At 46.4% G+C, this 69,597-nt stretch overlaps 7 protein-coding genes across 7 annotated transcripts; 5 read left to right on the top strand and 2 right to left on the bottom strand.

The window, feature by feature from the left end:
• The first annotated feature begins 21,306 nt into the window (after positions 1-21,306).
• Positions 21,307-22,869, top strand: TMDD1 (transmembrane and death domain 1). The gene has a single exon (XM_035103277.2). It carries the CDS (start codon positions 21,883-21,885, stop codon positions 22,801-22,803), a length of 921 nt encoding a protein of 306 aa, XP_034959168.1. The 5' UTR covers positions 21,307-21,882; the 3' UTR covers positions 22,804-22,869.
• Positions 22,870-24,914: 2,045 nt separating this feature from the next.
• On the top strand, positions 24,915-25,331 carry LOC118079275 (histone H4). The gene has a single exon (XM_035103306.2). The coding sequence runs from the start codon at positions 24,966-24,968 to the stop codon at positions 25,275-25,277; it is 312 nt and encodes a 103-aa protein (XP_034959197.1). The 5' UTR covers positions 24,915-24,965; the 3' UTR covers positions 25,278-25,331.
• Positions 25,332-26,838: 1,507 nt separating this feature from the next.
• LOC118079255 (histone H2A type 2-C) lies at positions 26,839-27,480 on the top strand. The gene has a single exon (XM_035103287.2). The coding sequence runs from the start codon at positions 26,929-26,931 to the stop codon at positions 27,316-27,318; it is 390 nt and encodes a 129-aa protein (XP_034959178.1). The 5' UTR covers positions 26,839-26,928; the 3' UTR covers positions 27,319-27,480.
• Positions 27,481-28,629: 1,149 nt separating this feature from the next.
• Positions 28,630-29,284, top strand: LOC118079283 (histone H3). Its single transcript, XM_035103318.2, has one exon. It carries the CDS (start codon positions 28,668-28,670, stop codon positions 29,076-29,078), a length of 411 nt encoding a protein of 136 aa, XP_034959209.1. The 5' UTR covers positions 28,630-28,667; the 3' UTR covers positions 29,079-29,284.
• A 462-nt stretch (positions 29,285-29,746) lies between these two features.
• Positions 29,747-30,149, bottom strand: LOC118079263 (histone H4). The gene has a single exon (XM_035103296.2). It carries the CDS (start codon positions 30,103-30,105, stop codon positions 29,794-29,796), a length of 312 nt encoding a protein of 103 aa, XP_034959187.1. The 5' UTR covers positions 30,106-30,149; the 3' UTR covers positions 29,747-29,793.
• Positions 30,150-44,639: 14,490 nt separating this feature from the next.
• Positions 44,640-51,982, top strand: LOC118081453 (aquaporin-6-like). The gene is made up of 4 exons (XM_060272027.1): positions 44,640-45,323; positions 48,195-48,353; positions 50,749-50,829; positions 51,369-51,982. The coding sequence occupies exons 1-4, from the start codon at positions 44,964-44,966 to the stop codon at positions 51,573-51,575; spliced, it is 807 nt and encodes a 268-aa protein (XP_060128010.1). The 5' UTR covers positions 44,640-44,963; the 3' UTR covers positions 51,576-51,982.
• Positions 51,983-60,883: 8,901 nt separating this feature from the next.
• On the bottom strand, positions 60,884-67,827 carry LOC118081590 (aquaporin-5-like). The gene is made up of 4 exons (XM_060272199.1): positions 67,465-67,827; positions 65,220-65,384; positions 63,229-63,309; positions 60,884-61,084 (listed from the first exon to the last, which is right to left on the bottom strand). Exons 1-4 carry the CDS (start codon positions 67,825-67,827, stop codon positions 60,884-60,886), a joined length of 810 nt encoding a protein of 269 aa, XP_060128182.1.
• Positions 67,828-69,597: the final 1,770 nt, after the last annotated feature.

The following is a 69,597-nucleotide window of genomic DNA, read 5'->3' as shown; positions in this document are numbered from 1 at the left end:
GGGCTTTAGGCACAACCTAGCACCCCAAGCTCAGTACTAACCAATGTTTTAACTAACGTCCCATTTGCTTTCTGAAAACATGTCTTTATTGAGTCACTCTTGGTCTTCTGTAGTCCTACATTCTTCTGTTCTCCAGCCTTTCTCCTCCCTCCTATTTACCTGCTTCCCTTAGAAACCAACTGTTGACCCCATTTTAAGTGTCCATAGTTCGCAGGTTTAGGCTTTGACGCCTAAAGATACAGTCCTATGCATGGTTTGGATTTATTTCAGAGTCCAAAAACTTTCTAGGAATCCAGAGTATACTCACTTCCTTTTAAAGGCCAAAGATTGAACTGGCAAGACTTTTCAAGCACTGAAAAACAAAAACAATAACAATTGTATGTGTTTTCCCTTTTTAAGAATTTCTCACTTGAATATATTACAAGTGCATAAGGAAACTTTGCAAGCAGTTTTCGGGATAAGCTGGTGAAAGATTAAGTTGAATGGTATGTCCATAATTTTTGCAGAGTAAGCTTGAGGGAGGGAAGAAAGAAAGAAAGAAAGAAAGAAAGAAAGAAAGAAAGAAAGAAAGAGGGGAGATGTCCCTTTTTCTGCAGACTGGGATTAGTTAATACATTTATTTGGCATATTTGCAACTCTGAACAATTTTAGACTTCCCAGTGGCGCTTTTTCAGAATCCTAAAAGACCTATCTCTGAACTCCCCTACTGAGCAAAACCAGCAGTGCAAAATTGACCCAGACATAACAGGGAGGCTGCCTACACACACATTTTGAAGGCGCGGGTTGATACCCTATTCAACTGAGGCTAGTATTAACACTTAAATCGTTCCTCTCCTCCTGATATTCTGGAAGGCTTTGCAGATCATCTTGGAAGAACCATGCACTTTGGTGAGATGGACCTGGTCAAATTTCTCATCCAAACCCAAAGATTGACTCCCCAGAATTAGTTTGCAAGGATATTTTGCTTCCTAATAGTTGTTCACTGACACTTTGTAACAGGGGTTATCCATAAACGCAGAAGATAACAAAGCTCAGCTAGCCTAAATACAGGGGGAAATATCTCAGTGCTGTTGACTTGAGAACCTGTATGTCTTGTTCTAGATTCTGCTAAGCAGGCCTTTCTTCATTGCGTCTTCCAGGCCAGTTGTCTCTCTTTCTTTCCTGGATTCTGTAAGCTGATTTACATTATATTACTACATAGTGGTAAATGGTTTCCTGAAAATCTTCAAAAACAAAACAAAATGTGCAGGGCTTTTTTTTTTCAGCCAGAGCTCAGGTGGATGCCATTGCCATTCTAAGAGAACAAGGGAGAAGTTCATGGTGAGCTCTGGCACCTCTTTTTCTAGAAAAATAGCACTGGCAATGTGACTGTGGTCAGTGAGAGCATCTGTGATATTTAATAATTATGGGATGAAGCTGCAGAATGGAGTGGCAGTTTTATCTGAAAAGTTGTAAATGGACAACTGCTTCTGATTTGAGGGTGAAGAGCTCTCATTTAAGTCTCAGATAAGCCAAAGCACTTAACACCATAAAGAGAGGATGGAACCAGGAGACTTGGGTTCAACACCAAGCTTAGCCATGAATATCATGGGTGGCCTACTCTACTTACTTACCTGTTTCATATGTAATAAAATAAAATAAAATGCTTTGTGAGGATCGAGCATTGTAAGGCACTTTGCACATTAAAAGTGCTATATGTTTGTTAATGTAAAAGATACCAGCCAATTCTCCTCTTCACACATTTTTCACTAAACAACCAATTCAGTAAGAGAACTTTATAAGTTCATTTCAAGAGCTGTTTCCATACCCTCCAATATGTTCCCAATGAAAATAGGGACACCCTATTCCATGATAGTGATTGATTAATAATAATAATAATAATAATAATAATAATAATAATAATAATAATATCCCGCCCATCTGACTGGGTTACCCCAGCCACTCTGGGCAGCTTCCAACATAATAAACCATTAAACATTAACAAAACTTCCCTATACAGGACTGCCTTCAGATGTCTTCTAAAGATTGCCTAATTACTTATCCCCTTGGCTTGCATAACTCCATACCCTCCAAAATGTTCCCGATGAAAATAGGGATGCCCTACCATACCCTCCAACATTTCTCCGATGGAAATAGCGAATGTCCTAAGGGAAAGTGGGACCTTACGGGGTCAAGTCTGAACCTGGGACGGCTTCTGTAAATCCAGGACTGTCCCTGGAAAATATGGAGGGTCCCTTGTGCATTATCTCACTAATAACCCACAACTGAGCTACCTGCCTTTGAAAAGTATTTGAGGGAACTGAACACAAAAGCACATGGCCAGTGCTTCATGGATACAAATTGTTTGGCATTACAGGGCATTTCACACATAAAAAGAGCCTACTGGATCAGGCCAAAGGCCCATCTAGTGCAGCATCCTGTTCTCCCAGTAGTCCATCCAGATGCCTATTGGAAGACCGTAAGCAGGATCTGAGCACAGAAGTTCTCTCCTCACCCGTAATTCCTAGCAACTAATATTCAGAGGCCTCTGACGGTGGAGGAGGTAGAACTTAGCCATTGATCGATCCATGCATTTTTCTAATCTTTAAAAGCCATCCAAGTTAGTGATAATGTAGTACTTCTTTTTCTCTATCCTGAATCTCCTAACAATCAGTTTCTTTAGATGGCCTCTGGTTCTAGAATCATGAGAGGAGAGCAACTTCCTATCCACTTTCCCCATACCTTGGCTATATATCTGCTTTTTCTTGCTTTTTCTTAAAACTACCTCTCCCCCCCCCCCCGAAGGGTTGTAACCTTCCCTTGAGGGGGAGCTGCTGCAGCCCCGTGATGATTTTGGTTGCCCTCTTCCAAAACTTTTATCGGCTCTACATTTCCCCCCTTTTAAGGCATCATGAGCAGAATTATTCCAGGTTTGGCTTCATAGATTTGTAGAATGGTGTTACGATATTGGCAGTTTTAATTTCAATCCCTTTCCTAATACAGTGGTACCTCTACTTACGAATGTTTCTACTTACGAATGGAGCTCCGTCCGCCATCTTGGATGCGGTTTAGATAGGATTTTTTCTACTTACGATTTTTTAGATAGGGTTGCTTCTACTTACGAATTTTTTCTCCCAATGCATTCCTATGGGATTCGACTTACAAATTTTTTCGACTTACAAATGTGCATTCAGAACGCATTAAATTTGTAAGTAGAGGTACCACTGTAAAAGGTGCCCTAGATCAATGTTTCCCAACCTTGGGTCTCCAGCTGTTTTTGGACTACAATTCCCATCATCCCTGACCACTGGTCTTGCTAACTAGGGATGATGGGAGTTGTAGTCCAAAAACAGTTGGCGACCCAAGGTTGGGAAACACTGCCCTAGATCATTGATGAACACATTTAAAAGCACAGTCCCAATCCTTGGGAAACTCCACTTTCCACCTTCCTCCATCTGAAGAACTCTTCATTTATTCCTGATCTCTGCTTTCTGGACCTTAACCAATTCCTTCTCTTATTCCATGACTGCTAAGCTTTCTCAGAAGTCTTTGGTGTGGGTACCTTTATAAAGATTTTTGAAAGTCCAAGTACGCAGTGTCAACTTCTTGGCACTCTCAACTCTGATTGGTGAGACAGGAATTATCATGCGCAGCAATGCTCATTCTGTTTCAGCAAGACTTGTTCTTCCATATGTTTGGTAATTCTATCCTTGACAATCCTTTGCACCAGTTTTCCTGGAGCAGACATTAAACTAACCAACCTGTAATTTCCCAAATCCCCTCTGGATCCCTTTTAAAAATTGGCGTTACCGTACATGGGCCAATTTCCAGTCCTCAAGTACGGTGGCTGATCTTAGGGACAAGTGACTTTTGTTTTTAGAAGTTCAGCAATTCCACATTTGAGTTCTTTAAGAACTCTTGGGTGGGTGCTATCCAGACAACGCAATTTATCATCTGTTAGGGCTAGAACCATAGCTTGTCACCACCATTTGCCTAAGTAATAATACTATTTTTTTTCAAGCTCTCTACTTGAGAAACCTCAGGCACAGGGGTCTATCTACCTGATATCTTCTGCTGTAAAGGCAGGTGCAAATAATTATTTCAGCTTCTCTGCCATTTCCTTTTCCTCCTTTATCACACCTTTGATTCCCTTGTCATCCAAAGATGGTCTCCTGCCTCTAATGTATTTGAATAATTTGTTGGTCTTTAAGTAATGTGCTTCACGGAATACTTCTTTTTGCATTCCTCGTTGCCTTCCTGCATTTATTTTGTCCGGGGAGTAGACAGTTAAGCAGGGAGTAGACAGAGGGTAGCAATGAACTCCCTGTCGAAGTTTTCATTTAAAACTGAAACTAGCTTTTATCTGGTTTTATACTGAGCTTGAAAGCTGAAATGTGGACTTGGACTGAGGCCTACTGTTTGGCTTCAGCTTATGTTGTTGTTTTTGTTTAGTCATTTAGTCGTGTCCGACTATTCGTGACCCCATGGACCATAGCACGCCAGGCACTCCTGTCTTCCACTGCCTCCCGCAGTTTGGTCAAACTCATGTTTGTAGCTTCAGCTTATATATGGCACTTAACCTAAACCAGGACTGCTCATACTGAGAAGGGTTGCCATATTTGAAGAAGTGAAAATCCGGACAAATTGATGCTTTTCAGGACCCCCCCCCCCGATATCGCTTCTGCTGTTGAAATCCCGGCAATACTGTTATTGGGAAAATCCAGGCGTATGGCAACCCTAATAATGAGGCTTTTAAAAGCGAAACTCACTCTGTATTTTTAAGTAGTCTACTCTATTTTTTTTAAAAAATGAACTAGTTTTGAACAGGTTTTAAACTGAACTGAAGGCTGGAACTCACAGCTGTGTCCTTCCCTTGCTCTTTAGCATGTATGCTATTCTTTTTTTTTATTCAAAAGCCCCCAACCCCCTTTTTAACCTATAAAACAGAACTTGACGTAAAAGCTGAGTCTACCTTTTGGATTCTCGCTAACTAGATCTGTATTACGTGGAACTACGTATTTGCAGTTTTCTTTCTGCGTCTTTCTCTCTTTTTTCACCCCCACATCCAAAATTGTGATTTAATCTAGCTTTCTGGTTTAGTGTGGCCCCCTCAAGATTTTCCCGCTAAGGTAGAGGTAGCTCCCATGCTTGCATAGAGTTGAAAACTAGGTTTCTGTGCTCTTGGAGTTAACACCTCTTACATTTTTGCAGGATTCAGCTCCTAGCACACAGTGCCCCCTTTTCCAGTTTAAGCTTTATTAAATAGGGTGGTACTTAGCTTTCTAGTCACCCAGCTGTTTAACTCTCTTGTTACCTCGATGCTTTGTCACCGAGGCGGAGATGCTTCATCAGCTGGGCATCCTCTCTTGCTTGTGGACCGGTAAGAACACCCAGTTTGCTAACCTTTATCCCCCCCCCCAATTAGCATAGCTGCCAAGTTATCCCTTTTTTAAGGGAAATTCCCTTATGCTGAATAGGCTTCCTCGTGAGAAAAGGGAAAACTTGGCAGCTATGCCAATTAGTGGTAAAGCAGCCCAGGGTGCGGGGTTTGATTTCTGAGCAAACAGCAAGAAGAGAAAGGGTGAAGTACCCTGTCCTCTCCTCTGTCGTCTTCTGCTCCTTGTTTCAGCCTCCTCACAGCTGCTTTCCATGAAAACACTGAACTGCCCATCACCTGCAAATGTGTGTAGCCGCTCACCAATACCGAACCAACATTAACATGCCAGCTGATCTCTCACTCCCTTAGAAGTCACTGGAGAGAACATGTGGTGTGACAGTCCAGACCACAGCATCCTCTCTGCCCAGATTTTATATTGGCAGTGGGGTTTGACCGGTTTTGATGCAACGATGGGAAGCTTTTGGTCCCCCTACACTCTCTCAGCAAGGCAATTGCATCTGATAGCACTTGGTTTCGGATTTATGACTGTTACCCTTCCGGTGACACAGTTACGGGTGCTGTGGTAGTGGTGGTTTTCCTGCTTGCATATACACAGTGGTACCTTGGTTCCCGAACGGCTTAGTTGTCAAACAAATCGGCTCCCGAACGCTGCAAACCTGGATGTACGTGTTCTGGTTTGCGAATGTTTTTTCCGGAAGCTGAATGTCCGACGCGGCTTCCCCTTGAGTGCAAGGAAGCTCCTGCAGCCAATCGGAAGCCACACCTTGGTTTTCAAACGGTTTTGGGAGTCGGAACAGACTCCTGGAACGGATTAAGTTCGAGAACCAAGGTACCACTGTATCCATTCTCGCCACTGTTATTTCCATGGGGAGTGATGATCCCTGTTATATAAGGGCTCATATTTCCTTTCCTTTCCATTTCTTTCAACCCTTTGATGGACACCTCCCGAGGGTAGCAAGGTTTGGCGTTTACCAGGGCCCCAAGACCAGCAGAGTGCCCACTGCTCTAACCATGCTACCATTTCCACTTGGAATTGTAGAATCGTAGAGTTGGAGGGGGACCCCAAGGCCCATCTAGTCCAACCTCCTGCAATGCAGGAATCTCAGCTAAAGCATCCATGACAGATGGCCATCCAACCTCTGCTTAAAAACCTCCACTGTCAAGCAGCTCTTAACTGTCAAAAAGTTTTTCCAAATGTTTAGTTGGAATCACCTTTCTTGTAACTTGAAGCCGTTGGTTCGAGTTCTGCCCTCCAGAGCAGGAGACAAGTAGCTTATTTGCTCATCCATGAGACAGCCCTTAAGATATTTGAAGATGGCTATCATATCTCCTCTCAGTCTCCTCTTTTCCAGGCTAAACATACCCAGCTCCTTCAAGCTCTCCTTGTAAGGCTTGGTTTCCAGACCCTTGATCATCTTGGTTGCCTTCCTCTGCGCACATGCTCCAGCTTCTCAACATCTTTCTTAAATCGTGGTGCCCAGAATTGGACGCAGTACTCCCGGTGTGGCCTTGCCTCCTCCGAGCTGCTATTTGCCCCATAGGGCAAAACCTAAAGGCACACAAGCAAATCTCTCTTCCCCCCTCCCTTTTCCTCTTAGCCATAATGGCAATAAACAGTAGTATTCTGGAGACAGAAATTAAACTAGCACTTTTCTGAGGCTTGATTGGAAGCTGAACAAAGCGGTGTGCACCCTGCTGTCAGCCTTTTCCATTGACTTGTAAGCTTTAAAGGTAATGTGTGAGTTCAGAACAAGAGTGAACACATGCAGGTCAGGAGATGGAAAGAATTGCAGTGTCACTGTGGAGCGTGGTGTCAGTATATTGCACTTCAATTGTGTTCTGGAAGAAACAACACAGCTTCCATGTCATGCTAAGAAATTCAGTTGTTGTTGTTGTTGTTGTTTAGTTGTTTAGTCGTGTCCGACTCTTCGTGACCCCATGGACCATAGCACGCCAGGCACTCCTGTCTTGCACTGCCTCCCGCAGTTTGGTCAAACTCATGTTCGTAGCTTCGAGAACACTGTCCAACCATCTTGTCCTCTGTCGTCCCCTTCTCCTAGTGCCCTCAATCTTTCCCAACATCAGGGTCTTTTCCAAGGATTCTTCTCTTCTCATGAGGTGGCCAAAGTATTGGAGCCTCAGCTTCACGATCTGTCCTTCCAGTGAACACTCAGGGCTGATTTCCTTCAGAATGGATAGGTTTGATCTTCTTGCAGTCCATAGGACTCTCAAGAGTCTCCTCCAGCACCATAATTCAAAAGCATCAATTCTTCGGCGATCAGCCTTCTTTATGGTCCAGCTCTCACTTCCATACAGAAATTCAGTAGTTTCCATCAATTGGCTGGATGTACCCAATGCCGTTCACCCTCTCTGTTTTCTAATACCAAGCGTGGATCTACACATGGGGGGGGACCACTATAAATAAGTCAGAAATTAAATTGTTATAACAAAAGAAAAAACCGCTATGTAAAAATGACATAGATTTCTTTTTGCTGTTTGGCGCCATCTGGTGTTGCATGTTTATAACACATTCAAAGCATCGTCTTTTTTTTTTTTTTACTAATGTAGCTGAGTCCCAAATGTAATTTATGGCACAGATTCCTGAAAATAGTAACTCCTATGAGAACCAAATTTCTGTTCCTCGTGGTTGTAGCCAAGCAAATCTTCAGAAAACATTGGCGACTGCTTGGAACTTAGCAAAACCGCTTCTGGCTGATTAAAATAACTCAAAAACTGTCAGAAGGGAGGGAGGGAAGCATATTCTTCTTCTTCTTCTTCAAAAAAAAAACCACACCCAAAAAACGATAATGCATATACTTTAACTTTTTGGTAAAATAAGCAAATGTTCGTGTTCGTTTTGAGCACTGAATTTGACATTCCTTTGCACAGAGCATAGTTTGTATACGTAGCGCTTGGAGGAGAACTCCCCTGAACTTCTCTAGAGGCAATTGTGGTAGCATTAGGTGAAAATGGACTGAGTGAAAGACAAGTGTATCTAGCCTGGCTGGAGGACTGCCTCTCAGAACCAAAGATTTATGTATGCTGGGCTGTGGTTTTCATTCTCGGGACTTCTCTTTATAAGACATGCCCAGGATGGCACATTGTAAGGTGAAGAAGATGCAGCTTTGTTTGTAATGAACATGGCACATCACACCAACTTAAGGGCACTGCCGTTTTTTAAATTGCCCGTGAGATAGTTCTGGGGTATGTAGGTGGGCAAATGGAGTTCACGGGGTTGTTGGGTTTTTTTTTTACCCCTTGCCTGTCCCTATAGGTGAGATGCAAGTGTTCACGAAGGTGAGTTTGGCTTATCCACACTGATGGGCGGATAGATGCCAATTGGCCATCTGGCCCCTTTAAAAAAATCAAATTATATCTCTTTTGTTCTTCTGCTGCTTTAAGGTGGAGGTGAGAAGGAACCCAGAGTGAATGCAGGATTCCCCATAGGGGAAATGGGGCTGTTCTATACAGCCTCACTGACATAATAATAATAATAATAATAATAATAATAATAATAATAATAATATATTTCTACTCCACCCATCTGGCTGAGTTTTCCCAGCCACTCTAGGAGGCTTCCAACCAAAGATTAAAAATACATTAAAAGTGAGTGAGGAAAACAGGATTATTAGTTTAGGGCAGCCTTTCTCAACCTTGGGTCTCCAGATATTATTGGACTACAACTCCCATCATCCCTGACTGCTGGCCTTTCTACAAATGATGAGAGTTGTAGTCCGTCAACATCTGGTGACCCACAGTTGAGAAAATCTGGTTTGGGGGGGGGGACAAGAGGAAACAATTTTGGGAGAATGGAGTTTTGGAAAGAAAAAGTTAATTTGGAAATGAATTTGGGGGTATCTGATTCAAGAGGAAATCATTACAGGGGCCCATACCTCAACTTGTGCTTGGGTTTCCGTTCTTGTCTGTCAATCTCACTGGTTTACTTCTGCAGAACTGATGTGCTGCTACAGCAGCAGTGTGAGATTTGTTGTTTGGGACTCAAATTCTTCCTATTTCTGCTTCCAACAGCCGTGATCTAGATGCCTTTCAGGAGGCTTACAAACAATCAGGGAATGAAAGCAACAGGCATCCCTGATTGTTTGTGCCCAGAATACTGGTATACTGTCTCCGAGCATGGAAGCTCGTATTTTTCTGTTGCAATCAATAGGAGGACTTTCCCATCCACAGGTAGGGCTGGAGCAGGTAGGAGGAGTGTCGAATAGATGGAGCAGAGAGTCTGTGGCTTAGCAGAGCAAGGGGACTTGTCATTACTACCGGTAGTAGCATATTGGAATCACCAGGATGTGTGAGAGGGGAAAGGTTAAGCTATTTACACCAGTGTTTCTCAACCAGTGTGCCTCCAGATGTTTTGGGACTACAACTCCCATCATTCCTGACCACTGGCCTTGCTAGCTAGGGATGATGGGAGTTGTAGTCCCAAAACATCTGGAGGCACACTGGTTGAGAAACACTGATTTACACTATATCTGTGCTTGTTGTGGAATTGTAGACATTTGCGTAAGTTACAACAATCACTAATAACTTCAGCAAATTCTGGTTGTCCAAATTCTGGTCCAACTTTATGCCATCGCTATATGTTGGAGCACAGCCACGCGGCCGCCAAAAGCAAGTCTTTTTGCTCATTGCATCTAAATGCTTTTGACCGCTTTGCTATATGGTGTGTGTGTGTGTGTGTGTTTAGGCAGTTTCTCGAGAGTTCTAAAATGAAGTCTCTTTGAAAAGCTGTGGAAGGGAACAAAGTGTGTCTTGACTCTGAGCATCATTTTTGTGCTTCCCGACAAATGTTTAAGTGTGCCTCACACTCATTTTTGGCATGCAATTTGCTGTTACACATGTGAAAGCAAGTTAGCTTTTGAAAACAAGAGTTTCAATGCCTGCTATTCTCCCTCCCTCCCTCCTCTCTCTCTCTCTCCCTCTCTCTCCCCCCTCTCTCTCATATACCAAAGCCTATAGCTGTTCCTTACCTACATGTCATGCACTGAAAATTCACACACTACCGAAAATAAGCTGTGAGGCTGTTGCTCAGTGATGTGCTTTAAGCATGTTGCCAGAAATAGCCCCTTCAAATGTGTGTGGTGGAGAGCACAACCCACCCAAAACACACAGACTCGCAGCGTGATAATGCGATGAGTGAAGCCAAATTTCGCGATCTCATAGACCCACTATAATAAAGTTACCAGATTTTTTTTTTCAATGAATCCGGGGACACGCTTTAACTTCAATGGATTTTGTATGGGGTCTGATTTGTAAATCCGGGGACTGTCCCCGGGAAACGGGGACACCTGGTAACCTTACACTATAACCTCTGCATTTTAGGACCACTTTTCTCTCTCCCTGCCAAGTAGCAGTTTCCCAAATGGTTCAAATAAAGTCTGAGGCTCCTTATGAGCAGTGCTATTTTTTTTCCTAGAAAAAGAGGTGCAGGAGCTCGCCACGAACTTCTCCCTTGATCTCTTAGAATGGCAGTGGTGCCAACTTGAGAGGCGTTGGAGCTTAGCTGGAAGAGAAAAAAAAAAAAGCCCTGCTTATATTTGATTAAGATTAGCAATGCAGACAAACTTCCCAGAAAGAAAGCTCTCATGCCACCACTACCAATCTTTCTGAGCGATGTACAACTAGTTGCAGGAGAGTCTTGCTTGTGTCCTAGATTTCCCTCTCCATTCATGCCGGGCAGTGATGGGGCCCAATAGTTCTGGACGGAACTCTGGGACAATGGATTTTGCATTCTAGAATGCCCCCCACCCCCGCAGAACCCTTCTAAGATGCATAAGAGTTCTTCAGCAAGCACATCAGTGGGGAAAGGAATCTAAAAAGCGCCACTGATTGTTTGTAAATCACAGCTTTTTTTTCATTGCGACCACCCGGACATCTCACTCCAATAGCGGACAATCCATCATCATGGTAAAGTCCTATGATGCTGGTAAAAATTTAGACGGTTGTTGGTTTTCCAAAGGGAGCTTTCCTTTGGAAAGAGGGCACATCTCTTAATATCATTTGGGCGCCTTCGAATGTATCTTACAGGTATTGCAGCTCTATACCTCAGGAAGATAGCCTCTTTTTGTTTTATTCTGTTCTGCTCCTCCAAAAAGTGGTACTGGAATTTTGAAGACTTTTTTTTTGTTAATCGTTTTTGACTTTGTACATCCTTTGTAACCATTTCTACCTCATTTTGCAACATATTGTACATGAAAGTATTTAATTCATGTCTTATTAATGTCTGAAAAAAATGCGTTTGAACTGTAATGGTCTACCTCAGAAAATACTGTATTTTAAAAAGAAAAGTATTTCGCAGTATTAAAGAGATTACATGGAATGGAATCGTGTTGCGTGGTTTTTGTTTTTTTAAAAAACTTGGCTTATCAGTCCTCCTTGGGTTTTTCCTTATTTCAGTAATGGTGCTGAGAAACATCTTCGGGGAATGTTGCGCTCTGTTACATGAATAAATGCACACTGAAAACATCTTCGGGAAGCAGTTTGATAGAGTAGCAGCAATAGGAAAAAGAGGAGTTTTGCACGTGTGATACGGAGTTTAGGGTTTTCTTCAACGTACTCTGCCAGTTGTTGCAGTTACACTTCTAAAAAACAAGCTTAGAGATAACGATGTACTCTTGTGTCCTGCGATTCTTATAGAAGCAAAATAAACACAAATATTCAGGAGATCTCAAATGTTGATGAAGCAGTACCAGCGGGTGATGGACTCATTGCATAGAAGTCCAAAGGTCTGACTTAAAAGCAGAGCATCACAGGGGCATTGAAAAGAAGGTTGATTATAGCCATGTACAGGATAACCCTTGGCGTATTTATTAAAAAATGAGATCTTCTGAATTCAGTGGGAATTCAGTGTGTTTAGTTCTGCACTTACAAAAAAGACACAAGTGCAGTTGGCTTACCTTCCAAGTTCTGGACTGCAGAATCCGGGACTGGCAGCCATTTGACACCGGAAGTTGCATCAATGTAACTTCCGGTGTCGCTTTGCCCTTCTATGGGCACCCAAAATGGCCGCCGCCGGCTTCGAAAGTCGCTTGTACGCATGTCAGGAAGTCCGCCGACGCAACTTCCGGTGTCACTCCGCCCATCTATGGGCACCCAAAATGGCCGCCGCCAACCCCGGAAGTCACGTCTATGCACTTCCGGACATGCGTAGATGCGGCTTTTGAAGCTGGCGGCGGCCAGTTTTGGTGCCCATAGAAGGGCAAATCGGAAAGAAAAAAAATGGCCGCCGGCAGGAGAAAATGACGGAGAAAAACGGGAGACGAAGTAATATGGGGGACCCCCGGGAAAAGGTAAGTAAAAAAGGGGTTTTCCCGGGGAAAACGGGAGACTTAGCAGCTATGGCAGTTGGATCATACGCAGTGAAATTCACCCCAGTTATCTGTCATTCACATCTAATTTTCTGTATTTACAATGGCTCTTTCTCAAGCTTAATAATAATAATAATAATAATAATAATAATAATAATAATGCTTTTGCGAGAGGAGCGGACCTAATTTACACAACCGGTTGTGGAAGTTAACACCGGTGTAGGACACCAAATGGGTCACCAACACATTTCCCTCTCCAGAGCAGTTTTGCATTTAAAGACAAGCAAACGAGCAAGTGATGAACATTTTAAATAAATGAAGAGGTCTTTTTTTAAAAAAATATTATAAAGCGATGTCTGCCTGAAGCAGGAGGAGGAGCAAATGCTTGATCTGCTGGTATGTACGTCCCTCATGAGGGACGCGGGTGGCACTGTGGTCTAAACCACTGAGCCTCTTGGGCTTGCCAATCAGAAGGTCTTCCAACCAGCAGTTCGAAAACACGCCAGTGCAAGTAGATAAATAGGTACCGCTGTGGCGTTTCCGTGCGCTGCTCTGGTTTCTGTCACGATGTCCTGTTGTGCCAGAAGCGGTTTAGTCATGCTGGCCACATGACCCAGAAAAGCTGTCTGTGGACAAATGCCGGCTCCCTTGGCCTGAAAGCGACATGAGCGCCGCAACCCCATAGTCGTCTTTAACTAATTTAATTGTCTAGGGCAGGCATCCCCAAACTGCGGCCCTCCAGATGTTTTGACCTACAACTCCCATGATCCCTACCTAAGAGGACCAGTGGTCAGGGATGATGGGAATTGTAGTCCAAAACATCTGGAGGGCCAAAGTTTGGGAATGCCTGGTCTAGGGGGTCCTTTACATCCCTCATATACAGTGCCAGATTTACGTACTGTATAAGCTAAACAAGCTATAGCTTTGGGCCACACTCCCCCCCCCCCGTTTCACTATTAATATACTACTTCTTAATTGTATTTCAGTTCAACAATTACTTTGATAAAATACATATTTTGTTATGTGCAAATGGCTTTAGATACCTATTAGGTCCATAAATTACCATATAGCATATATTCAACACAAAAACCAGTGACACTTTGTTGTTGACAAAGGACAGCTGGACAATATAAAGGGCCCCATTACCTTCAGTAGCTTAGGGCCTCATCAAACCTAAATCTGGTGGGTTCATAGGGGCTGAAGAAATCAGCATGAATTATTTCTTTATCATAAGCTCATCACCACCCTGGCTTGTGGGAAGTACAAGTATTATTCATTTCATTTCTGAACCGCTTCCTAGCAAAATCCCCAAAGCGATTTGACAACATAAACATCCAGCTACCAAAAGGTATATACAATGACTTTCAAACAACAAGCGTTACATACTTTTGTCTTACCTCTTTGAACATCCCTCCCCACATATAAAATAAGGTGGTTGTGTGAATTAAAACCAAACAAGTAAGCCAAGCTTTGTTAAGAAAGGGATATACAGTCTTACCTCGGTTTAAGTACGCTTCGGTTTAAAGGTAAAGGGACCCCTGACCATTAGGTCCAGTTGTGAACGACTCTGGGGTTGCGCGCTCATCTCGCATTATTGGCCAAGGGAGCCGGCGTACAGCTTCCGGGTCATGTGGCCAGCATGACAAAGCTGCTTCTGGCAAACCAGAGCAGCACATGATAACACCGTTTACCTTCCTGCTGTAGCGGTTCCTATTTATCTACTTGCATTTTGACGTGCTTTCAAACTGCTAGGTTGGCAGGAGCTGGGACCCAGCAACGGGAGCTCACCCCGTCACAGGGATTAGAACCGCCGACCTTCTGATCAACAAGCCCTAGGCTCAGTGGTTTAACCCACAGCGCCACCTGGGTCCCTCACGCTTCAGTTTGAGTACTGTCAATTCAAGTACTCCGCAGACCCGTGTGGAAAGGATTTCCATTACTTTCAATAGGAAAGTTCACTTCAGGTTAAGTACGCTTCAGGTTAAGTACAGACTTCCGGAACCAATTGTGTACTTAAAACGAGGTACCACTGTACAAAATCTGGATTGGGAGCCTGGGAGGTTTCATGTGCAGCCGATGATCTGCAGTTGGGTCTCTTGGCTTGCAAATGGGGGCAGGGATGGGTGGGTGGGAGGATCCCGGAATCCATATGGTGGGATGCTGCTGCCCCCTGGCGGCACAACTACCAATCAAAATGATAAAGGTATTTGCATATACCAACCTCTGTAGTTCCTAGACAGGAAAGTATGCGAAAACAGGCCTCTCAAAACCCGTCACCTTGTTGATGAGCACTGAAATTTGGAGGAAGAGAACACAATTTCACCCAGCATCCAACAGTTGTAGTTTGTCTTGAGGTTTGTCTTGGGTCCAGTCTTATTCAACATCTTTATCAATGACTTGGATGATGGGCTTGAGGGCATCCTGAGCAAGTTTGCAGACGACACCAAATTGGGAGCGGTGGCCAATACCCCAGAGGACAGGATCACACTTCAAAATGACCTTAACAGATTAGACAACTGGGCCAAAGCAAACAAGATGAATTTTAACAAGGAGAAATGTAAGGTACTACACTTGGGCAGAAAAAATGAAAGGCACAAATACAGGATGGGTGACACCTGGCTTGAGAGCAGTACATGTGAAAAGGATCTAGGAGTCTTGGTAGACCACAAACTTGACATGAGTCAGCAGTGTGATGCAGCAGCTAAAAAAGCCAATGCAATTCTGGACTGCATCAATAGGAGTATAGCATCTAGATCTAGGGAAGTAATAGTACCACTGTATTCTGCTCTGGTCAGACCTCACCTGGAGTACTGTGTCCAGTTCTGGGCACCACAGTTCAAGAAGGATACTGACAAACTGGAACGTGTCCAGAGGAGGGCAACCAAAATGGTCAAAGGCCTGGAAACGATGCCTTATGAGGAACGGCTTAGGGAGCTGGGTATGTTTAGCCTGGAGAAGAGAAGGTTAAGGGGTGATATGATAGCCATGTTCAAATATATGAAAGGATGTCATATGGAGGAGGGAGAAAGATTGTTTTCTGCTGCTCCAGAGAAGCGGACACGGAGCAATGGATTCAAGCTACAAGAAAGAAGATTCCACCTAAACATTAGGAAGAACTTCCTGACAGTAAGAGCTGTTCGGCAGTGGAATTTGCTACCAAGGAGTGTGGTGGAGTCTCCTTCTTTGGAGGTCTTTAAGCAGAGGCTTGACAGCCATATGTCAAGAATGCTTTGATGGTGTTTCCTGCTTGGCAGGGGGTTGGACTGGATGGCCCTTGTGGTCTCTTCCAACTCTATGATTCTATGAAAAAGGTGTGGCTCCCAGTGGAAATAGGCCCAGTTTCTCTATCTAGTCCCTACTAAGGAGTTTTGGTTTTGCTGCTGCTGCAAATGTTGTCAGCATTGTCAACTGATTGCATCCTCTGAATAAAGCCTCAGACCTAATACCATGCAGTGCCAGATTTTACGTATAAACTAAACAAGCTATTGCTTAGGGCCCCGCTCTCTTGGGAGCCCCCCAAAAATTTAAAGGGGGGGAAACACCTGGATGTACATTTCCAAAATATAAAATAAAAACAAATAAAACAAAACCTACATACAGCAACAGTGTTTTGTGTTGTGTAGGCTCCTGTGATGTAGGTAATGGGCCCCGTCTGCTAGCCTGCTCCCTAAAATATCACTTGTTTGCTCATCTGAGAACACACTGATTCCCAGACCATCCGCAGGCCGGATTTAGAAGGTGATTGGGCGGGATCCGGCCCCCGGGCCTTAGTTTACCTACCCATGGTCTAAGGCAGGGGTTGGCAAGGTTTACCCACCTTGGGCCGGATCGCTCCCACAGAGATCGTCCGTGGCTGAGTGGGGCTCCAAACACTAGTACAGCACTCTAACCATTACATCACAGTTTATGTGGAAGAACACTCAAAAATGGCACCCCACTTGTTGTCCGGAGAGGTAAAGTCCACCACTCTGCCGCCTTATTCATTTTAAGGCAGTGAACAGCTCTTCTGTGTCCTTGCTGTCATTTCCCAATACCTTTTCCCTTTGCTGGGTTGGTTAGAGTATAATGCTGATATACGCCTCAAGGTTGCAGGTTCAATCCCCGTATGGGGCAGCTGCCTATTCCTGCTTTGCAGAGGGTTGGACTAGATGATCACCAGGGTCCCTTCCAACTCCACAATTCTGTGATTCTAGTGCCATCCAGATCGAGGGAATGTGAATCGAGGGAACCAGGAGAATGGACCGGTTGTGAGCTTTCGATAATTAAAAAACCTTTTGCTAGCTTGGGGGGGGGGGGAGATCTGTTTATGGCCCCTGATGCAACGGCCAATGAATGCCAGATGTGCAAAGGCCACAATCTTGCCTCAACAGAGGCCTCTTGTCTCCTCGCCGCACCATCCAAGCTACAAACTCGCTGGCAGAAGAATGTGCGATCGAACCCCCTGCAATGTCCGAAATTCTGGGCCGCGGTATTTCATCTGCAAGTATCGCATCCAGTGAACTATTTCTCCCGAGGAAAAGGAAGGCCCAGAGGGATCGCCTTAATTGCAACTCAATTAAACAGCGTTTTTCGAACTTCAGCCCAGCTTGAAGAGAGAAGTGTTTCAAAAGCGCTTCTCTGCCCTTTGGAATCTATGAATGAAATTCAAGTAGCGAACAGGACCCTTCGTGGGCCTCTTTGCACAGTCACAAACCCTGGATTATTTGTTTTCATTCCACAGCAAGGCAGTAACTTTCTTTTTTTTTAAGTGTGTGGGGGGGCAGATTCCTTGCAGGGAACAATGAAACCACTGTGCTTTTCTAAGTGGCGCTCTGGAAGATTTACAGGAAAGCGCTTTCCTACAGCTAGTAGAAGTTCTCCATATATCAGACACACACTTATCCAAGGGTGCAACTAGAAAGATGCGAGAAACATGAACTTCTTAAAAGATCACAACAGCGAAATAGTGGCTGAAAGTGGTCCTAGGAGAATACTGTGCCTGCCCGTGCAGAAATACAAGAATTTGGGAGGCCAAATACTACACCTTCCCTTGCTTACAGGAGCCCCTTCCATTTTCAACACTTGAATTTGGATTCTCTTCTCCCTTCGTGCTGAGACCCTCCAAGTGTCCCCGTTTTCCAGTGACAGCCCCTGATTTACAGAGGCCGTCCCGGGTTCTGATTTGACCCCAAAATGTCCCGCTTTTCTTAGGACGTCCCTCTTTTCATCGGAAAAATGTTGGCGGGTGTGTGACTCCCAAGCCAAGGAGATAAGGAACTGTACAACCTCAAGAAGACGCCTTGAGGCAGTCCTGCATAGGGACGTTTTTACTAAAATGTTTTATTATGTTTTTATATATGTTGGGAGCTGCCCAGAGTGGCTGAGGCATACCCAGTCAGATGGGTGGGATATTAATTAATTAATTAATGATACAGTAGAACCTCTACTTACCACCGCCTCTACTCCAAGGTGCGACCGTGGCAAACCCGGAAGTAAATACCAGGTTTGCCGCGATTCTTGCGCATGCAGAAGCGGCTTCTGCCGTTTGCACATGCACAGAAGTGCGCTGCCGCCAAATGCACCTGCGCACAACGACCCGGATCGACTTATGGACAGACCTCTGGAACTGATTATGTCCATAAGTAGAGGTTCTACTGTAATGTAAAAATAAAAATGGAATAGGACGTCCCTATTTTCATCAGAGAAATGTTGGAGGGTATGTGATTCTGCCCCTGGTATGGTGATCAGGTCTGTACACAGTATTTTACCTCCGGCTGCACCTCGATGGGCGGTGTATAAAAAATACATTTATTATTGTTGTTGTTGTTGTTGTTATCAGCTCATGTGCATCTTGGTGTTTTGATTTCTTTCTGCAGCAGAGTTCTTTTACACAAACGTCTTCCTGCATCTTTTACTTCTTTACAACAGCAGCATTCCAGCTATCTCTTAGTGAAATTCCCATTACAGGAATAAACAGCATTTGGTTCTGTTTGTCAGAGGCTTTATTATTTACAAAACGTCACACTGGTCTTTAATAAAAAAATTTTTTTATAAAACCAAATAAAGCAACATAATCTTTTTCTCTTTTAGCCATCCGGCCAGAGACGTAACGCTGACTCATTCGCGTGCTTATTTACACAGACCCAGTCTTAGTTGATCACATGCTCCAATAAAGACACCTGTTGCTGGGGAAATTTCCCATTGCCTAGCAACTTCTTCAAAACCATTTTCAAGTTCCTTATATTCCAGCAATGGATCAGTGCTACAATGGATCATTGCACCTGGCTGCTAACCAGGAGGTTGGTGGTTCACGCCCACGCGGGGATGGCCGTGGTCAGGATTCCTCCATTGCAGCGGGTTGAGCTCGATGACCCTCAGCGTCCCTTTCACCTCTACACTTCAATGATGTTTGATACTTTTCCTAATGATCCCTCATAAGGAATTCACCCTTTTCACAGCTGCTGCACAAGGGGGACACCTTCGTTGAGCTCCCCACCACAACCCAAAGCTCTCATTGTCAGATGCCATGAACCTACATGTGAAATTAAGGTTTTTTGCTCTGCAAATATTGTGGTATTTTGCCACTTGTAGTTTAATGGTTTTCCCAGTAGTGATGTATGGAAGTGAGAGCTGGACCATATAGAAGGCTGATCGCCGAAGAATTGATGCTTTTGAATTATGGTGCTGGAGAAGACTCTTGAGAGTCCCATGGACTGCAAGAAGATCAAACCTATCAATTCTTCAGGCAATCAGCCCTGAGTGCTCACTGGAAGGACAGATCGTGAAGCTGAGGCTCCTATACTTTGGCCACCTCATGAGAAGAGAAGACTCCCTGGAAAAGACCCTGATGTTGGGAAAGATTGAGGGCACTAGGAGAAGGGGACGACAGAGGACGAGATGGTTGGACACTGTTCTCGAAGCTACGAACATGAGTTTGACCAAACTGCGGGAGGCAGTGCAAGACAGGAGTGCCTGGCGTGCTATGGTACATGGGGTCACGAAGAGTCGGACACGACTAAACGACTAAACAACAACAGTTTAATGGTGAATTTTGGATATAATAGAGATGTAAAAGATTTGGATTATTATAAAAAGATGCAGGAGGAAACGACAATAGGATCTACAAAGGGAAGGAGGGGAGTCCAGGAAATCCATATAGGGGTATATATAGTCAACTTGGAGAGATCCTTTCAAAGGTCCTCACAATCCATTTTTATTTGACACGATCCAGAATTATTTGGTGTCATCAGCAATCCTGGTCACCTTACCTGAAGCTACGGCATCATGACCAACAGCCAACCCCCTCGAGAGTCTTGAACAGAAGAGAAGATTATTTATAAATAACCAATAAATAATAAAATTATCAACTTTTCTCTGGGTAGGATAAATCTTCGGCAGAGTAGTGCCACCTGCTGGCCGATAAAAAATTACAAGGTTGAAAACAGTCCATCTACGGCAGGCATCCACAAACTTCGGCCCTCCAGATGTTTTGGACTACAATTCCCATCTTCCCTGACCACTGGTCCTGCTAGCTAGGGATCATGGGAGTTGTAGGCCAAAACATCTGGAGGGCCGCAGTTTGGGGGTACCTGATCTATGGTAAGCCAGGCTTCCTCAACCTCGGCCCTCCAGACGTTTTGAGACTACACTTCCCATCATCCCTGACCACTGGTCCTGCTAGCTAGGGCTCATGGGAGTTGTAGGCCAAAAACATCTGGAGGGCTGAGCTTGAGGAAGCCTGATCTAAGTGCTGGCACTGCCTTATATCAAGTCGTTCAGTTACCTCAGTGTTGTCAGCACTGACTGGCAGCAACTACCCCAAGATCTGAAGCAGTTTCCTTCAGGAGCGAGGAATCTCCAACAACTGAACTACAATTCCCATCAGCACCAGTTAGCATGGCCAATGGTGGTGGGAGTTGTAGCTGAGCTCAGCCACAAGCTCCTCTCCCAATAGGCAGAATGGAAGTGGACTCCCACCTCCGTTTATGACATCAGATACTGAAGCAGATTTCAAATTCCACAGCAAATGCTCTGCGGTATTCCAAGAGAGATGTCCCCTGTTCTGGGAGATAAGCCAGGTGACACTCTCTCTTTGTCCTCACCTTACAATCGCTTCACATTTCACTGCATTTCTATCTATACCACCTTTTCCTCCAAGGATCTCAAGGTAGCATAACTGGGTTCTAGACCCTCCAAGTGTCCCTGTTTTCCTGGGACAGTACAGATTTACAGAAACCATCCGGGTTTCTGATTTGATCCTGGAAGGTCCCGCTTTTCTTTAAGGCATCCCTCTTTTCATCAGAGAAATGTTGGAGGGTGTGGAGTTATGTAACCGCCGAGCCAAGGAGATAAGTAACCAGACAACCTTTAGAAGACATCTGAAGGCAGCCCTGTATAGGGAAGATTTTAAATGTTTAAACTAAAGTTTTATTATGCTTTTATATATGTTGGAAACCGCCCTGAGTGAATGGGGCAGCCCACTCAGATGGGTGGGGTATGAATAAATAATAATAATAATAATAATAATAATAATAATAATAATAATAATAATAATTCCATCTCAAATACTATGTCATATTCCAGAAAGATTTCAGGCAACCACGATGGCCAGTAATTATTGTAGCCCTGTCTATTCCATGGACACCCAAGTTCCTGCCATTCTGCAAAATTCACACACTCCACAAACACAGTTGTGAAGGCACTCGGCTGCCAATTTCCCCTTCCCAAATAGGACACCTTTGCAGTAGAGAAACAGTGAGTGTTTTGTGCATGCTACAGCAGTGCAGAAACACAGAGAAACTAGAAGATGAGATACTGAATATGTACAGAATTCTGCTTCCTAAGAATTGTAGCGGATCCTCATTTGAAGAACGAAAACATCTGCATGCCTGCAGTTTAGAAAAGGATCAGAGGTAATAAGAATAGAATAGGACGTCCCTATTTTCATCAGAGAAATGTTGGAGGGTATGTGTTTCTGCCCCTCTGATTTAATTCTCACAGCAAACCTTTGATGTAGGTTAGTCTGAGAAGCAGTGACTGGTCCAAGATAAGCCAGTGGGCTTCAGGGCTGAGTGGGGATTGGAACCCTTGTCTCGCAACCCTCTAGTCCAACCCTCTAAGTAATACTCCACACAGGCTCTTTGCTCCCTTCTCCAAACAGATACCCATCTCTTTCCTCTTCTCTCAGGCTCCAGGACCGCCTCAATGCTGACTCTCATCGGAACAGCCCTTTTCCTCCTGGTGCGTCCTGCCTTGCCCGACGACACGGTGGCCGACGACATTGGCAGCCACATGATGGGCCGCATCTCGGAGCTCCTGTCCCCCGAGGAATGCCAGGCCTTCTACGCCAAGCTCCTTGGGCCTGAGGAGAACGTGAACGAAGAGTTGCAACGGCTCTCGGCAGAGAGGAACCCCATTCGCAGGCGGCGGGAAATCATCACCAGCGAGGACTGCAAAGCCACCCTCAATGGCTGGCTGGAGACTGAAGGGGACACCATGTATTGGGACCGCTTGGCGAGGGCTCTCCAAGCCGTAGGCCGCCCTGACGTCTCCCTGGAGCTGGGCAAGAACCTCAACCAAGACAAGAGTCTGGAGATCAAGAAGAATGTGGAGGGATATCACAAGACGGTCCAGCGCTTGACCTCTTCGCTGCTCCTGGAAGAGAACGAGATGGGTGGGAGCGAGGAGCCAGGAGGCCGGCTGCGGAGGGAGGGATCTCAGGCCCAGCTGGAAGAGGTAGATTGGGACAATTTGGAGCTGATTATAGAGAGGAGGCCCCTCCCACCATACAACAGGAGTCTCTTTCAGTGGGTCACTCCAGTGGTGACGGGGGTCGTCGGGGGATTCCTCTCGTCCTTCGTCGTGGTGGCTCTAGCCGTCTATTCTTTCTTCTGGATCCTGAACCAAGAAAGTGCCACCCCCACGACGCACAACTGGGACTCTGTGCCCGATATGATTTTCCGCTCCCCTTCGCCCAAGCGTGGGGCCATCTACTACTCATTCGATGGTCTGGGGTATGGTCAGCAGTTCGATGGTCTGGGGGAGCGTGGTGACAAGACGGAAGATTACGGCAATGATGACGATAACAAAGAAGACTGGGAAAGAGAGCCCATTGTTAGGCCTTAAGTAAAGACAACCTTACTGCAACTTGTATTATGGAGAATGGAGATTAAAAATAAAACATGTTTGCTTAAGAGGTCCAAAATGTGAGCTTGTTTTACAGTAACATAACAATTGCCATGTTGAGCCAGGTCATTGTTCTGATGATGATGATAATGATAATGATGATTATTATTTATTTGTACCCCGCCCATCTGACTGTTTGCCCCAGCCACTCTGGGTTGCTTCCAACACATATAAAAACATAATATAACTTCAAACATTGAAAACTTCCCGATACAGGGCTGCCTTCAGATGTCTTCTAAAATAAGGTTACCAGACGTCCCCTTTTCCCGGGGACAGTCCCCGGATTTACACATCAGTCCCCATACAAAATCTATTGAAGTTGAAAAGTGTCCCCGGATTCATTGAAAAAAATCTGGTAACCTTATTCTAAAAGCTGTGTATTTAGTCCTTTATCTCCTTGACATGATGGGAGGCTGCATGAATAAAAACCCTCTGCATGCTAGGTCAAATTTCCAAACACTGTCCTGGGTTGCTTAATACCCAGTGTAATCTCAGCAAGGGATGAAATGCAAGGGAGGACAGGAGTCTGGTAGTATTATTAGTGGCACAGAAGGGGGGACATCCTGTAGATGCTGCTTCCCCCCCCCTACATGTCAAATTGCTCCCGCCAGAATTCCCTCTCCTCTTGAAGGAAAAAAGGCCTGTCCTCTTCCCAAGTTCAATCAATTCCTTCTCCACCCTTTGCTCTGAACAGGGCAAGGAGAAGCAGCCGCAATGAGAAAAACAAATCAAAACTGAAAAGCTCCTATTTCCAAGCAAAATGTTATTAGCATGTTCTTACAAACATGTTTTAGTGGGGGTGCAATGGAGTAGATGTATTATGCATATGTAGAAAACAATCACTAAACAAAAAAATCTAATCTCTGGCATGTAGTATGTGCAGAGTTAAAACTTTTAAGAGTGGGATTTTCAACCTAGTTTCAGCTGTAAAAATAATAATAATAATCCTCTCCAAATAACTTCTTTACTGGGTGGTTTAAGATGGGCATCCTTAAAGCCAAACTACAGAGGAGACACCGAGTCACAATCAAAGGCAGAAAAGTCGCTTAAACCTCTGTTTCAGTTGTTATAAGCCCTCTTTAAGCTTTTCTACTCAAGAATGGAAAAACACAAAGGTTTATTTAAAGAGAAGGAAAGAAGTAAAACAGTGGGTTTGCGATTTGTGATTAGAAACGACTCCACGATTTTGGAGCGTAAGTAAATATATATAATGTAAAATAGCGGGAATATACTTTCACAGATGTTATGAGAGTCTTAAAAGAAACGTTCTGATCAGAAACCCCCAGGGGTATAATCCTCTCCAGAGAGCATTTTCATAAAGTCGTTTAGTACGGACATTTTTTAATCAAACCATAAGGAACGTCGGAGAACTGAGCTGTATCCAGGGAGAATTAACATTGCTTAGACCTTCTTGTTACAGGTAGGTAGCCGTGTTGGTCTAGATCGAAGTAAAATAAAAAATTCCTTCAGTAGCACCTTAAAGACCAACTAAGTTTTTATTTTGGTATGAGCTTTCGTGTGCATGCACACTTCTTCAGATACAGTGAAATGGAAGTTTCCAGGCACTTATGTAGAGAAGGGGTGGGGAGGGGTGGGGATGGGGAGGGGGGATCACTCAGAAGGGTGGTGGAAATGGGTGATTGACTGACTGATAGCTGTTGATGACCGCAAACGACTGCAAATGGTTTTGCATGAAAAAGCAAGGGTTGAGATGGCTGAAGATCGCTTATCATGTATAATGAGATAAGAACCCGATATCTCTGTTCAAACCAGGTCCCTTCTTGTTATCATAAGCGCCATTAGGTTTTTCGCCTCAATAACGGCAAGATAGGGAAACGATAAATCTAAGTACTGTAAGTGGAAATGTCTCAAACGTTTTAAAAACTCAAAAGAAACCCCAGGGCTCTCGGAACGCGCCAAATCTCGAGTTTGAATTTGATTGGCCGATTTATCCTGTCATTCATTCACCCAATCGGAGGCTAAGGGGGTGGAGCCTAAGTGTTTCAGGCGGAAGTTTTCCCTCCGGTCCGATTCCACAATACATAAACAGAAAGGCAACTCCGAATAGCTTCACTTCGGGGAGTCGTCGGAAAGAGCAAATCATGTCTGGTCGTGGCAAAGGAGGCAAGGGGCTCGGCAAAGGAGGCGCTAAGCGCCACCGGAAGGTCCTTCGAGACAACATCCAGGGCATCACCAAGCCCGCCATCCGCCGCTTGGCTCGCCGAGGCGGAGTCAAGCGTATCTCGGGGCTCATCTACGAAGAGACGCGCGGCGTCCTCAAGGTCTTCCTCGAGAACGTCATCCGCGATGCGGTCACTTACACGGAGCACGCCAAGAGGAAGACTGTCACGGCCATGGATGTGGTCTACGCCCTGAAGCGACAAGGACGCACTCTTTACGGCTTCGGAGGCTGAGCGCCATCTTGCATACAATAACTCTTAAAAGGCCCTTTTAAGGGCCGCTCAATCTTTCCTAGAAAGAGCTGTAGACACTGGTTAATAACTTAGTCATTGCTTTAAAAGTTTCCTCCATTCCCGCGTGCGCAAAGTATTTTGTGATGAGCCCTAACCCAAGAAAGTCTTCAAGTGCCGAAAAAATACATTGTACCCTACCTTTCGGGAGGTTCTGAACCAGTGGCGTAATGATTACTGTCAATGCAAGACCAGGGCTAAAGTTATTCACGAAGGGCCGGGCCAACCTCTCAGTCTTGCCTACCTTACTAGGTGGTTTGTAGGATGGGGAGGGCGGGCTGTAAGCTGCCTTTAACTACTTGAAGGAAAGGTAAATTGGGTTGGATGAAGTGCCACAGTGGAAGTAGGCATGCTCTCCCCCTGTTTGCCTCTTTCAAGTGGTACTCTGTTTGAATCAATGAATCAATGAAATGGTGAAATCAAATCCGTCAAAATAAATTGTCCAGTAGCACCTTAGAGATCAACTTAAGTTTGTTCTGGGTATAAGCTTTCCTGTGCATGCACACTGCTTCAGATACACTGAAACAAGTCACCAGACCCTTATCAAATCAGTATATGTGGCGAATGTTATAAAATGGGCTATGCATGAGGCCTCGTTAATAGCAGAATCAGAGAATTGTAGAGTTGGAAGGGACCCTGACGATCATCTATTGTAGTCCAATCCCCTATAACGCAGGAATGTGCAGCTATCCTATATGGGAATCAAACTTCCGTGCAAATAAAGCATTATGAGAAAAAGCACCAAGGTGCCTGTTTAGAGGTCACCGAATACAGCACCTTGTACATATACATGGAACATTTCTTCCTGCTTTCCTATATTCACTTACCCCCCCCCCCCCCCCCGCTTTTTTTATTACTACTTCGGACAGATTCCTTTGCCCTTCCTAAAAGCAGGATAGGAGCAGTGATTGCAAGGGTCTTTGCCGCGTGATCCATAAAAGCAATCGGTTATGTTAGGTAACCTTTATTTAACGAATTTACTTTCAGACATTCCTATGAATTAGTTACCTAGTCATGATTTGAGCAGGGACTAGGTGGATTTCATGCTTGCCCCATTCAATGCACGCCTGTGGCTGAAACGAAGCAGGAGAATGTGTTAGAATTGTAGAGCTGGAAGGGACCCCAAGGGCCATCTAGTCCAACCCCCTGCAATGCAGGAAACGCAACTAAATAATCCAAGACACATGGGCGCGAACGCTTGAATATGACCTGATTGTTGATAGTCTATGAAAGGTTTACCAAATAAAGAAAAAGTTTGTTCACAGTTGTTTTTCTCTCGGTCGGTCGTATTAAAAGTTGTTTTTTCCCGCGAGCAGCAAATGCCTCGGCACCATCCTCTTTCATATGTAAAAGACAGGACTGTAAAATACACGTTTCCTATTGGAAGCCTGCTTTGGCTGCTGTTTCTATTGATCAAAAACGAGAACCTTACTTTTCATTGGTTGATTTAGTCCGATGTTCTCTCCAGCCAATCACGGGCCGGGACTTACAAGTCAATGGAACGCATAAAAGGCTGAAAGTTCCTTTTCCGAATTGTAGCTCGTTTCGAGTAGCACGTCGATTCTGATCTAAGAGAAGAAGAACTCTATCATCCATGTCTGGACGCGGGAAGCAGGGAGGCAAAGCTCGGGCCAAGGCAAAGTCCCGCTCTTCGCGGGCTGGCCTGCAGTTCCCGGTCGGCCGCGTGCACCGTCTGCTTCGGAAAGGCAACTACGCTGAGAGAGTCGGCGCCGGGGCTCCGGTTTACATGGCTGCCGTGCTCGAATATCTGACCGCTGAGATCTTGGAGTTGGCGGGCAACGCGGCCAGAGACAACAAGAAGACGCGCATCATCCCTCGTCACCTGCAGCTCGCCATTCGCAATGACGAGGAGCTGAACAAACTCCTGGGCAAAGTGACCATCGCGCAGGGCGGAGTCTTGCCCAACATCCAGGCTGTGTTGCTGCCCAAGAAGACCGAAAGCCACAAGGCGAAAAATAAGTAAAGGCTCCAAGCTTTTCGAGCAGCCTGAAAACCAAACGGCTCTTTTAAGAGCCACCCACGGTGTCAAAAGAGGAGCTGTGATTCTGGTTTGCTAAAATCAAGTAGAAATAAGTACAACATTTAGTGCGTTTTTATACAGAAAGGGAGGCTAGTGAAATATGATTTGATTAGACTAAAGCAAGAGGTAAGTCTTTAAAATAGGATAGCAATTCAAAATGGTCGAAAAAGAGCTTCCGGGTTACTTCGGACGCCATTTTTTTTTTGTTTCATGAGTTTTATTGCTAGAGCTTCAAGCTAGATCGGAGCTTTCCAAATTCGCGGCACGTTAGTGTCGGCTGCAGTATGTAGGTAGTAAAAGTGTTTGCTACCGGTAGTAAAACTGAATTACTGTGTCGCCAACATGAAAAATCTTCCCTGGTTCATGAAGCACTCGAAATTCACCCTGCCATGTAGCCCATCGCTTTTAGCCCCGTATTGCTGGCTGCTGAAGCAAAGACTAGTTTTCACAGCCCTGCAGTTTGATCGGATGACGTTAAGTACTGCAACATCGGGTGTCCTATATGCAACACTTTCCAAAATCAAGGTACACGTCAGCTGGGGATCCACGATCTATTATTAATTTAAGGAAAATGCGGGGGAGGGGGGGGGAGTTCGCAGTAGCCCGGTTTTATTCCCCACCGGATGCTTTCCCACCCGATCGGGGGGGGGGAAAGCAAAGTATTACGACCCCTTTCATCACAACAGTTGCTGTAGCAAAGGGCTTCATCCCCTCGCTGTTTTCCTGTAATCAACTTAGTAAAATCGGTTGCCGGTTTCTTTCCTGCCTCCAAAACAAAAAACCGATCAGAAGATGGATCACTTCCGGGGTAGTTTGTAATCAGGCTAGTTAACCAATGTTTCCAAATGGTGATGAAACTTACGTCCCCGCCCCTCGCCCTGCCTTTTGTCAATGGCAGCAGATTGCAACAAAACACTTGAAAATGTCCCTTCAAACGTCTCCCAAACCATAACGCGACCGAATGTGATGGAAATGCCTGGTGCTCCATTGACTTGAATTCAGACCCTCGCAAAGCATGACTCTTATATATCATATCGGAAGCTAGTGGTGTGTGCGTGACTCTACCTTTTCTGATCTCTTATACCGGGGGTGGACGTAACAGGGGAGAATGAAGCAAATACCCAATCGCGAACAGGCCCGGGAATTTCAAATGTTTCCAACGGCTGCATGGCTGTTTTCAGCCAATCAGAACAAAGCGAGCAAGCTATATAAATGGTTCGCAGGAGGCTTGCTCTTTTTATGATTGCTGGTGAGGTGAAGGAAAGAGGAGTTCGCGCTCGTTGTAAGGGGAAATGGCTCGCACCAAGCAGACCGCTCGCAAGTCCACTGGCGGGAAGGCTCCGCGCAAGCAGCTCGCCACCAAGGCAGCTCGGAAGAGCGCTCCGGCCACAGGCGGCGTGAAGAAGCCTCACCGCTACCGCCCGGGCACCGTCGCTCTGCGCGAGATCCGCCGCTACCAGAAGTCCACGGAGCTGCTGATTCGCAAGCTGCCTTTCCAGCGCCTAGTGCGGGAGATCGCCCAAGACTTCAAGACCGACCTGCGGTTCCAGAGCTCAGCGGTGATGGCTCTGCAGGAGGCCAGCGAAGCTTACCTGGTGGGGCTCTTCGAGGACACCAACCTGTGCGCCATCCACGCCAAGAGGGTCACCATCATGCCCAAAGACATCCAGCTGGCGCGCCGCATCCGTGGCGAGAGGGCTTAAAAGGGAGCCGCAGCCTGCCGCTCTCCCTCGCCGCCACCCACCCAAAGGCTCTTTTTAGAGCCGCCACTCCTTCAACAGAAAAGCTGAAGTCACATTTCTGCCACGATTGTGTGCCGCTTCGTCCTTTTGCAGTATATGTCACCTTAGTGTCGCTATAGCCATGTAAAATGAATCTTACTGAGGTGCGACATATCCGAAGAATTGATAAAACTGTAAAGCAGCTTAGTATCTTATAAACAAAACATGAGGTAAGCAGGCCAATGTAGTTGATCGTATAGCAACAGCTAAAGAGAAATTTGTTCCTCGAATCTGCTTTTGTTTTTCATTGAAATAGTGATTCCGCGGTGCAAACGTCCCCAGTCATTTGCATAGCTGCGCCTCTGGAGGGAAGCCAGCTTTCTAGGTTTATTCAGAGTATTCATTCCCCCCCCCCCCCGCAACATTTGTACAGTAGTTTTCGCCGACCTTCTGATCAGCAAGCCCCACTCTGTGGTTTAACCCAGTGTCACCTGGGTCCCATTCTTCAAAGGAATACTGTAGTTTAAAAACACAAACAGCTTCCGCCCTCAGTTTGTGGCAGAATTGGGCTTAATTTTTATATACACGATAAAATTGCAGATGCGCACGTTTGCTTCGAAAGCGATAAAGCTCTTAAGTGAGAAAGTGGGTGGCCCTTAAAAGGGCCTTTTGAGATATATTGTATGCAAGATGGCGCTCAGCCTCCGAAGCCGTAAAGAGTACGTCCTTGTCGCTTCAGGGCGTAGACCACATCCATGGCCGTGACAGTCTTCCTCTTGGCGTGCTCCGTGTAAGTGACCGCATCGCGGATGACGTTCTCGAGGAAGACCTTGAGGACGCCGCGCGTTTCTTCGTAGATGAGCCCCGAGATACGCTTGACTCCGCCTCGGCGAGCCAAGCGGCGGATGGCGGGCTTGGTGATGCCCTGGATGTTGTCTCGAAGCACTTTCCGGTGGCGCTTGGCGCCTCCCTTGCCGAGCCCCTTGCCTCCTTTGCCACGACCAGACATGATTTGCTCTTTCCGACGACTGCCCGAAGTGAAGCTATTCGGAGTTGCCGTTCTGTTTATGTATTGTGGAATCGGACCGGAGGGAAAACTTCAGCCTGAAACACTTAGGCTCCACCCCCTTAGCCTCCGATTGGGTGAATGAATGACAGGATAAATCGGCCAATCAAATTCAAACTCGAAATTTGGCGCGTTCCGAGAGCCCTGGGGGTTTCTGCCTAAAGGTAGAGAGTTTCTTTTGAGTTTTTAAAACGTTTGAGACATTTCCACTTACTTAGATTTATCATTTCCCTACCTTGCCGTTATTGAGGCGAAAAACCTAATGTCGCTTATGATAACAAGCAATGTTAATTCTCCCTGGATACAGCTCAGTTTTCCGACGTTACTTATGGTTTGATTTCGAAGATGTCCGTACTAAATGACGTTATGAAAATGCTCTTTGGAGAGGATTATTATCATTAAAAGAGTTGGGTTTAAAAGTCCACCATTAAAAGCAGCTCGTTTCTCTGGACATACACACCAGAAGCTAGATTTTAATAACTGCTTACTTTGTATGTACACTTAGTGGTTTGCTTTAGTGGTTCAAAGCTTATTCCAAAGATCAGCAGTCAATTCCTTTCTAATCTTTCTCTCTCAAAACTCATTGAGGCCAGGAAAGAAAAAAGGGTGGGGGGGGGGGTAACCCCAACAGGATAGAATTCAAGATACCAGGCTTCTATCGCACCCTACTTTCCAAGGTCTGAAATAAATGCTTTTGCAATTATAACAGCAATAATCACATGCTGCAACGCTAATAGTTTTTATTAAGTTCCAGTATTAGAGTGCAGCAATCCCCTAAGCCCAGAGGTTTTCAATCTTTTTGGGTCCATGGCTCCCTTGACCAACGACAGTCTTTCTGCAGCACCCCTATGGGGCTCAGGACCCCTGTTGTGTTACCCCTTGCCAGCAGAGCCGGCAGCCCCTCGCCCCTTTTCAAACACCCTTCCTTGTGAAGTGTTCCCTCAGCCTCCTGTCCTCTCCCCACTCCTTAGGAGTCTTCTGGGTAGCCGCAGATGCCACCCCTGGTCTCTGAGCGCCCCCGCCCCAAAGAGAGGTGCCTCCTCACTCTGCCCCACAGGGGCCTGGCCAGCCCCTGGGGCACTATTCGCCTGGGGAGAAAGATAGTTGCTATCCTGGCTACAAAGAGGTGTGCAAGCCTTTGGGAGGCAGAGATGTGAGAGGGCATCAGAGGAGGGAGGGAAGGAAAGAGGGACAGAGCCCAGGGTTGTCCACAGCACCCCTGACCATCATTCAAGGCCACGGCACACTGGTTGAAAACCGCTACCCTAAGTACAGGACCCAAAAGAAAACCAACAGAAAAGGAGAGTATCTGTTGTTGTTGTTTAGTCGTTTAGTCGTGTCCGACTCTTCGTGACCCCATGGACCATAGCACGCCAGGCACTCCTGTCTTCCACTGCCTCCCGCAGTTTGGTCAAACTCATGTTCGTAGCTTCGAGAACACTGTCCAACCATCTCGTCCTCTGTCGTCCCCTTCTCCTAGTGCCCTCAATCTTTCCCAACATCAGGGTCTTTTCCAAGGATTCTTCTCTTCTCATGAGGTGGCCAAAGTATTGGAGCCTCAGCTTCACGATCTGTCCTTCCAGTGAGCACTCAGGGCTGATTTCCTTCAGAATGGATAGGTTTGATCTTCTTGCAGTCCATGGGACTCTCAAGAGTCTCCTCCAGCGCCATAATTCAAAAGCAGGAGAGTATCTACATTTGACCAACTGGAAGCCGAGCTGCTCTTTCTATTCAATGGGAATGGGGGTGGGGCGAGCCACTTCATTTGTATTTATATCTACCAACCGAAAGCCCCAGTGATGGAGTTAACCAGACAGCTGGAATTAAGCTGCTTTCGTGTGCATGTTGAGTTAGTATTGTAGAAGCACCCCTAAGGCTAGTATGAAAATTCCTGTGGCAGCTTAAAAACTGAAAGCCCGCTGCATCAAGTGCATGAAATACAATCTGCTCAGTATTGCACACATGTATATTGGGGACTGGGAGGAGGGAGACGTAGCGAAGTGAGTTTAGGGGGAAGAAATAATCATCTACGACCAGGCAGCGACGATCACCTAAAAGCAAAATAATTTCACTGGCCAATTAACAAGCACATTGGTCACTGCCTGTTCCCACTCACTACAATTACCTGTGACCAACCCCTCTAACCGTGTGGACATGTGACTGCCAGGTTAGGATTGCTCCTCGTGTATCTGATGAAGTCTGCGGTCACCCACCAGATGAAACCCATTTGAAAAAGCAGACAAGAAACTTCCTCCATTGCTGGATAGTTAAATGCTGAAGCACTCCGAATATCTCCATCTAGACGTCTCCATGCCACAGGTTCCCTACGTTTTATTTGAGTGAACCTCTGAACTTATTGGAAAGATCTGGCTGAACCCCATGCTGGAACTTACATATCCGTTAGTACAGTGGAACCTTGGTTTATGAACACCTCAGTTTACGAATTTTAGGTTTACGAATGCCACGGACCCATCTGGAACGGATTAATTCACTTTCCATTACTTTCAATGGGAAAGTTCGCTTCAGTTTATGAACGCTTCAGTTTATGAACAGACTTCCGGAACCAATTGTGTTCATAAACCGAGGTACCACTGTAGTTTGGTTGCCATAATATGCCTGACACCTGCAAAGGTTTTTTTTTTAAGGAAGACCCCAAATTTGTCGAGCTTTTTTAAGGAAACCGCCAAAGTTGTTCAGCTTTTTGGGGGGGGGGGACAAACCCGAATTGTTGAACTTTTGGGGGAAAACTTAACCCAGAAATAGTGATTTTAAGCTTTTAGAACTGTTTCCGCTGCATTTTCCATCACGTTGCCATACGTCCGGGACATGTCAAAAACCAGGACATGTCAGCCTGAAAGTGACCCTGCTGTTGCATAGTCTGCTCTGAACTCAGGCTGGTGGCAGAATGAGAGATATTAAACTGGATTAATAAATATTACTAAATAAACCGGATTAAAGTTATTAGACTGGTTAGAGTGTGGTGCTGATAACGCCGAGGTTGCAGGTTTGATCCCTGTATGAGACAGCGTCATATTCCTGCATTGCAGGGGGTTGGACTAGATGATCCTTAGGTCCCTTCCAACTGGACAATTCTCTGTGGGTCCTGATGGTAAAGATTTCAGTGCATCTCAGCTGAAGGAGTGGCTTTGGGGGACAGGAGCTGAGAAAACTGTTGCTCTAAGTCAGCCATGAAAATGTTAGCATACACGGATCAAAAAGCATTGGCCTTGCGGTCCTTGCCCTCTCAGATTCCCCCTGCCCCACAGTCCCCTAGTTGTTCAGATTAGCTTCCTTCACCCAGCCACACTTTTTGCCTAGGTTTTTAGCAGAGCCGCCTTTGCCATTGGGTTTACTGGCGCGTTGCGCCAGGGTGCCAGCCTCTCAGGTGCACACCGATGAGTGCAGGAGCTGCGTGGCTTTGCCAGCGGCCTCCCCTTTCCTCCTGCATGCCCGCCAGCTGGTGGACATGCAGCTTCCTTTCCAAGCTCCACAGAGGCTTGGGAAAAGGGTCGACAACTCTGGAAAACGGGGGGGGGGGCGCCGGGGGGATCTTTGCACCACAGTGCCGGATATGCTTAGGACGGCCCTGGGTTATAGTTCTCTTAAGACTTAATTCTTTGTCACTCGCTTGCCTTTGCCCTCTCCCCAGTCAAAGACGGTGAAGCAGATCCACAGACCTTACCTTCCAAGTCCCGGACTGCAGAATCCAGGACCGGCAGCCGTGTGACATGGGAAGTTGCGTCGACGTAATTTCCGGTGTCGCTTTGCCCTTCTATGGGCACCAAAAATGGCCACCGCCAGCTTCAAAAGTAGCTTCTATGCATGACCGGAAGTGCGTTGACGCAACTTCCGGTGTCGCCCCGCCCATCTATGGGCACTAAAAATGGCCGCCGCCGACATCGGAAGTCGTGTCTACGCACTTCCAGTCATGCGTAGATGTGACTTTTGAAGCCAGTGGCGGCCATTTTTTGTGCCCATAGAAGGGCAAATCAGGGGGGGGGGAAGGCCGCCGGCAGGAGAAAATAACGGAGAAAAACGGGAGACAAAGTGATACGGGGGACCACCGGGAAAAGGTAAGTAAAAACGGGGGTTTCCCGGGGAAAACGGGGTACTTGGCAGCTATGCCACAGACCTAACTGGGGTCAATGGGGAAATTGCATGCTCCAGCCGCCGACACAGTTGCACTGCCTTTTGCAGCATGCAGTAGCACTGCATTATGTCTTTGGGGCATGGCAATTTAGAGCTCATTTGCCCCAAAATTAGGGCAAGGATTAATCCCTTAAAGTTTACACAACCTTCATGACAGAGCAGTAATTGAAACAATGAAATACTTTGTTTGCCTTTTATTTTAGGTGTGAGGAAATTGCTCTGAGGCGTTTGTTTGTCACTGGTTGGGTTTTTCTAATCTGGTCTACTTCCTCTTCCTTCACTAGCAGTTTACACAGACATTGAAGAGGCACAGCATTTCCTGAAAGCAGCTGTATACCAGGTAAAGGTTTTGCTCCCCAAATGTCTCTTTATGAGGCATAGGAACAGGGACTGTGAAAAATATTGCCATGATTAAGAAAGGATAGACCACCCCGCAGGCTGGGTGGGTCAGGCAATTTTGAATTTGCAGAACCCATCTCTGAATAGGATTATCCAATAACCTGTAATCTAAAGGTAAAGGGACCCCTGACCATTAAGTCCAGTCGTGACCGACTCTGGGCTCATCTCATGTTATTGGCCGAGGGAGCCGGCGTACAGCTTCCAGGTCATGTGGCCAGCATGACAAAGCCACTTCTGGCGAACCAGAGCAGCGCACGGAAACACTGTTTACCTTCCCGCCAGAGCGGTACTTATTTATCTACAGTACTTGCTCTTTGATGTGCTTTCGAACTGCTAGGTGGGCAGGAGCAGGGATCGAGCAACTGAAGCTCACCCCATCGCGGGGATTAAAACCACCGACCTTCTGATCGGCAAGCCCTAGGCTCTGTGGTTTAACCCACAGCGCCACCCGCGTCCCTAATCTAAAGGTAATTGTTCTTAAAACAGCAGCTCCAGAATATAGAGTGCACTGGATAGTTTCCCAACTAAATGAGCACAGGTTTGCAGCCATGTATCACATACCCTCCAACAAAAATAGACGTGTTATTCAATTATTATTACCCCACCCATCTGACCGGGTTGCCCCAGCCACTCTGAGCAGCTTCCCTCCAAGACTTCTCGGATAAAAATAGGGACGTCCTATTCCATAATAATAATAATAATAATAATAATAATAATAATAATAATAATAATTTTATTATTTGTACCCCACCCCACACAACTGACTGGGTTGCTCCATTCACTCAGGGCAGTTTCCAGCATATCATAATAAAACATTAAAGATTTTATTAAAAAAATCCCTATACAGTGGTACCTCGGGTTACAGACGCTTCAGGTTACAGACTCCGCTAACCCAGAAATAGTATCTCGGGTTAAGAACTTTGCTTCAGGATGAGAACAGAAATCGCTCGGCGGCAGCAGGAGGCCCCATTAGCTAAAGTGGTACCTCAGGTTAAGAACAGTTTCAGGTTAAGAACGGACCTCCAGAACGAATTAAGTTCTTAACCCGAGGTACCACTGTACAGGGCTGCCTTCAGATGTCTTCTAAAGGTTGACTAGTTAGTTATCTCCTTGGTTTATGGGTTGCATAACTCCATACCCTCCAATATTTCTCCGATGAAAATAGGGACGTCCTAAGGGAAAGTGGAAGATCATTGGGACCAAATCAGAAACCGGGACGACCTCTGTAAATATGGTACTGTCCCTGGAAAAGAGGGACACTTGGAGAGTCTCCTCTCTCCATTGCTTTCAATGCATTTCGACATGCCTAGCTTTGCATAGGAATGGGCATGCAGACATTGAACAGTTTTGGGATGTGTCGTTGGTAAAGGTAAAGGGACCCCGGACCATTAGGTCCAGTCGTGACCGACTCTGGGGTTGCACGCTCATCTCGCATTATTGGCCGAGGGAGCCGGCGTATAGTTTCCAGGTCATGTGGCCAGCATGGCTAAGCCGCTTCTGGCAAACCAGAGCAGCACATGGAAACACCGTTTACCTTCCCGCTGTAGCAGTTCCTATTTATCTACTTGCATTTTGACATGCTTTCGAACTGCTAGGTTGGCAGGAGCTGGGACCAAGCAACGGGAGCTCACCCCGTCACAGGGATTCGAACCGCCGACCTTCTGATCAGCAAGCCCTGGGCTCAGTGGTTTAACCCACAGCGCCACCTGGGTCCCACAGGTTGGTTGGTACAAACCATTTAAAGCACATGAACCACTCCAATCCTTGAAACCGTAGTTAAGACCTCACAGAGTTACAATTCCCAGAACCATTGACAAACAACATTTCACACTTTCCCAAAGGATCTTGGAGATCGGCAATCCCCAGCACCCCTAACAAACCATGGCTCCCAATGTCCTTCAGGGGCCATCATGTGCGTTAAATGAAGGGTCTGTAAACAGCCATTGTTACTTCCACTGGTATTTGGACTACGTTAAAAAGTTGGGTGAGTGCTGTGTCTGAGCTAGAAACGGTTGTGTTTCTTTTCTTTACAAATAAACGCCAGTCGATAACAAAGTACATAATTTCCTGCTCCCTCCCTCCCTCCCTCTTGAACCCATGTGCCCATGATTGCATGAGTTGGGGATTTTTAATTCTATTTCCTCTTCGTAAAGGAGGTCAGGTAAGCAGAGCAAAAGTGACTCCTGCTCCACCTGTCATTCAGTAAACAATTCAAGGTTGTTGTTTTTTCTAGAACCTTCCCAGCTCTTGGTTCCTACTTGAGACAATGCTAGATGTTGAAAGTAGCTCTCTGGTCCTCTTTGCAGATTGGCTATGTCACAGTCAGGGCCGGATTTAGGTTTGATGAGGCCCTAAACTACTGAAGGTAATGTGGCCCTTTATACGTCCAGCTGTCCTTTGTCAACAACAAATTGTCGCTGTTTTTTGTGATGAAAATATGCCACATGGTAATTTATGGACCTAATAGTTATCTAAAGCCATTTGCACATAACAAATTATGTATCTTATCAAAGTTACAGGTAGGTAGCCGTGTTGGTCTTGTGTAGTTGGAACAAAATAAAAAAATCCCTTCCAGTAGCACCTTAGAGACCAACTAAGTTTGTCATTGGTATGAGCTTTCGTGTGCATGCACACTTCTTCAGATAAGTGTGCATGCACACGAAAGCTCATACCAATGACAAACTTAATTGGTCTCTAAGGTGCTACTGGAAGGGATTTTATCAAAGTAATTATTGAACTGAAATACAATTAAGAAGAAGTATATTAATAGTGAAATACAATTAAGAAAAAGTACAGTCATACCTCGGTTTAAGTACGCTTCGGTTTGAGTACTTTCAGTTTAAGTACTCCGCGGACCCATCTGGAACGGATTAATCCACTTTCCATTACTTTCAATGGGAAAGTTCGCTTCAGGTTGAGTACGCTTCAGGTTAAGTACGGACTTCCAGAACCTATTACACTCATACTTCGGGTTAAGTATGCTTCAGGTTGAGTACTCCGCGGTCCCGCCTGGAATGGATTAATCCACTTTCCATTACTTTCAATGGGAAAGTTCGCTTCAGCTTAAGTACAGACTTCCGGAACCAATTGTGTACTTAAACCGAGGTACCACTGTATATTAATAGTGAAATACAATTAAGAAGTAGTATATTAATAGTGAAATAATTATTAATTCAAATGCTTTGGTTTTGGAACAGACTTCCAGAACGGATTAAGTTTGAAAACCAAGGTACCACTCTATATAGAAATGGGCAAACCAGTGATATTTTAGGGAGCAGGCTACCATGACCTACATCACAGGAGTCTACACAACACAAAACACTGTTGCTGTATGTTGCTTTTATTTTTTTATTTTTTATCTTATATTTTGGAAAAGTACATCCATTTTCCCCCTTTAATATTTTTTGGGGTCCCCAAGAGAGTGGGGCCCTAAACTATAGCTTGTTTAGCTGATACGTAAATCTGGCACTGGTCACGTTTCCCAAACTGTGGTCTGTGAGCTTCATTCGGGTGATTTGCAGTGTATCTGTGAAGAAACACTTACCATAGAACTCACATTGCAATCCAATAAAATCCAGTGTAAGAAACGGAGGAGGCAATAAAAATGCAATTAAAAGCACACAGCACCTAACACAGCACATTACAATTGCTACAGCAGGCAGGAAAAAGAATTAGTGGTCTGCTACGACCCTCAGCGATTTTCAAGTGGTCCACAGATGGGGAAATTTGGGAACCATAGGAGCAAGCTCCTAGGGGCCAAGGTCCCTTTGCCCCCCCCAAAAGAATATTTGAGGTGGCTGGAATTCCCCCCCCCAAGTTGATGGACACTGCCATTCAAATGGTGTGGGTGCACTGTGTCATGTGATCAATTATGCCAGGCAGGGCTTACCTGCCCCCTCCCCAATATTTTATTCAAGTTGGCACCCCTCTTGGGAACCATTGGGTTGTTGTGCTTCTCAAACACCTAGGTCAGGCATCCCCAAACTGCGGCCCTCCAGATGTTTTGGCCTACAACTCCCATGATCCCTAGCTAATGGGACCAGTGGTCAGGGATGATGGGAATTGTAGTCCAAAACATCTGGAGGGCCGAAGTTTGGGGATGCCTGACCTAGGTAGACAAAACTCCCTTAGCAATTTTGTAGAAGAAGAAATTGCATCAAGGTTTTAATTTTTTATCATATCATATCATATAATCATATCATATCATATAATGTAAAATGGGTTAGATACCTTACCTTTATAATATAATATCATACAAAGGCAGCCATGCAGGTCCGTAAGAAGCTCCATACCCCATAGATAGGCAATATCTTTTATGAGGGTCAACCAAAATATGACAAATTATTGCAAATGCCTTTGAGTTAAATATGCAGACTGAACACATTCACATTTTTAAATGCTTCTTTAAAATATCCTTTAGCGATCTAACTCAAACTCAAGACGAGAGAAAGAAAATTCACATAAAATGTATAATATTTGATGTCTCACACAATCAGTTCTGTAGGTCCTTTCCTAAAACCCATACATTTCCCCCACCATTTCGACCCATTTTCTCTATCTGATGGGATGTGTACAGTTGCCGTGTTCATTATCTGAAAATAATATGGGATATAGGATGCTGATATTCTGTGTCAGGACTCAGCAGCATTAGATTTCTTCCAGTTTGGGGTACTTTCAATCATCATATATACATTCAGAAGTATTGCTCTTGGAGAAAACACAGATTTATCTTCTGTAACATTTTGTCAGCAATTCTCATTCCAAATGGTTTTGCAACTTTCCAGCTCCACAAAATACGGTGGAGAAAATCGGCCTCTTTCATCTTTTTCCTGCATCTCAAACATACATTACATTTGTGTCTGTACATTTTATTCAACCTTTGCCGGCTTGCAGTACCACAGTGAGATTATCTTACAGAAGCTTTCTTTAAATGCCACATTCAATGTATCCATTAATCCCGCTTTATAAATATATTTCCATTTTTTTTCAATCTGAGAAACTGATTTTAATATCTTTCCCCGTTGCATCTTGAATTTATTACGCTTAGATTCCACTTCCATCAGTATTTCATAAATGCATGCCAACACACCTCTGCTACATCTAAAATGGCCTGTTATGCCTTTGCATCTCATCATTTAGCGTCTAATATAGTTCCATAACGTAAATGTCAAATGTTTATGGGCATGTACTGAAAGTTTGGGGAACTCATTCTGGACTTCTGCAAACCTTTCCCCATCCCCCAAAATATTGCATCTTTTATGCACATCCTGAACAGTTCCTAGGTGTCAGGAGTATGGGCAGGAATCGGGCTGTGGGGCCTGTAGTGCTTTGCAGGACTGGGGCCTGCCTCAGCTTGTGCTGGAGAAGCAAGGAGTGGTCACTCAGGTGAGGCCACTCTGCACCTGGTGGCAGGAGCTGGGAGGGATAAAAGCTCAGCATTTCCCTTCAGCTCTTGGCCACAGCAACGCTATCCCTGCCTGGTTGCCTCTGGCCTCTCGCTCCTTGGACCCTTGCCTTGCCGACGCCTTGATCCTCGACCCCTGGACCTTTGCCTTGCCGACGCCTTGCTCCTTGACTCCCAGACCTTCGCCTCTGCCTTGCTCCTTGACCCTGTGACTGCCTGCTGCTGGACCCTCAGCCCTGCACCTGTTCCTGCTTCTACATCACCATCTTGCCTCTGGTCCTGACGTCCTCAGTCAGGGCTTCAACTGCCCGCCGACCGGACCGTGACACTAGGGAGAAGCAGAGCAAGATTGCAGGTGATTGCCTACCCACTGATGCTTGCCAAAGTGGAAGGTGGGGCGAATTTTTTCCTTTGTCAGGTGCAGACAGTGGCATACCTAGGTCTAGGTTGGCCCCTGCCAAGGGTGCAGGCCCAGGGTGTTCTCTGCACTCTGGCTTGGAGTGGGTAGGATCCCACCCACCTGTGTGCTCCCCAGGGTGCTCCTCTGGGCTCTCTGCATGGGGAGGTGGGGAGGAGACAGGCAGGCAGGCAGACAATCGGACAAACAGAGGAAGAGGGGGAGGAGGAGGAGAAGTAGCTTGCATTAAAAGCGGATACAGTGGTACCTTGGTTCTCAAACGTAATCTGTTCCAGAAATCCGTTCAACTTCTGAAACGTTAGAAAACCAAGCTACAGCTTCCAATTGGCGCAGGCGCCCCAGAAACAATAGCCAACAGCCACATCGGACGTTCGGCTTCCAAAAGACGTTCAAAAACCGGAACACTTGCTTCCATGTTTTCAGCGTTCGGGAGCCAAAATGTTTCCATACCAAGGTGTTTGGTAATCAAGGTTCCACTGTATAGTGGTACCTCGGGTTACAAACGCTTCGGGTTACAAACACGTCGGGTTACAAACTCTGCTAACCCGGAAGTAGTACCTCAGGTTGAGAACTTTGCCCCAGGATGAGAACGGAATAAATATTTGAGGAAGCTTCTTTTGCAAAGGGGGAAAGCTCCATTTTTTGTTAGGATCAGCTCAAAGTTGTGCAGCTTTTTTTGCAAATGGGGAAAACCCCATTGGGGGGGCAGCTTAGAGTTGTGCATCTTTTTTGCAAAGGGGGAAAGCTCCATTTTTAGGATCAGCTCAAAGTTGCTGAGTTTCCTTGCAAAGGGGAAAATCCTGTTTTTATGGGGTTCAACTTACTGTTCTGCAGCTTCTCAAGGAAAGCGACCCATTTCTACAGTTTCCAGACAGATAATCTAATCAGCCAGTCACATGTCTCCCTCTGCAGACAACAATTGAGGCCTAGGCAAGGGGCCGGGAGGGGCCGGGAAGGGAACTAGCTCTCTTATCTCCCTCCCCGATCTCAGCTGGTGAGTGGGTTCCTTTCAACTGGCTCATTCCCTCTTGTTAGCCTTTAGCTCTTTCTTAAAAAACAAAACAAAAAGCAACACGATTTGCCTTTAGCCCCTGGGCAATTCAGCTCCAGGGACCATGCATTCGCTGTATAAGACGCGCAGACATTTCCTCTTACTTTTTAGGAGGAAAAAAGTGTGTCTTATGGAACGAAAAATACTGTATTTAAAATGCATCTCTGGGTTATTTGTGGGGCATAGTAATTTGTTCATTATTATTTTTCAAAATATAGTCCGGCCCACCACATGGTCTGAGGGACAGTGGAAAAGGTTGCTGACCCCTGTGTCAGATAGTTGTTTGACATCTGATGGGAGGGTGTTCCACAGGGCGGGTGCCACTACCGAGAAGGCCCTCTGCTTGGTTCAGCATGAAAGGGAACCTTTTCACCACTGAGAAGTGTTCTCACTCTTTGTGCTGATTGGAGCCAATCAGAGCGAAAGGGGGTGAGCTGGATCCTGAGGATTGGCTCCTAGGGTCACTCTGGAGAAGACACGTTTGGAGTAAATGTGCCGAGTTGCTCCTTTAGCATTAAAAAGCAACAACCCCAAGTTATGTTCTGTTGTTGTTCTCTGGGTCTGAGGCTGCACAACTGAAATGTTGGATAGTTACCTCCATAGGTAGTCCAACTTGGTGATGGTGATGATTGATTGATTGATTGATTGATTATTGACGGTGATATGGGGAAGGGCCGTAACTCAGTGGCAGAGCATCTGTGTTGGATGCAGAAGGTGCAAAGTCCCCGGCATGGCTAAGAGAGAGATAAATAAATGTCATAAATCGTGGAGGGCCACCATGCTTGTCATTGCATGCAACACTGAGCCAGATGAGCCAAAAGTATGACTCATACTAACCCTTCCACGGAACAGCTCCTCTTCTGTTAGCTGCCTTTTTCTGTTAAAACTTTGCAGCCCTGGAATGTCATCTCTCAGTTTCACATCCTGGCGCATTAAACCTGGTGTGTTTGCGTTTCTCACACTGCGGGTTTGTAAATTGACTTTGCCACATTGCACAGAGAGGTGACATTCCTTCTACATCCTGTCTCTGTGCAAGCGCTGAGGCTGCACTGCACACCATAGTCTCTTGTTGCACATCACCTCAATCTCTGAGTGGTGCAAGATTCCAGGGGTTCCAGGCATTTACCCGAGGTTTGTAAGATCCCGGCTTTGAAGGACCAGGTGTGCATTCATTTTGGGAGGCGGAGGTCAGTTCTGTGTCCAGGACAGCTGTCTACCAGCTCCATCTGGTACGCAGGCTGAGACCCTACCTGCTCGCGGGCTGTCTCGCCAGAGTGGTGCATGCTCTGGTTATCTCCCACGTGGACTACTGCAATGTGCTGTACATGGGGCTACCTTTGAAGGTGACCAGTCATTTTTAAAAATATTTTATTTTAATTTTTTAAGCAGTGTTTTTATACATTCACATCATTTTCAATTGTTATACTCCTGGGATTACTTAGACCCCTTGGACCCCCACCCCGGTTTCCAATTTTTCCATATATATATATACACACACACACACACACACACACACACACACACACACACCAGTAGGTGTCCGACTCTGGGCTTGCAGCGCTCATCTCGCTCTATACGCCGAGGGAGCCAGCTTTTGTCCGCAGACGGGTCATGTGGCCAGCATGACAAAGCTGCTTCTGGCGAACCAGAGCAGCGCACGGAAACGCCGTTTACCTTCCCGCCGGAGCGGTCCCTATTTATCTACTTGCACTTTGATGTGCTTTCGAACTGCTAGGTGGGCAGGAGCTGGGACCGAGCAACGGGAGCTCACCCCGTTGCAGGGATTCGAACCGCCAACCTTCTGATCAGCAAGCCCTAGACTCTGTGGTTTAACCCACAGCGCCACTTGGGTCCCTATACAGTATGTATATATATATATATATATATATATATATATATATATATATATATGTGTGTGTGTGTGTGTGTGTGTGTGTGTGTGTGTGTGTGTGTGTGTGTATATATATATATATATATATATATATATATATATATATATATGCATCTAATTACATTTTTCTGTGGGACGCGCGTGGTGCTGTGGTCTAAACCACTGAGCCTTGGGCTTGCCGATCAAAAGGTTGGCGGTTCGAATCTGGGTAGCAGCCACTGCTGTCTCTTTTTTTGCCATGGGGCAGGGCAGGGACTGCCTCTCTCCCCTCTCGCATTGTGCTAATCTCTAGCAAGGGCAGACTGCCTTGCCAATAGCAGGTACATTCTCTGCAGCCGTAAAACCTCCTCTTTATGATGCAGCCCACCAGCTTTTCAATGACATGGCTGTAATGGCTCTTTTATCAAAACTGGAGATGTGTGTGACCTTCATTTAAAAAAAGGGGGGAAGAGCTTTTTCAAACAGGCGCTGTATCTATTGTGCTGTCTTCAGTAACACCAAGCATCTATTTCTGGTGCGTTGAAAGCGCCAGGGATGGGGCCAGGGAGAGTGTCAGGTGGGAAATAATGGCGGCTATTTTGACAAGTGTGAGGGAGACAATGTTTGCTTCATGATTGCTCTGTACAGCTCTTAATGTTTTCATGGTTTTATATTGCTGTATGCTAGCACAGCGGCATTTTATGAGACAGCAACATATAAATACTTTTATAATTATAAGAAAAACATATATGCTGAGGTGAGATATGGAGACTTCCTGGTTCTCACCAATATTTTCTCTCTCTCTCTCTCTCTCTCTCACACACACACACACAATGATGCTTACGCACAGAACTTTATGTTTAGGCGAGTCTCTCAGCAATCTCCGCTGCTGTTTCCTCTCCAGGAAAAAGCTTTATTTATTCTGCAAAAATTACATCTGCAAATAAAACCTCCCTGTGGTTTACAAGGAGAATAAATCATTTAAATTATCAATAAGTAGCAGCAGAAAACAGGGTGTTTAGAACATTAGAAGCGGAACTGAAATTGATAGCTAAAATGAAATTAAAACCCATGTAACTTTTTAGCACATCTGAATTGGCTTTTGCCTAAACGGAAGGATTTTAAGGAGGTGCCGAGTTCAGAAGGTGCCTGCCAGCTGTCAATAGGCAGGGAGGTTCCCAAGTAGGCACTGCCACCCTAAAAGTTTGATTCCTTACAAGTACAGAATGGATTATTATATGGCACCTGTGTTGCCTCTCCCTGTGTTTCCAAAGGAGGAGCCAGCAGCCCTCAAATTTCCTAATATCTCCATCCCTTCAGGAATGTGGGCAGTGCCATACAGAGAGGTGGGAAAATAAAGGCTGCTGTGATATAAACCTGAAGTTTCCTGGTCCAGCCCAGTATGTTGCAAACACTTGCTTGTTTGCTTCGTGCTTGACCATCAGGAGGAAAGGAATCAAGAGGCAAGGCAGAATACACACACAGAACCGTCTTCCAACCTCTTTTCAGGATGTGGAGGGAACTGCTGATGGTGGCTTTTTACCGGGCTGCCTTTGCAGAATTCCTGGCCACCGCCATCTTTGTCTTCTTTGGCCTGGGCTCGGAGATGAATTGGCCAGAGAAGCCCTCTGTCCTGCAGACTGCCATCACCTTCAACTTGGCTGCGGCCACCGCTGTCCAGATAGCCTGGCATGCCAGCGGATCCCACCTCAACCCGGCGGTGACCCTGGCGTTCCTGCTTGGCTCTCGCGTCTCATTGGTGAGGGCAGCCTGCTATGTAATTGCCCAGGTGGTCGGAGGCATTGCCGGAGCAGCCGTCCTTTATGCGGTGACTCCTGAGGACATACGGGGAAGTTTAGGCGCCAGTACGGTACGTCTGTCTCAGTTTCTGTCTTCTGAATGTTTGCCGTCTCCAGGAAAGGCAAGGATGAGGCAAGGCCTGTCTAAAACAGCCAGTCTGTTGTTTCTGTTGTTTCTGTTACATTTAAAAAATAATAATATTTCATTAGAAGAATGTCATTCATAAAAAGAGAAGGTAAAGGGGCCCCTGACCATCAGGTCCAGTCGTGTCCGACTCTGGGGTTGCGGCGCTCATCTCGCTCTATAGGCCGAGGGAGCCGGCGTTTGTCCACAGACAGCTTCCGGGTCATGCGGCCAGCATGACAAAGCTGCTTCTGGCGAACCAGAGCAGCGCACGGAAATGCCGTTTACCTTCCCGCCGGAGCGGTCCCTATTTATCTACTTGCACTTTGACGTGCTTTCGAACTGCTAGGTGGCCAGGAGCTGGGACCGAGCAATGGGAGCTCACCCCGTTGCAGGGATTCGAACCGCCGACCTTCTGATCAGCAAGCCCTAGACTCTGTGGTTTAACCCACAGCGCCACCTGGGTCCTAAAAAGAGAAGAAAGGAAGGAAGGAAGGAAGGAAGGAAGGAAGGAAGGAAGGAAGGAAGGAAGGAAGGAAGGAAGGAAGGAAAGAAAGAAAATGGTTACATCACCATACCTTAATATACAGATGTGTATATTCTTATTATCCTAATACACATCTAATTGTCAATAATTTAATATTACTCTGTGTAAACTATTTTGTACCCCACCCTTCTGGCTGGGTTTCCCCAGCCACTCTGGGCAGCTTCCAACAGAATATTAAAAACATGATAAAACATTAAACGTTAAAAACTTCCCTACACAGGGTTGCCTTCAGATGTCTTCTAAAAGTCAGATAGTTGTTTATTTCCTTGACATCTGGTGGGAGGGCATTCCACAGGGTGGGCGCCACTACCCAGAAGGCCCTCTGCCTGGTTCCCTGTAACCTCACTTCTCGCAGTGAGGAAACCGCCAGGAGGCCCTCAGAGCTGGACCTCAGTGTCCGGGCTGGACGATGGGGGTGGAGATGCTCCTTCAGGTATACGGGGCCAAATATCATGGTATTTATCCAAAGAAAGTCCGGGTCAATAAGCTGAGTGGTGCACAACGCAGCATCAGAGCAGAGCTGTGGGATGGGGAAGGGGAAGTTTCTGTCGTCTGTAGGCATGCCACCACGCTTTCCATGTTTCTTTTCCACTTGGGTGGGGATCTAGAGGGTCTCACCTGGTTCTGGGCATCTGGGCAATAAGGACAGACTAGGGGGTTTGGCTGCTTTACTTGCCCACCTCACCACCCTGCCTGAGCTGTCGGAGGTGGTCTTGAAGGTGGTGTTGAAGACTCCCAGATGGTTGATCCTGGCGGACTTGGACCTCCATGCTGAGGACTCCAACTCTGGGGCAGCTCAGGACTTTGTGGTTGCCACAGTAATCATGGGGCTGTCACACATGTCATTGAGTGGGTGGCAAAATGGCAGATTTAGTTCAATGCAAGCATGTGTACGTTGTTGCCACAACAACAACAACAACAACCACCCTTAATCTCACATATAAGCTTGTAGGGTCTGAACTGGTGAGTGCAGACCCTCCAAAGTGCCCTAAGGTATTATGTTCTTCCAGCCAGGGGGCGTCGCAATGGGGGGGGGGTGATGGGGGCAGTCCGCCCCGGGTTCCACTCTGGGCGCCGAGTGGACTTTTTATTGGGAGGCTCGGCTTGGGAGTCATGGGGGTGGGCGCAGTGCCGAGCGGGCTTTCTACCTGGAGCTGGAGGCGCGCGGCTTTGGAGTCAGCGGGGCGGCAGCGATACCCCGCAGGATGCTGCGCATGCGTGTTGCATAGCGGGGTATCACCGCCCCTCGGCGCCTCCAAAGCCGCACGCCTCCAGCTACAAACTCCAGGTAAAAGGCCTTTTTGGAGGCACGGGGGGCAGTGATACCCCGCCATGTAACGACGCATGCGTCGTTACGTAGCAGTGCATGTGTTGTTACGATGCCACCCCCCCCCCCCGGGTGCATAGCAATTTGCCGCTCCGGGTGTCGCGGCGGCTCGCTACACCGCTGCTTCCAGCCAGGGGAGGGCATAACACATGGGTAGGCAAACTAAGGCCTGGGGGCTGGATCCGGCCCAACCACCTTCTAAATCCGGTCCGGGAATCGGCGTGTTTTTACATGAGTAGAATGTGTCCTTTTATTTAAAATGCATCTCTGGGTTATTTGTGGGGCATAGGAGTTCGTTCATTTTCTTTCCCAAAATATAGCCCGGCCCCCCACAAGGTCTGAGGGACAGTGGACCGGCCCCCTGCTGAAAAGGTTTGCTGACCCCTGGCATAACATGTTCCCTCCAGGTAGCATTAGGGATGGAGAAGCTGTGGTTCTCCAGATGTTTTTGGACTCCAACTCCCATTAGTCCCGGCCAAAACAGTCACAGACCTTCCAAGTGCCCCTATTTTCCAGGGACAGCCCTGAATTTACAGAAGCCACTCTGGTTTCTGATTTCATCCCATAATGTCCTGGTTTTCCTTAGGACCTCCCTATTTTCATCAGAGAAATGTTGGAGGGTGTGGGTTATGCGATCCTTGAGCCAAGGAGATAAGTAACATTACAACCTTTAGAAGACATCTGAAGGCAGCCCTATATAGGGAAGTTTTCTTCATTAATGTTTAAAGTTTACTTGTGTTTTTATATATGTTGGAAGCTGCCCAGATTGGCAGAAAGGAAAATCAAGGCCTCCAGATCCCTCCCTCTCACATCCTTACTTTTTAGGTGAGGAGGTTTTCACTTTTCATCTGGTAGTGAGCAAGTCTAAGAGATTGGCAGCTTTGGTGGTGGTACACTGTGGTCCCCCAAAAGCTCTTTCACTATTTCCTCTTCCTCCTCCCCAGGTGAGGGTCAACGTCTCATCCGGACAAGCTGTGTCCATCGAGCTCCTTTTGACATTGCAGCTGGTTCTAAGCTATTTTGTGTCCACCGACAGCAGCCGAAACAAAGGTTCTCCAGCTATCATGATCGGTGTCTCAGTTGCCCTGGGACACTTAATTGGGGTAAGTGGAGGACCTGGGCCTGGGGCAGTTTAAAAACCTCAGGGGGTCTGATGAGCAAAGGAGGCAGTAACTTTTGCTGGTGACCAACTACTGCAATCTGTAGAATGCTGGAAGGAGATGCTCAAATTACAAAATGCAAAATAAAAATCAGAAGGGAAAGTTACCTGTATATTTAACTAGGTGCTCCATTAAAGAGCTGAATGCTCTTAAGAAGCAAGGTGTTAGTAAAGTTTAAACAGGAAACGTGTTAATTTTATGACAAACCACCCAGGCTTAGTGGAGGGATTGGTTTATAAATTCCACACAGAGGAAGTGGTAGATGGCAATTTTGTTTTTTGTTTTTTTTGGGGGGGGGGGTAGTGGCAGCAGGCAGGCCCAAGGCCTCTCACCCCCCTCCCCAGATGGCGCCTCTGAGTGGCAGTAAGAATGAGCCCCCAAATCCTATGATCATTGGTATTTGGGGCCTCCCCGACTGAGAATTTATAGACATAATCTAGATATGGGGTAACTCTCTAATGGGTGAGATCCTGGAGAGCACCTTACCCAAAGAGTGCAGAGGGCACCACAGATTCCAGCGTGTGGATCTTCCAGACATGTGCAGAAATAATGTGAGCCCATTGATTACAAGAGAGGGGAAGCACAGCAGCAATTCTGCCAGTAGGCTAACCTACTTCATTCTCAGAAGTCAGTCATGAGGTGGGGAACCTACAGAGAAGTCTTCTGATCAGGGCCAGTTTTAGGTTTGATGAGGCCCTAAGCTACTGAAGGTAATGGGGCCCTTTATATATCCAGCTGTCCTTTGTCAACAACAAATTGTCACTGGTTTTTGTGTTGAATATACAGTGGAACCTTGGTTTATGAACACCTCGGTTTTACAAATTTTCAGTTTACGAACGTCGCGGACCCATCTGGAATGGATTAATTCACTTTCCATTACAGTGGTACCTCTACTTACGAATGACTCTACTTATGAATGTTTCTACTTACGAATGGAGCTCCGTCCGCCATCTTGGATGCAGTTTAGATAGGATTTTATTTCTACTTATGAATTTTTAGATAGGGTTGCTTCGACTTACGAATTTTTTCTCCCAATGCATTCCAATGGGATTCGACTTACACATTTTTTCGACTTACAAATGTGCGTTCAGAACGCATTAAATTCGTAAGTAGAGGTACCACTGTATTTTAAATGGGAAAGTTCGCTTCAGTTTATGAATGCTTCAGTTTATGAACAGACTTCTGGAACCAATTACACCCATGCTTTGGGTTAAGTACGCTTCAGGTTAAGTAGTCCGCGGACCCGTCTGGAACGGATCAATCCACTTTCCATTACTTTCAGTGGGAAAGTTCGCTTCAGTTTATGAACACTTCAGTTTATGAACAGACTTCCGGAACCAATTGTGTTCATAAACCGAGGTACCACTGTACAGTATGCTATATGGTAATTTATGGACCTACGTAATAGGTATCTAAAGCCGTTTGCAGATGTTGTCATGCAACCAGTCCATGCAGAATGTAGGCACCCTATATATAGAAAAGAGCAAACCAGTGATATTTTACGGAGCAGGCTAGCAGGCAGGGCCCATGACTTACATCATAGGTATGTAGGTTTTATTTTATTTGTTTTTCTATCTTATATTTTGGAAATGTACATCCAGGGTTTTTTTTTCTTTACATTTTTGGGGGTCCCAAGAGAGTGGGGCCCTAAGCTATAGCTTGTTTAGCTTATACGTAAATCCAGCATTGTTTCTGATGACTCCAGTCCTAATGAGTAAGGGCTCATCTGGACTTCCTATTGTGCCACATTCCTAGGCACAGGTCCAAGCTTTAAAGTGTTGTGTCTGTGAACACCCTGTGAACACCCACTCTTTATCTCTGAATTGGAACAAATGGTAATCTGAGGGGAACCTGAACTGCCGTTTGCTCCGATTTAGCATTAAAGAATGGATTTTCATGGAGGAAAGCGCCTGGGGCGACAGACGACGACGACACAAAAACAAGCACACGCCTGTGCCTAGAAAAAGCATAGGGCAAAATGTAATTGTGGATGAGCTCTGACTGTAAGTGACTTGTAAAAGTCAATATCCGGGGACCTGCTATAGCAGGGATGGGGAACCTGTGGCTCTTCAAGTTGTTTGTGAGACTCCAACTCCCATCAGCCTCGGCCAGTATGGCCAATGGTAAGGAGTGATGGGCACTGCAGTTCACCAATATCTGGAGGGCCGCAGGATCTCCATTCCCTCAGCTCTTGGCATGCTTGTTTTCTCCAAAATTATTGCAGCTCAAAGTCGTGCATCTGATGCCCTTCACTTAATGGAGATTCAGAGAAGGGGGGAGGATGAACCCAGCAAAATATGCTTGTCCAGACACCTCTCTTCCCATTTCTCCTTCCTAGCATTACTACACCACCTGTTCCATGAATCCAGCCAAATCTTTTGGCCGTTCAGTTGTAGTCGGGAAGTTTACAAAGCAATGGGTAAGTCGCCTCCTTTCTGACCCTTTCCTTGAAGCCAGAAGGGAGCGGGGATTGTGTCTATGGGGTGAAGATTCAGCCACTACCTGGGATGGCCCCAGGCTTAAAAGAGGCCCCGATTCTCCTCACAGAACCTATATAGGAGAGCCTGTATGATATCGAGCGACAGAATGAGCTGGCCACAATAAGGAAATTTTATCCATGGTAGGATTATTGTCCTCCTAGTCATTTGACACTATAGGCATCCTATTTGCATAATTTAACGATTCTGAAATACAGAGGCGCTTTCACTTTTGCGAGATTGAATAATACTGCCTTCGGCTGTACTTGAGGGTCGGCTTCAAAAAATTCTGCTGCAAAAACAGTTGAATTTATGGGGTGAATGTGGCCTAACTTCCCTGGATCAGGGCCCCTTCCTTTCATTCTGACGCAATTCTTTTCTACCCCTATGAAGTGGGAGCAGGTGATGTTTTGGGTAATTGAACTGCATCCTCCTCTAGCCTTCCATCAGCACAAACTGTTTCTTCTCTTTGTCCCTGCAGATGTTCTGGGTGGGGCCACTGGCTGGTGCAATCCTGGCCTTTGTGCTTTATACCTTTGTCCTTCACCACGACCCAAAGACCTTTGCGGAACGATTGGCTATTCTCAGGGGCAGGGGCAGCTACGATGCAGAACCTTTGGAGAAGGATAAAGACCAGCCGACAGACTCTGTATCTCTGCCCATGCCCAGCCTTGTACATAGACTCTAGACTCCTAGGAGCATTCCATAGAAGAACATTGAAACCACTCTTGAAGAGAAACCACTCTTCTCTCTCTCTGGCCACAAGAGGGCCCCAGGTGCCTTTTCTCTGAAATCTGAAGTCAGATTGCATATGCACAGTGCCAAATTTACGACTCTTTTAGCAAGAGGAGCCCCAGACAATAAGAATGGATCTGTGGTGTTGTATGGCCAGCAGGAATTGGGTATGTGTATGCAATGCAGTGGACGGGCAGAGAGGAAGCCTGTTCGGAGGCCTATCGCTTATGGCACCCAGTGACGGTGAATGCTGCCAGCAGGGGTGTAGGAAGATGGGGGCGGTGGGGGTGGGCCGCCCTGAGCGACGGGCTCCAAGGAGCGCCATCACAGGCACCCGCCCCGCCCCCAGAACGCGTGTCACGCCCCTCCGGGAGGCGTGCCACACCCCCGGAACGTGCGCCACAGCCCTCCGGGAGGCGCGCCCCACCCCGGAACGTGGCCCACACCCCTCCGGGAGGTGCGCCCCCACCCCAGAACGTGCGCCATGCCCCTCCAGGAGGCACAGCATGCCCCGCCCCTCCGGGAGACGTGCCCCGCCCCCGGTGCCGGAGCATGAAGCTCCGCCACTGGCTGCCAGCTAAGGTAGCAATTATGATGCTCTCTATGTTTAAGTCTGCCATCATCTGTGCAAAACCAACTAGACCAGGCTTCCTCCACCTTGGCCCTCCAGATGTTTTTGGCCTACAACTCCCATGATCCCTAGCTAGCAGGACCGGTGGTTAGGGATGATGGGAATTGTAGTCCAAAACATCTGGAGGGCCAAAGGTTGGGGATGCCTGCATTAGGGTCTCCAGGTCAGGAACATCTCAGACCCTGAGATTTCAAGGCCGAAACCTGATGGCTAGGGGCAGCCTCTGGTGATGTCATGGCTGGTAGACCCTGATGTCATGGCGGCAAAACATGTCTCAAAACATCTGGAGGGCCGAGGTTGAGGAAGCCTGAACTAGACTGTGAGCAGTAGGGTCTTGACTTGCAGACTTTGCAAGTGTCCCTATTTTCCAGGGACAGTCCCAGATTTACAGAAGCTATCCCGGTTTCTGATTTGATCCCAGAATGTCCACTTTTCCTTAGGACAGCCTTATTTGCATCGGAGACACGTTGGAGGGTATGCGACTTCCGATAGGGCCTCAGTTGATGAGGGTGGCACTGTGGTCTAAACCTCTGAGCCTCTTGGGCTTGCCAATCAGGAAGTTGGCGGTTCGAATCCCCACGACGGGGTGAGCTTCCGTTGCTCTGTCCCAGCTCCTGCCAACCTAGCAGTTTGAAAGCATGCCAGTGCAAGTAGATAAATAGGCACCACTGCGGTGGGAAGGTAAACAGCGTTTTTGTGCACTCTGGCTTCCGTCAGTGTCCTGTTGCACCAGAAGCGGTTTAGTCCTGCTGGCCACATGACCTGGAAAGCTGTCTGTGGACAAACACCAGCTCCCTCGGCCTGAAGAAGAGACGAGTGTCACAACCCCATACTGTAGTTGCCTTTGACTGGACTTAACCATCCAGGGGTCCTTTACCTTTTACCTCTACTGATGCAGTCACCCACCATATAAATCACCACAAATTGTACATGGTGCAAACTCATACATTCTACTGAGCGCACCAGTCTCTTTCCTTAGCTTACTGTCGAAGGATCAGGGAGGCTCTTGTCTATTAGTGATTTCCTAGTCGTGAGACCTTTACTGCTGGCATGGCAGAAGGACAATGATCGAAGGAGGTTCTAGTGCATCCTTTGCTGTGCATAATATAAGCCAGTGAAGCCAAATACTCGGGGAAAGAGACTTAATATGAAATTTAAAAAACTCAGTCTAAATTAGCTAGTTACATGTTATATACTTAAGCAAAGGCAGTGAAATATAAGTGGGTTCCTATGAGTCAAGATACAGTGATAACAGCAAGAACCTTTACTTAACTAACAGAACCGGACAACAGGGGCAAAGCAACTGCTTATATACATTTCTGAAGGCCTGGGCCACTCCCACTCCCAACGTGATTGGCTATCTACACTTCCAAGCTGCGAATCGTAACTCAGAGTTTAAGGGCCAATGGCAGAGGCCCAAATCCTGAGTTGTTCTGTGATTGGATATCATGTATCGAATCAGAACACAGCGCTCAGAATCCTTAGTCCAGACTCAAGCTCAAGCAAACACACACCACTGAATACATAACAGGTGGGTTTCAGAGCATGCACAGAGTTTCTCACAGAAAGTACGGTCTGACTGAGTACCTTTTCAGAATCCTGCTGAGTTGATTTCAGGAGACCGAAACCCCAGAGTCAAACGTCCCATTTTTATGGGAAATCTGAGAAGTAATACAAAAAAGGGCCCTTTACAGAGGTAGACTATTGTTTTGTTGGTGAGTTATGCTCAGTGGCTGATGTCAGTAGTCTCTGTGGCCAATCAGAACTTTATTTAGAAGCTAGATCAACCTCCTTATAAACCCTGCACTTAAAAGGGCTAGCCAGGTCTGACTAGAAGCAATGTAATAAAAAAAAGGGGGGTAGATTAACTTGAGGGTGTTTGTTGGGGAATAAAACAACAACAGGATGTCTGTCTGCTGCAGACTTCCAGAGAACTAGCCTGATTGGAGATCTTCTAAGGGACCTGGTGATCTTTATAGGAATATAGGATTTGTCCCCCCAGAATAGGTGATCCAGACTCTGCTGAGAGAGACCTCAAAGGTTGTGCTTCCCTCCAAGCCAAGCACATAGAAAGGAAGTTCTTTCCCCAGTTCTGTGCACCCAGATAACCCCTGCAAGATGCTGCAAACCCTCCATGTTTTGATGGCCACCTTATTTCCATCGTGTTTCCTTACGGCCATTTCCTGATGCACATAATGAAGCAGGCAAAGCTTTTAATGGCACAGTGATAAGTGCTAGGAGAGACACTTCACTAAGACAGCGTGTGTCCTGTGTGTCAGGAAACCGCTAAAAACACAGAAGTTGTGCCTGTGTTGTTAACCTTGTGGCATTCCTCTCATGCCAATCTCGGTGATGGGTGTTTTGCTAGAACGCAGCACTCAAGACATTTAGAAGACAATGTTGCTGTTTACATAAAAGCGAGACTCGCAGCCATTGGTGGGCATTTCAGTTCCTGTTGCATTTCCCCAGAATATTAGGTCTCGGCTGGGCTGGGTTTTGCCTGAGGGTAGATGAGCAAATGCTTCTAATATGAGCAAATGCTTTGCTTTGGAATATGAGCAAATGCTTTGCTTTGGAATCAAAATGACCAAGGGCTGGAGCAACCCCCCCCCCATATGCGGAAAGATACAAACTTTTAACGCTTTTCAGTTGAGGGACATGGTAGAGATGTTTAAAATTATGCAAGGTGTGTGGGGGGGAATGGAGAAAGTGGTTTTCCCTTTGCCTCTTGTAATACTAGAATCAACCCAGCCAGATGGGCGGGGTATAAATGATAAAATTATTATTATTATTATTAAGTTCCACATGGACTGGAGAAAATACTGCCATCATGACTACTGGGGCTAACTTCCATGAACTGGCTCATTCTCTTTGAAAAAACATCCAAGTTGGTTCTCTTCACGGCATCTTGCAGAAATTCAGCTATACAGCTGCAAAAGTAACGTGTTAAGTGTGTTTTAAGTGCATTATACAAATGTGACACTAGGTGGTGATGGCGAGCTTATGGCAAATTCAATATATTCTTTAAAACATTTTTTTTCTTTTTCTTTTTTAAAAGGCATTTTCATACTTTTTTATATGTGTCTAGATTCCACCTTAGTTTAACTGGGCAATGTGTGTGAAGAAGTATGCTATTTTGTTTATTATAAAGGGGCTTCATAGCAACTTTATAATAATTTTATTGTTTGTATCCCCAACCCCCCTGGGCTGCTCCAAGTTCTTTTCACCACCAGGATATAACAGAGACAATATGGTTAGAAAAGGATACTGGCTCCTTTACCAAAAAGAAAAATCATTCATCTTGATATGATTCAGAGCAGTTTGGAAGAATGAAGACAGCCCTTCCTAAAATCCATATAATCGATGTCAATAAGGGGAAGAATGTTCGCTTTTGAGGCCGACCGAATGCCAGCCCTTATTTCGCAATCCACTTACAATCTCTCGCCCCCGCTTTGTAGATTTCTCTTTTCTTACAGTGCCAAGAGTCCTGTTGAGACAGCTTTCGCATGGAATTGAAATTTCATTTGCCCTATTGACAGCAGGGACAGTCCAGGGGAACGAGGATGTTCCGATTGCAGACAATTTATCTCTGGCTGCAAATTCACCCGCTGTCTTCCCAGCTTAGTTCATATTAGAAAAATGACAGCCCATTTCTTTGGAATGATTAAGAAAATGGACTTTTTTGTCAAGTGGCTTGCACCTCTGCCCTCCCTCTGCATCCAGCGGCACATTCCTACAGATTCCTTATGCTGTGCCGTTTCAATGAAAAATTATTTTTGCTGTTTTGGGGATTTTTAAAAATCATTTTTATTGAATTTCCAATAAAAACAGCCAATTAAAATATCCATCAAATCATAATCATAATCCAATTAAAAACAATAAACTAAAATAAAAACCAAACAAATTACAATCCAAATTATTATTAATTTTTCCGGGCTCCCCATAGTCTGGACCTCTGAAGAATATCGCCTATATCTTTGTTCCTGCCTTCTTTCTGTTGTTCTCATATTTTCCACATTCCGATCTTAACGCTTTAAAGTTCTCCGCCCCTGGCTTTGCAATTCTCAATCATGTCAGAAATCATATATCCTTTCATCCATCGAGTACAGCTTTATTTGTTTATATATGTTTTTTCAACTTTTCCTGTTGAAAAGTTGCAAAAAGCTGCAGCTTTTCCTGACTTCATTCCAATCCGATCTGTTGTCCAAGTCTATCATTTGAAGTTTAATGGCACAGTGCAATGTACCTCCCTTTCTCTGTTACTAGCAGTGTGCAGAAGGAATTCAGTTATCGTTCAAACAACCCACCCTTCCTTCTTTCTCCCAAGTAAACTCCCTGTTTTATAGGGGTTTGCTAGTACATAGAGTACAGTTCCAGCTTTCCAAATAACGTGGCTCTGTGTCCGTAAAAACTCCAGGCAAGTGTTACAGGAACAACCTTGTGCCCTCAGTAAGGTTTCCCTCTCAACTCAGGTTCACCTCAGCAGCTGTTTGCCTCAGCCCTTTAGCTACTTTCTGGCACTCTTTCCCTCCACTTGCCTCCCCTGTGCGTGACTTTGAGATGTAAACTATCCACCTGCTCCTCAGGCTTAGTTTTATCTCCCCTCTTCAGTCACCACCCTTTTGAGTTTAGAAACGTTGCTGGGATAAGGAGGAACATCCCATTTGACACAACATAGATGAAAGCTTTATTCAACTGGAGAACATGTATATTTCTTTATGGTTTCATTTGTTTAAGCTCTTAGTTCATCATCTTCTTTTCATATAACACAGACTTGTTAATACAGCTCCTGCATCCCTCTCTAACACTCTACTCGAGTAACCTACACCACAACCTCCCACACGCTCCCGCTCCCAAAATCCTCTCAACTGAATTAATGGCTACCCATCCCCTTTAAACCATTGGCTGCCCCGCCCCTCATGGAATGGAATGTGTCAATCAACTAAGAGGCTGGGTTTAACACTTAACACCCTGGAGTTCTACTCAAGCCAGCCCAATCCGTCACACACAGCAACTCCCAAGTTGTTAAATTATTCCAATCTGGGCTGTTGTCGAAGCCTGTCGTTTTAAATTTAATGATGCAGTAACTTCCACATTGTTAAGTTGTTACTGATTTCCCATCGTTAGATTGTTGACCATGCTGTTTGCAATACTGCAGTATAAATGAACTTCATTCCACAGATATAAGTTATTTGGCAATCGATCAGCTTTCCTGGGGACCACACAATCCCCCCCGGCCCCTAGAAGGGGGGCTGCTAGACATCCATTTAGCCTTCTCTCTCACTCATAATGAAGAAATTCTGCAAACAGGTGCACTGTATGTAATCCCAAATTGTTGTCTCAAGTCATTATAAAGTCAGCTAGCAAGTATTCCCCACTTCCCTCGAAAAAGGGAGGAATTCTCATTTTTCCATGCTGCGTCATATTAACAAGTGCCATCTTGTTTCTTCTTTTGTCTTTATCAAGTCTAAGCAAAGCTGCACAATTGAATACTTAATTATAAATACAAGTCCATCTGTACTTCTCAACAACAACAAAAGGTTTCTTAATGAGGCTTGGCATGGAAAAACAATTGTAGATATTGAGAAGAAAAAGAAGAACGTACCAATCACCTCTGTAATCCAAACACCATGATGAGAATCTCTTTGAAGTCCGAGTTTAAACACCAGGGACTGTGCAGGTTTTTTCTCAGTCTTCTTCGGTCCAGACTATGTCTGTTTATTGTCCAAATCTAATTATTTTATCAAACAGATATTTCTGGCTATGAGAGTGGCTTTGGAGAGTGCCAGCCGTGTCGTGTTTTGGGACCCAGCATCCTGCCACTTGCGCCTTGATGCAAGCTGACAATCTCGGACGGTCTGTGGGTCTATGAGACAGTCCTCCCCCACCCTGGGGAGTCTGCCAGGGCTAATTACCCCCATGTCAACCCTGAATTATCAGCACGGCTGAGGTCCGGTCATGTGGGAGCCAGCCATTTCCCACCGCCGGAAACAGGAAGCCCCGAAAAATTACTTTTGCTGGTAGTCCGGTTGGTCCAGCTGGAAAGCGTTTTTGCAAAAAATATGTCTCTTCTGTGTACTGGCTGTAACCATTCCCAGTCCATGCCTTTGTTTTGTTTCTGGTGCTGCTCAAAGGCCATATACCCGGGGGGTGGGGGGGGCTGCCCCATCCACACAGTCTCTAGAAGCCAACTGAAGTCCCAGCACATTCTTTCTGCCCCTCTAAGCATGCTTTTCCCAATGTGGTACCCTCCAGATGTCTTTTTTTTAAAAAGACTACAACTCCCATCACCCCTGGCATTCCGCCGCCTTGGCTGTGGCTGATGGGAGTTGTAGTCCAGAACATCGTGGGGGGGGGCACCAGACTGGGGGAGGCTGCTCCAAGGTGCTGGAGAGACTGAAGTTAAGTGAGTGGAAGGCCCCCACCCTCTGCATGAGGAAACAGGGCTTGAAGGCAATTATCTTCTCTGCTGGCTCAACGGCTTCAAATTGTGGCGTTGGAAGGGACTACGAGGGTCATCTAGTCCAACCCCCTGCAATGTAGGAATCTTTTGCTCAAGGTGGGGCTCGAACCCATGACCCTGAGATTAAGAATCTCATGCTCTACCAGGTCTGATTTGCATGAGGGCTGCAAGGTGCAGGGCTGCCCTGGGACCACCTGGGGTCAGGGCGGGATTTAGGTTTGATGAAGCCCTAAGCTACTGAAGGTAATGGGGCCCTTTATATGTCCAGCTGTCCTTTGTCAACAACAAATTGTGGCCGTTTTTTGTGTTGAATATATGCTACATGGTAATTTATGGACCTAATATTAGTTATCTAAAGCCATAATGAGATCAAAACATAGCTACCAAGTTCCGCCCTGAAATAAGGGACTGGACCGGAAGTAGCAGACCGGAAGTAGCGCGGCGGCCATTTTGGAACTGGGCGGAGCATGCTCAGAAGCTATGCTGCAGCCATTTTGGAACTGGGCAAAGCAGCATAAAAGTCACTTCTGAGCATGCTCCGCCCAGTTCCAAAATGGCCGCCGCACCAGAATAAACCGGGGGGAAACAAAAAAAATCCATTTTTCCGGCTTGGAACAGCTGGAAAAACGGGGGTTTCCCGGGGAATACGGGAGACTTGGCAGCTATGGATCAAAATAAGTAATGTATTGCATGAAATCAATCAGTAAGCATAAGACTCATACCCTTAGTCTTTGCTGCCTGACCATCAGTCTACAAGCACTCTTTAATATTAAGGTAGATAACAGGTAGAACAGCTTGACCGACATTCAACTGGGCTGCACTGCAGTCTGCAGCTGCATTCTACATGTGGCCCTGCAACCGGTCTACGCAGAATGTAGGCACCCTATATATAGAAATGAGCAAACCAGTGGTATTTTAGGGAGCAGGCCAGCAGGTGGAGCCCATAGGTTACATCACAGGAGCCTACACAACACAAAACACTGTTGCTGTATGTAAGTTTTGTTTTATTTGTTTTTTACCTTATATTTTGGAAATATACATCCAGTGGGTTTTTTTATTTAGATTTTTTGGGGGGCCCCAAGAAGAGTGGGGCCCTAAGCTATAGCTTGTTTAGCTTATATGTAAATCCGGCATGGGCTTGTTGCGTGGTGGCAAGTTTGATGCTGCTGCTGCCTTTGCCCCATTTCTTATTACTGTTTTATTGTTATTACTGCCATTTAACATTTAGGTTAGCCTTAGCAGTGTGTTAGACACTGAACAGAAGTAACGGAGTCTCTGCCTCCAAAGGGCTTACAATCTACATTCACTGAACAACAGAGCCGGGAAGGAGAGCCCTGGGAATGTCAAAAGACTAGATGCCTCAGTTGACGTTGGACGTCGAGCTGAGACTTCCCATGCTCCAGGCACATAGAAGGCTATTAAACAAAGGCACCCGCTCAGTATATGAAAGGATGCCAATGCAACACCCTAGGGAGATGGTAGGAAAAATCAGGGATGAGGGCAGGGCTGGGAGCTGATCTGCAGGTCTGTAAGGGATGGCGTGAGTACTGTTTTTGTTTGGTCCTTTATCTGCCTGGAGGGGTGGTGCAGAGTAGCTCCTTCTTAACCTACTCCCTTCCACCTTAAAACTTTTTAGTTTAGAGAAAAGGCAAGTAAGGGGAGAAATGGTGGGGGTTCATTCCATTATTCATGGTATGAAGAAAGTGGGTGGGGGAATGTTTTTCTCCCTCTCTCGTAACACTAGAATTCATGGGCATCCAAGAAAGTTGAACATTGGGAGGTTCGGGCCAGACAAAAGTGCTTCTTCATGCAGCACAAAGTTACTTCCTTTCCTGATCTTGGGACGTTACAGTCCCTCTCTATTCTGCCTTGGTCAGACCACACCAGTGTCCAGTTCTGGGCGCCACAATTGAAGAAGCATATTGAAAAGCTGCAACGTGTGCAGAGGAAGGTGACCAAGATGATCAAGGGTCTGGAAAGCAAGCCTGATGAGGAACAGTTGAAGGAGCTGGGTTCGTTTAGCCTGGATGAGAGGAGATTTAGAGGAGATTTGAGAGTTACAAGAAAGGAGATTCTGACGAAACAGGAAGAGCTTTCTGACAGTAAGAGATGTTTGGCAGTGGGTTTTGACGAGATGACCGTTGGAGTCCCTTCCAGCTCGACAGTTTTATGATTCCATGATTCTGCGATTCTCCACCAGTTCCGTTGAGTACCTCTGATCATTCTTCTCCACCCAGTCATCTTCAGGTTGGTAGGTCCCTTTCAGAACATCAAGCCTCTCGGATAGGCTTCTTGTGTCAGGAGCGAGGATGACGTTGTAGATCAGAGAGGCCACAATACCGCCCACCAGAGGTCCCACCCAAAAGATCTGAAGAAGTGCAAACAAAACATAGATTTTTGGTGAGTCACTCCTCAATGGAATAATTCCCAATTGGAGCCGCTACATAGCTGTTTTCCCCCTTCTCGGCCAGTAGGGGTGCTATTGAGGTATACCACACCATCATAGAGTTGGAAGGGACCTTGGGGGTCCTTCTGGTTTCCATCCTCTGCTCAGAATGCTTAATGGGATTATGGGGCAAGGAGCCAAGATATGCTACCCATGTTCTGCTGCCAAATGCAGTCTTGCTATAGCCCATCCCATTGGGACATAGCAGTAGGCCAGAGCAGAGTCAAATGGCTAAGGAACTGTCTCAAGGTGTTCAAAGGAAATGGTTCTGGATCCATGCACGATGTAGCTATACTCTGAAATTCTCTTACGTTTTGTGCTCATTATTCCTGTTACTTATGGCCAACGTCAGCTCCTGACATCACAAATCAACATTATCAACTGGAGCTGCTGCTAGAGATTATAGACAATTGACTGATGCCCCTGAGCTCATAATGGCATCCCTCTTGTGCCACTGCCGTATAATCACTGCATATATTTTACCCCTAGGGAGGAGTTGAGCCTTGAAATGTCTCTGTGATCCCTATAATGCAATTCTCGGGGCACAACAGTACTATTTGTTCCAATTCTGTATAATCACAGGAGACTCTAAAAACAACAATTCTGAGCCCAGCACCCTTTTGTGAAAAAGCATAGTGGAAGACCTAGAGTCCTAGACCATAGACCCGCCCCATAATTTAAAGCACGTTACTTCTTCCAAGGAATCATGGGAAATGCAGTTTGTTAAGGGTACTGTGACTTGCAGCTCTGTTAGAGGTGAACTACAATTCCCAGAATTCTGGAAACTATTGTTTACCCATTAAGGAATTCCAGTGAACCAAGATTCTTCTGGTTCTTATTCTGGGCTGAAAGAAAGGTGAGCCACATCGAGTCCCTGATCTTGCTAGAGTTGGTTGACTTCCTTTCACATTACTCCAGCATCTAATTTATCACTTGAGCATGTAAGCAAATTAAAGGCTGAAGCAAACGGAGGAATGATTATCTCAGGATAACAGATTGTCTAAACGGGGGCCCTAAGATAAGGCCCATAGCTCATCTATCAATTTCCACACCCGTACTTCATAAACAACTGATTTTAATTAAGGCAGAGCCCGACAAGAATTGAGTCTTGTTTGTATACATCTAATTAAGGCATCGGCCATTCATCTGTGTGCCAGGGCCTGGAAGCCAGGATCTTGCCCTTTCTACACCCATTTTCTAGCACCCTGGAAATCTGATGCTAATTGAAGATGAGGGTGGTAGAAAATCAAACTCTCCAAGTGCCCCTATTTTCCAGGGACAGTTGTGTATTTACAGAAGCTGTCCTGGTTTCTGATTTGATCCCAGAATGTCCCTTTCTCTCTCAGGATGTCCCTATTTTCATCAGAGAAATGTTGAAGGGTATGGTAGGACGTTCCTATTTTCTTTGGAGAAATGTTGGACGATATGGCATATCCCCCAACGTCTCTCTGATGAAAATAGAGACGTTGTATTCAATAATCATCATCATTTATATTCTGCCCATCTGACTGGGTTGTCCCAGCCACTCCGGGCAGTTTCCAACATATAATAAAACATAATTTTAAAAAAACTGCCTTCAGATGTCTTCTAAAGGTTGTTATAGTTACTTATCTTCTTGGCTTGGGGGGGGGGTCTCATAACTCCCAACCCTCCAATATTTCTTCAATGAAAATAGGGACATCCTAAGAAAAATAGGGAAATAGGAACACTTGGAGGGTTATGTGACCCCCTGAGCCAAGGAGATAAGCAACTTTAGAAGACATCTGAAGGCAGCCCTGTGTTGGGAAGTTTTTTAGGGGTTTTTAGTGTTTGATTTTTTTTAAATGCTTTTATATATGTTGGAAGCCACCCAGAGTGACTGGGGCAACCTAGTCAGATGGGCAGGGTATAAATAATAAAATTACCATGATTATGCAACAGGATGTCCCTATTTTCATTGGAGAAACGTTGGAAAATGTGGGGCAAGGTAGAAATGTCTACTTGTGTCCTTCATCTCCTAGAAATATCAGGGCCCATCACAAGCCTGATTTTGAAGCCTCAGGTGGCAACTGGAAGGAAGCACTTACCCAGTGATCTTGGAAGTTTGCCATTATGACAGCGGGGCCAAAAGACCGTGCAGGATTCATTGAGCAGCCCGTGAAATAGATCTGGAAGGTAATAATGGTGGGGAAATGTCATCGTGTAATGATGGGTAGAGCAAAAAAGGTTCTAACAGCTTTCCATATTTTATTGCAATGTTTTTGTAAGTAACTCGCCCTGGGGCCTAGCGGTGAAGGTAGTGGCAGCCTGGCCTGGTGCCCATTGCGACTGGCAGGGAAGACGGCAGGGAGGTCAACTGTAGGTGTCGCCAAAGAGCCAATGACAGGCAGAGCCAACTGATGCTGGCTTTGCTCCCATCCTTCCTGCTGAGTTCTATGATGGCAACAGAAAGGAGGAAGAATATGACAACCAGTGCCACCCCTAGCCTTAGATGAAGCTTGGAAAGCAGGCAGGTGGGGGGCTGGTTAGGGGCAGACAGAGTGCCCCATTCACGCCAGTGGACCAGCTTCCATTGGGTGAAGGACAGGTACAAAAATCAAATAGCAACAACAGTAATTGTCGTTATGGGCACCCACAGAAACAACGGAGTGCGCCTCCAGGGGTGAAGTCAAACCGCTGCAATAGTAGCGCTGACGTGACCTCCCTGGAGCACAAGTCTGGCCAGTGGGTATGGAGGTCCTGGGTTACCCAGATGACAGGAAGCCCCCTCTCGGCCTCGCTGATGTGATCCAAAGGAAAGCAGAGCAATACGTCTGGCCCAGCTTGGAAGCAGGAGTTGCTGGAAAGAGACGTGCAAGATGCCATCCAACCGTCTTAGGACCTCCACTCCAGATGTGTGTTGAGTCTACCCCTTAGCCCATGGGTCGGCAAACTGAGGCCCGCGGGCCAGATCAGGCCCAATTGCCTTCTGGATCCGGCCCGCAGACGGTCCAGGAATTGCCGCGTGGATCGCCAGCACGTTCATTCTTTCCCTCTCCCTCACACGGTGGTAGCGACAGCGCCTCCTCCCTCCCTCCTCCTAGCTTCTCCCCGCCCTGCCTACAGGAGGAAGGGGGCTGGGCTTTGTTGGGGCCAGCTGCAGCAGCGCTCGAGCGGCCACCATTGTTCTCCACTGCTGCCAGCCCCTGCCACTCGCAAGACACAGGTAAGCAGCCACCGGGTGGGGCTCGTGGGGCTCTTGCATCCTTTTTTCCCTTCAAAATATAGTCCGGCCCCCCACAAGGTCTGAGGGGCACTGGACCAGCCTCCTGCTGAAAAAGTTTGCTGACCCCTTCCTTAGCCTTTTCTTCTCCTGAAGATATCCCTCAAGGCAGTGGAGGTTTAGGACTAGAGTTTTCCTTCACCTAGATGGGCAACCTTCCCAGGTTGACAAGCCCCATCTTGTCCTCACTTCCCTCTACAGCATGGCCTTCTTGACCATTTCACTAGCAAAATGCTGGATAGTTTTTATATGAAGGAACCAGGCCACTGGTTCTACACACATGGTCCCTCCATACACTTATTACTGGCTAATAGGGGGCACCAGGGACCTGCCTCCCCCGCCCCCCAATCATAGCTGCCAAGTCTCCTGTTTTCCCCGGGAAACCCCCGCTTTTCCGGCTGTCCCCAGCCAAAAAAACAGATTTTTTTGTTTTTTCCCAGTTTATTCTGGCACGGTGGCCATTTTGGAACTGGGCGGAGCATGCTCAGAAGCGACTTTTGATGCTGCTCTGCCCAGTTCCAAAATGGCTGCAGCGCGACTTCTGGTGCGGCGGCCATTTTGGAACTGGGCACAGCAGCATCAAAAGTCACTTCTGAGCATGCTCCGCCCAGTTCCAAAATGGCCGTCGCACTACTTCCGGCATGCTACTTCCGGTCCGGTCCCTTATTTTTCAGAGAGGAACTTGGCATGTATGCCCCCAATCCAGTTGCCATAGCATCCCCTGCTGGAATGCAATGGTAAAGAACTGTGGAGCCATCTCATCTGAGGATCACACCCTGTACCATTGCTCTGCCCGGCTGAGATAACAACACTCACCCCTAGGAAATGGCCGGTTGTGACTGACAGCCCGATACTTAACGCTGGCGAGCCCACAGCATCAGTTCTGCGGCTGTCCGTCGAGGCGAAGACGCAGAGGACCAGCAGGAAGGTGAGAATCAGCTCTACTCCCACTGCCTGTCCTGCTCCTGTGTTGTTGTGCAGCTGCAAAGATTAGGGAAGTTGTGAAGGAGGAGAAAGCATGGGAAGAGGCAGCCTTTGAGAGAGACAGCAGACACAATTATCATCCATCCACCCCACCCCCCCACCCCCCGGGTGGCAGCATTTAGTGAACAAAAGTTAGCTGGCCCCCATGGGGTAGATTTCCAGGGACAGCTGACAATTCCAAGGGTTGGTCGGGCTCACCATAGAACACCAACTTGCCGGCTTAGCATGGACGGGCTGCCCTGCTGAATGATGGAGCTAATTATGTGCCCATGCGCCTGATCGTCTCGCAAGCCCTCCCAGGCCCAAATGGCTGTGTCTTTTTCTGGCAGGATCAGCACCAAAGGAGAAATCGAGAGTCTAGTAATTAAGTCGTGCTGGTGTTCTCTGGAGCCCTGCCAGCAGCTAACCTCTAAAGGAAAGAGGAGTACTGTATCTGGGTAAAACAAGTGCGCTTAGAAGCTTCTACACTTGCTAACCTGTCGGCGAGTTTCCTCATCGCCAGAAGCACCCAGTGCTGGTTCTCTATGGCACGGGCCATGCTGGCTGGTGCTGTTGGGAATTGGAGAGTGCCAACATCAGGAGAACAGCAGGTTGCCCCCATCCCTGCTCTAGGGTGGGCTGGATGCAATGGAGGACAGAGACCCCCCCCCCCTGTCCCAGTTGCACAGAATTTTGGCAAGTGCTGCTTTCCCTCACTCTTCTTTGGCAAGATGCGTTGGCCGACATCCCCTGTTCTTTGAAGGAAAACCTGTAACTGACCTCTTTGAGCACTTTGGAGATTAAAAAGCGTGGTTTCTGGTGGTTTCGTTATGTCTCAATAATAATAATTTTATTATTTATACCCTGCCCATCTGGCTGGGTTTCCCCCGGCACTCTGGGCAGCTTCCAGCACATATAATAAAACATTAAAAACTTCCCGATACAAGGTTGCATTCAGATGTCTTCTAAAAACCAGATAGTTGTTTATTTCCTTAACGTCCACAGGACAGGTGCCTCTATCGAGAAGGCCCTTTGCCTGGTTCCCTGTAACCTCACTTCTCACAGTGAGGGAACCGCCAGAAGGCCCTCGGAGGTGGACCTCAGTGAACGATGGGGAGTGGAGACACCCCAACAGCATCTTTAAGCTGATCAATCCTCAGTTTTAAACTGTGTATGGGTTGCAACAGCCCTATAAGTATACTGCTTTCCCTTTGCAGTGTTCTTTTGAAAAATCATTGAGAATATGTTGCAGAAGATGTCCACAATAAAGCACACCAGTCTGGAGAAGCCCTTAGTCACTTCTGTGATGTTTCATTCTGTTTCTGGATTTATGGCTGCCGTTGCCAGGGAAGATCCCTTTCCACTTTGTCAAACAAGGGAATGCATTCCCTTGGGATGGTGATATTGAGCCTAGGGCTTGCTGATCAGAAGGTCGGCGGTTCGAATCCCTGTGACGGGGTGAGCTCCCGTTGCTCAGTCCCAGCTCCTGCCAACCTAGCAGTTTGAAAGCACGTCAAAATGCAAGTAGATAAATAGGAACCGCTACAGCGGGAAGGTAAACAGCGTTTCCATGTGATGCTCTGGTTTGCCAGAAGCGGCTTTGCCATGCTGGCCACATGACCTGGAAGCTATACGCTGGCTCCCTCGGCCAATAATGCGAGATGAGCGCCGCAACCCCAGAGTCGGCCACGACTGGACCTAATGGTCAGGGGTCCCTTTACCTTTAAAGATTCAAAGAGACCATGGAATCAAGACCATGCCGGTGTAACAAAGTTTTCATAGCACTCTGCTGGGGAGCCTGTAGATGATCTAGATTCGCCGGGCCACTGAAATAACCAGAAGCAACTTCGACTGCTCTGATGATAGCTGAGGAGAAGCCCAATCCCTTGGCTGAACTCCACATCCTTTTGTATACCGTAGCTGCCAAAAACCTTCTGCAGTTGAAGCTCAGCCTTTTTTGGCAGCACCCCAGCTATCTCCTCTCCAGCCTACCCCTATTGGCTTTAGGCAAGGGGATGGTTCACATGTTATGATGAACTGACCCCTTGTCATTTTTCTCATCCAGGACAATAGTAATACATGTGTCAGCAGCACTTACCGCATTTACGGCCAGGGTCCCTCGGACATCGGGTGGAGCGAGCTGGTAGATCACTCCTGCCCCAGCTATCGCTCCCACCATCTGAGCCACAACGTAGGCCACCGATCTCACGACTGAAATCTTTTGTGCAACGAGGAGGCCCACTGTCACCGCTGGGTTGATGTGAGCCCCGCTGACATGGCCCACGGACTGGACGAGGGTGGCGATGGCCAAGCCAAAGGCCATGGAAATCTGCACCATCCCTGGGAGTGCCGACGGCCAATTCAAGGCCGAGCCCACCCCGACAAGCACAAATATCATGGTGGCCAAGAACTCGGCAAAGACGGCTCTGAAAAAGGCCAGCGAGCAAGCTTCATTCTTCATGGTGGAAGCAGCTATGGGGAAGTCAAGCCACGGTGCAGAATGGGATCACCACGATCTTGCCTTCTGCTAAAGGAAGGATGGGCGGAATATATATCTAGGGAAAGGATGAAAAATAGGGTGGGACTGGGAAGTGGAGAAGCGGTTCCTCGGAAAGCGCCCATTTCCTGCCTCTGAAATCCTGACCTTCCTTGTTAGTAATACTCAGCTGTGCCATTTTGTTGCTTGGTGATTTATGACCCTGTTTGACTTTCAGTTGCATGCTGAGAAGGATCCTGCTGAATTCTTCCAAAGAAAACTCCCGAAAAGCGTCCTTCGATTTCGATTTGCATCCTCTCAGTCCCTTTGCATAACGCAGACCTGCCGAGCCCGTGGCCCACCAAGGTAAATGCTGCTCGCCAGTTTTGAATGGCTGCTTGCCAGGGACATTAGTGCTGGTTTTGCTGCCTGCCATCAGAGGATGGAAAAAACAACTCAGTGGCATTGCCAAGCACCTGCCAGGCCACAGTGCACACAGCCAGCAGGCTGTGTTTTTCTTGTTGGGTCACAAGTTCATATACTTCATCAAGAATATAAGAATATCACAAGATGATATACTTCATCAAGCATATTCAAGGTTGCTTCCAGGCCACCTGTTTCTTGTTGTTTTTCAAGCATTCTTCCTGATTGGTTTATGGGGGAAGTTAGATGGCATTGGACCAAGCAGACATTATGTGCGCATTCCAGTGCATTTCTCCATTACTTTCCTTCCAGCAAACAGTCTGATTTGGGCAAGGAGGGGAGTGGGTTTGTTGCACAAGAGCTCCAATCCATTATAATTGCACAACCCAAATTTGCCAGGTTGAAACCCACCTGAAAATAGCAACAGTCTGTGAGCGCTCCGAGAGTCTGGAAATAATTGTGCAAGGACTGCTAAATTTTGCATGATGACTATTATTATTATTATTCCCGGTCCATCTGGCCATACTCTGCATCCAGACTGATTTTGTTTACCTGTTTTACGTTTGTTTGTTTTTCAGATAGACTCCGAAGGTTCCTGTCCCCCCCCCCCACAGTTTTAAGTCTTTGATAGGAGTCAGTGGTATAATCAGAAGGAATCCTTCTAGTCAGCAAACTTTTTCAGCAGGGGGCCAGTCCACTGTCCCTCAGACCTTGTGGGGGGGTCGCACTATATTTTGAAAAAATAACAATGAATGAATTTCCTATGCCCCACAAATAACCCAGAGAGGCATTCTAAATAAAAACACACATTCTACTCATGCAAAAGCACACTGATTCCCAGACCTCCCCTGGGCTGGATTTAGAAGGCGATTGGGCCGGATCCAGGCCTTACTTTGCCTATCCATGTTCTAGCATAACAGACCCTCCAAAATGTTGCAGAGGAAAATTGGGATGCACATTTTTCGGGGCTGCACTCTTGTGGCAGCCAGGTGACCCTCAAGAGAGCACAGCCCCCCAAAATGGGTGTCTTTTGAGGTCATGTTCTCATGGGGATCAAAAGGGGGCATCCCAGTATCCAATCAGAAGCCAGGGTGGCTTCTGTAATTCTGGGATGCCCTGTTCAAAACAGGACAGTTGAGGGGTATGCTAGCAGTTTTGTTGCTGCACTGCTGGGGGGACTTCTGCCCCCTGCCTCATCTTCAGTTGCCATGTTGGGGGCAGTGGGATTGTGTTCCTTAGCCCTCAGCCCCATAGTGCACTTGCTAGCCCCAACCTCAGTCACCATGCATTCATCCGCTGTGTGAAAGGAAGTCTAGTGCGTAGATCTGGGTG

The sequence above is a fragment of the Zootoca vivipara genome, chromosome 2 (assembly GCF_963506605.1).
Source record: "Zootoca vivipara chromosome 2, rZooViv1.1, whole genome shotgun sequence".
Taxonomy (NCBI): Eukaryota; Metazoa; Chordata; class Lepidosauria; order Squamata; family Lacertidae; genus Zootoca; species Zootoca vivipara.
Note: the sequence above shows the minus strand (reverse complement) of the source record. Positions and strands in the feature narration are given on the sequence as shown.

What these genes read in the sequence shown, in the direction of transcription:
- LOC118081590 (XM_060272199.1), bottom strand. Translation starts at nt 67,827, where the DNA reads ATGAAGAATGAAGCTTGCTCGCTGGCCTTTTTCAGAGCCGTCTTTGCC. An exon ending in CAACCGGCCATTTCCTAGGG is followed by an intron (nt 63,310 to 65,219) that starts GTGAGTGTTGTT and finishes ATTACCTTCCAG; the next exon opens with ATCTATTTCACGGGCTGCTC. An exon ending in CAAACTTCCAAGATCACTGG is followed by an intron (nt 61,085 to 63,228) that starts GTAAGTGCTTCC and finishes GCACTTCTTCAG; the next exon opens with ATCTTTTGGGTGGGACCTCT.
- LOC118079263 (XM_035103296.2), bottom strand. Translation starts at nt 30,105, where the DNA reads ATGTCTGGTCGTGGCAAAGGAGGCAAGGGGCTCGGCAAGGGAGGCGCC.
- LOC118081453 (XM_060272027.1), top strand. Translation starts at nt 44,964, where the DNA reads ATGTGGAGGGAACTGCTGATGGTGGCTTTTTACCGGGCTGCCTTTGCA. An exon ending in GAAGTTTAGGCGCCAGTACG is followed by an intron (nt 45,324 to 48,194) that starts GTACGTCTGTCT and finishes CCTCCTCCCCAG; the next exon opens with GTGAGGGTCAACGTCTCATC. An exon ending in CCCTGGGACACTTAATTGGG is followed by an intron (nt 48,354 to 50,748) that starts GTAAGTGGAGGA and finishes TCTCCTTCCTAG; the next exon opens with CATTACTACACCACCTGTTC.
- TMDD1 (XM_035103277.2), top strand. Translation starts at nt 21,883, where the DNA reads ATGCTGACTCTCATCGGAACAGCCCTTTTCCTCCTGGTGCGTCCTGCC.
- LOC118079275 (XM_035103306.2), top strand. Translation starts at nt 24,966, where the DNA reads ATGTCTGGTCGTGGCAAAGGAGGCAAGGGGCTCGGCAAAGGAGGCGCT.
- LOC118079255 (XM_035103287.2), top strand. Translation starts at nt 26,929, where the DNA reads ATGTCTGGACGCGGGAAGCAGGGAGGCAAAGCTCGGGCCAAGGCAAAG.
- LOC118079283 (XM_035103318.2), top strand. Translation starts at nt 28,668, where the DNA reads ATGGCTCGCACCAAGCAGACCGCTCGCAAGTCCACTGGCGGGAAGGCT.